At 36.6% G+C, this 70,727-nt stretch overlaps 8 protein-coding genes across 11 annotated transcripts in view; 6 read left to right on the plus strand and 2 right to left on the minus strand.

Annotated features, from left to right (window-relative positions):
* The first annotated feature begins 323 nt into the window (after window positions 1-323).
* LOC132037469 (fimbrin-1-like) lies at window positions 324-9,064 on the plus strand. Its single transcript, XM_059428003.1, has 14 exons — window positions 324-473; window positions 880-1,050; window positions 1,827-2,068; window positions 2,161-2,332; window positions 2,420-2,458; window positions 2,871-2,939; window positions 3,044-3,160; window positions 4,182-4,393; window positions 5,084-5,239; window positions 5,355-5,554; window positions 6,262-6,419; window positions 6,503-6,599; window positions 6,952-7,043; window positions 7,924-9,064. The coding sequence occupies exons 1-14, from the start codon at window positions 390-392 to the stop codon at window positions 8,719-8,721; spliced, it is 2,607 nt and encodes an 868-aa protein (XP_059283986.1). The 5' UTR covers window positions 324-389; the 3' UTR covers window positions 8,722-9,064.
* A 2,453-nt stretch (window positions 9,065-11,517) lies between these two features.
* Window positions 11,518-12,771, plus strand: LOC132036027 (probable long-chain-alcohol O-fatty-acyltransferase 3). The gene has a single exon (XM_059426247.1). The coding sequence runs from the start codon at window positions 11,635-11,637 to the stop codon at window positions 12,670-12,672; it is 1,038 nt and encodes a 345-aa protein (XP_059282230.1). The 5' UTR covers window positions 11,518-11,634; the 3' UTR covers window positions 12,673-12,771.
* Window positions 12,772-16,832: 4,061 nt separating this feature from the next.
* LOC132036273 (cell division protein FtsZ homolog 1, chloroplastic-like) lies at window positions 16,833-23,813 on the plus strand. Its single transcript, XM_059426574.1, is given in 8 exon segments — window positions 16,833-16,864; window positions 17,578-17,814; window positions 20,800-20,899; window positions 21,258-21,280; window positions 21,282-21,488; window positions 22,353-22,520; window positions 23,004-23,237; window positions 23,369-23,813. Coding segments are annotated over 8 exon segments (1,254 nt in total). The 5' UTR covers window positions 16,833-16,846; the 3' UTR covers window positions 23,636-23,813.
* An 832-nt stretch (window positions 23,814-24,645) lies between these two features.
* LOC132036423 (transcription initiation factor TFIID subunit 6-like) lies at window positions 24,646-29,521 on the minus strand. Its single transcript, XM_059426764.1, has 12 exons — window positions 29,331-29,521; window positions 28,631-28,717; window positions 28,188-28,289; window positions 27,984-28,092; window positions 27,573-27,679; window positions 27,354-27,491; window positions 27,174-27,269; window positions 26,555-26,679; window positions 26,158-26,290; window positions 25,942-26,067; window positions 25,677-25,788; window positions 24,646-25,126 (listed from the first exon to the last, which is right to left on the minus strand). The coding sequence occupies exons 1-12, from the start codon at window positions 29,454-29,456 to the stop codon at window positions 24,744-24,746; spliced, it is 1,644 nt and encodes a 547-aa protein (XP_059282747.1). The 5' UTR covers window positions 29,457-29,521; the 3' UTR covers window positions 24,646-24,743.
* Window positions 29,522-30,549: 1,028 nt separating this feature from the next.
* LOC132036101 (syntaxin-51-like) lies at window positions 30,550-35,844 on the minus strand. Of its 2 annotated transcripts, XM_059426334.1 has the most exons (6): window positions 35,665-35,844; window positions 34,242-34,462; window positions 33,173-33,378; window positions 32,614-32,714; window positions 32,441-32,485; window positions 30,550-30,915 (listed from the first exon to the last, which is right to left on the minus strand). In XM_059426334.1, exons 2-6 carry the CDS (start codon window positions 34,457-34,459, stop codon window positions 30,784-30,786), a joined length of 702 nt encoding a protein of 233 aa, XP_059282317.1. In that variant the 5' UTR covers window positions 34,460-34,462; window positions 35,665-35,844; the 3' UTR covers window positions 30,550-30,783. The 2 variants fall into 2 exon arrangements, with proteins under 2 accessions (XP_059282317.1, XP_059282316.1); XM_059426333.1 differs by lacking the exon at window positions 35,665-35,844 and having other exon boundaries at window positions 34,242-34,481.
* An 18,515-nt stretch (window positions 35,845-54,359) lies between these two features.
* LOC132035997 (serine/threonine-protein phosphatase PP-X isozyme 2) lies at window positions 54,360-61,410 on the plus strand. Its single transcript, XM_059426208.1, has 8 exons — window positions 54,360-54,719; window positions 57,556-57,708; window positions 58,723-58,785; window positions 58,858-58,943; window positions 59,292-59,367; window positions 59,437-59,705; window positions 59,841-59,919; window positions 60,927-61,410. The coding sequence occupies exons 1-8, from the start codon at window positions 54,579-54,581 to the stop codon at window positions 60,975-60,977; spliced, it is 918 nt and encodes a 305-aa protein (XP_059282191.1). The 5' UTR covers window positions 54,360-54,578; the 3' UTR covers window positions 60,978-61,410.
* Window positions 61,411-62,748: 1,338 nt separating this feature from the next.
* On the plus strand, window positions 62,749-68,578 carry LOC132035966 (putative BPI/LBP family protein At1g04970). Its single transcript, XM_059426149.1, has 6 exons — window positions 62,749-63,156; window positions 64,594-64,733; window positions 65,598-65,964; window positions 66,379-66,627; window positions 67,594-67,719; window positions 68,025-68,578. Exons 1-6 carry the CDS (start codon window positions 62,749-62,751, stop codon window positions 68,205-68,207), a joined length of 1,473 nt encoding a protein of 490 aa, XP_059282132.1. The 3' UTR covers window positions 68,208-68,578.
* Window positions 68,579-70,547: 1,969 nt separating this feature from the next.
* The window catches only part of LOC132035954 (uncharacterized), a 9,926-nt gene continuing 9,746 nt past the window's right edge, over window positions 70,548-70,727 (plus strand). For 2 of the 3 annotated variants that reach the window (XM_059426133.1, XM_059426136.1), the window contains exon 1: window positions 70,564-70,727. This exon is cut by the window's right edge and continues 8 nt beyond it. The gene's annotated coding sequence lies outside the window, so the exon portion shown is untranslated. The other variant, XM_059426135.1, reaches the window with a different exon arrangement.

The raw sequence follows: 70,727 nt of genomic DNA on the forward strand, positions 1-70,727 counted from the left end.
TTGAAATTAACAAGAAAACAAGTTAATCTGTGAGTTTTTTCTATTGCTTATGAACTTGGAATGATAATAATTAGTTCTTGAAATCACCCCATAAGTATGTTTATGTATGTTTTGCATTTATGATATTAAGGAATAGTGATTGGAGATTCATTTTGACTTTGACGTGTTCTGTTTAACTAACTGTTTTCTTTGCATGAACTATAAAACAGTTCTTTTTTATTTGTTGCCCATTTTGGATTCATCCATTAGTATTGCCTTGCTTTGCTTTGACTTGATGTTTTTATTTTCTTATGGGGTTGCTTAATTATGGCTTAATTGATTTTGCTTGAGTTTTGTAACTTTTTATTGGATTTAGATGGGGTTTGATCTTTTTTTTGTTACTGCAGTAAATGTCTTTCGTTGGTGTTATTGTTTCTGATCAATGGCTACAAAGTCAATTCACTCAAGTGGAGCTTCGTAGCCTCAAATCCAAAGTACGATTTCGAACCCCTTTTCTCTATAATTGCGGGATTTAATTTAATGTACTCCGTTCTGTCCCGATTTATGTGACACTTTTCGCTTATCGAGAGTTAGTTTGACTAATCTTCGAAGCTAAATTGAATTAGATCAACTCAGCATGTTGAAATTATGATTTAGATATTCAAAAACTACACGGAAGTACTACAAGATGCAATTCTTCTCATGTTGATGTGATGAAAAAAGTACATTATAAAATGTTGGTCAAAGTTCGCACGGTTTGAATCTCGAATAGCGAAAGTGTCACGAAAATTGGGATAGAGGAGTATTGTTTTTGAATGTGGATGTTGATAATCTGTTGGCAAAATTAATGATTTCTGTTTTATTATTATTATTTTTAATTTTTTTTTTGTGGTTCCTTAGTTTATTTCAGTTAAGAATCAGAATGGAAAAGTTACAATTGGGGACTTACCGCCTATGATGGCGAAATTAAAGGCTTTCAAAGAGATGTTTAATGAGGAAGAGATCCGGAATATCTTGGGTGAATCAGGTTCCGATGCCAATGATGAGATTGATTTCGAAAGCTTCCTTAGAGTGAGTATCAAATTAATTTTTTTGTATTTCCATTAGTGAAATTTGGTATGTTTACTCTTTGCTGTTGACTGAATGGAAATGAACAATGTAGATTAGTCTTCAGGCAATGCTAGTAGTTAAACAAAGTTATCGGGGTTCTAGCTGATTAACAAGAAAGTGGAATTTACTACTCCCTCCGTTCCAATTTATGTAGCACCATTCGGATTTTGAGAGTCAAACTCTTTATTTTGACCGTGAATTCAGATATGAAATTTTTAAGTATTTTGAAATGAAATTTACCTATTAGGAAACTACGTAAAAGTACTACGTCACTATAGTTAACAATTCAAAATATTTAAAAATCATATGAAAAAAACGGGGTCAAAGAAAATTTCATTTGACTCTCGGAATCGAAAGTGCCACATAAATTGGTCTTCAGGCTATGCTAGTAGTTAAACAAAGTTTTCAGGGGTTCTAGGTGATTATCTAGAAACTGTCCCGATGTGTGTGATTAGGCTCGAAGTTTAAGATTGAAAGGAAGTCTCTTGAAACATGTGGACTAAAATAAGTTATACTCCCTCCGTTTCAATTTGTTTGTCTGGTTTTGACTTGGCACAGAGTTTAAGAAAGTAAAGAAGACTGATGAATCTTCTGGTCTTAAACTAAAGATATGTGGAATGTACCAAAATGCTCTTTAATCTTATGGTCTTAAACATGCCATTTGGAAAGTTGGAATTAAAGAGTAGCCAAAAAAGGTCAGTTTAGTGATATTTTGATCAATTGCTTGTGATGGACAGACATACTTGAATCTGCAAGCTCGAGCTGCCCCAAAAGTAGGCAGTTCTAAAGATTCGTCGTCTTCCTTCCTGAAGAACTCCACAACTACACTTCTTCACACGATAAGTGAATCAGAGAAAGCATCGTATGTTGCTCATATAAACAGCTATCTAAGAGATGATCCGTTCTTAAAGCAATTTCTTCCAATAGATCCAGCTTCGAATGCTTTGTTTGATTTGGCAAAAGATGGAGTTCTTTTATGGTATTTAAACTTAACCTCCTTTGTGATGCTCCAAATTATATGACGAAATTTTCTGTTGGCTCATTATACTTCTCTTTTTTGTGATTCGTTAGTAAGCTGATCAATGTAGCTGTACCTGGCACAATAGATGAGCGTGCTATTAACATGAAACGAGTGATAAACCCATGGGAGAGAAATGAGAATCACACCCTTTGCCTCAATTCTGCAAAGGCGATTGGCTGTACTGTTGTAAATATTGGCACTCAGGACCTGGTTGAAGGACGAGTGAGTTGAAACTTTTGCCCTCTTCATTTGCATTACCGCAATGTACCTCTGAGTTGTGTGTTTAATCATTTTTCTATATCTTTGCAGCCTCACCTAGTACTTGGGCTGATTTCTCAAATCATAAAGGTCAGCTCCTGATTTATGTGTCTTTTAGCCTGTTTGGCCAAGCTTTTTAGGAGAAGAAAAAGCGTTTTTGAGTAGAAGCAGAAGCGGGAAAAAAAAAATAGCTTCTCCCGAAAAGTACTTTTTGAAATACACTTTTGAGAAAATACACTTAGAAGCACTTTTTAGAAGCTTGTCCAAACACTAACTTATGCTCAGAAGTGCTTTCCAAATTGATTAGCCAAACACAAACTGTTTCTCACCAAAAGTACTTATTTGTTCTCTGCCTAGCCTTTATGAAGGAGAAAAGGGTACTGCGGTTATGGCAGATTACATTTTGTTAATAGCATAGCACTTGAGATTTGGGTTGATTATACTGACTTTTTTCTGTGGCTCTCTCTTCTCTTCTGGTTCTTGCCAATTGTGGCATCTTAAGATCCAACTATTGGCAGATCTCAACCTCCGGAAGACCCCTCAGCTTGTGGAACTTGTGGAAGACAGCAATGTAATTTAATCTCCTTGTCTGACGCGACTCTTGTTTTATTTTGCATTACTGTGCATGTCTACGAACTATACAAGCAAATATGTGATTATAATTAACTTGTTCAGGATGTCGAGGAGCTCATGGGATTAGCACCAGAAAAGCTCTTACTAAAATGGATGAATTTTCATCTCAAGAAAGCTGGCTACCAGAAAACTGTAGCAAATTTTTCTTCTGACTTGAAGGTATATACATTATCTTTTTCTTCTCCCCTCTCCTCCCTATATCAATTAGTTAAGAAATTTCCTTTAAAGAAATTCTTGCTTTATTTACCTTATCAAATTAAAAATAAAAACTCCTGTAAGGAATTCTTGTTTATACATAGTAGAGATGGTACTTCAAGTAATTCCACATGGATAGATGCATGCTTGATTGTAATACTTCGTCCTTCACACTTTGAATGTTATCCGATTATGCGTTCTCAGTTAACCTGAACCATGCAAGCTGTGGATTTTTTCTTCTCTAGAAATTAGAAATAGCTTAAAAGGATTTGTACACAACAACAACATACCCACTGTATTCCCACAATTAAAAGCCTTTGTACTCCTTTCATATAATTGGTTTGACCTTCTTTTAATTCTTTAAATTACAGTTCTGCATCTGAAAAAAATTCAATTTAATACCATCTGCCGTGGATGTGGGATCTATGCAACACACTACTCTATCTCCAAATTCACTTCTAATATTAGTTCAAATATATCTGTGAAGCTGTAATATGGTTACAGTTTAAACGATCTCTCTCAATTTCCATGCTAATCAAATGGGATTATTTAATTTGGAAGGAAGGAACTATGGAATATATAATTTCAACTTATCAGAAGAAATTGGGGTTTTTATTTTCAACATAATCATGTGAGGCATGAGAATACTGCTGTATCTTTAATTTAGGAGAGGATGGAGACCAACAAGTCCTTTGAGCTTTGGTAGGTGGCATGTTATGGCGTTCAAGACTTTGATTTTCTTGGTTTAACATCAAGAAAAGCCTGGTTTCTGAAAGGTTTTATTAATTTTCTTAGAAAGTTAATCATAGAAATTATGATGCAAATACACATTCCAATCCAGTTCGGGGTATAAATATGACAAAATAGCGTGGTGTAATATCTAGGGTACACTTGACTGATCTTGACCTGTTTGAATTTTAAAAATTGACATCTATAGCTGCATATTAGCCTCTTAGCAATTACATGTTTATGCTCCTTCCTGCAGGATGGGGAGGCCTATGCTTACCTGCTTAATGTTCTTGCACCAGAGCACTGCAGCCCAGCAACGTTGGATGTCAAGGATCCCACTGAGAGAGCTAACTTAGTTCTTGAACATGCAGAGAAAATGGATTGCAAAAGATACCTAGATCCGAAGGACATAGTTGAAGGCTCATCCAATTTGAATCTTGCTTTTGTTGCACAGATATTCCATCAGAGGTAGGACGCTAATGTGGCTACGCTCTTTTTATCTTTTGTGGCTGTCCTCAATTTTATTACTACTGTTGTTTCTTTTACTTTGGCTATCTTTACTATTTTTGCGGTCAATTCTTTTTGTTTTCTTTGATATTTTCATCATCACTTTTTACTCTTGTATTGTTCAAACCTGTTTTGGAAAAAGCTTTTCGTGAGCCGAGGGTCTATCGGACGCAACCTCTCTACCCTGAAAAGGTAGGGGTAAGGTCTGCATACATCACACCCTCCCCAGACCCACTTGTGGGATCACACTGGGTATGTTGTTGTTGTTGCTGTTGTGCTCAGTATGATACTTGGCTACATAATCATAGAAACACAAGAGGAGTAGATCACATTGCTTTTGAAGAACATTTTAACCGCTATATGAAATATCATTCTCCTCTCTCTTCTTTTTATGCTTGAGGTATCTATTTAGCAAATATTTTTGATGGATGCTCCACTTAGCTTCTAGACGCAATGTACCTACAATAGTTGCCTTCTGCCCTTAACCATCGAATGAAGTTCTGGAGCCTTGTGTTGCTATTCAAAGTCTGAATGAGGCTGATCTCTGTGTTTTCAGTGTTCTTGAATATATTGTTCTGGTTTGTCTTTTAGTTGCTGGAGGAGATTAATTGAAGCATATGTCCCTTTTTGAGAAATGGTTTTCTTTTTCAGGAGTGGATTGTCTACTGACAGCAAGAAGGTATCCTTTGCAGAGATGATGACAGATGACGAGCTAATTTCCAGAGAGGAGAGATGCTTCCGATTATGGATTAATAGTCTCGGGATAAACTCTTATGTCAATAATTTGTTTGAAGATGTAAGAAATGGGTAAGTGATAGGTCTTGTAACATGTGCTAGTAAAAGTCGTAACTGGAATTTGTAGGTAGATCTGCTCCAGCTGCTATTATCTTTGACGCCTCAACTTGACTATTCATTTTTGCAGATGGGTACTTTTGGAGGTGTTGGACAAAGTTTCTCCAGGATCCGTTAATTGGAAGCACGCGACAAAACCTCCAATAAAAATGCCATTTAGGAAAGTTGAAAACTGCAACCAAGTTGTCAGGATTGGGAAGCAGTTGAAACTTTCCCTTGTAAATGTGGGAGGAAACGATTTTGTCCAAGGGAATAAGAAGCTTATACTTGGTAATGTCTCAGAATCTATTTTGTTTGTTTCACGTGTGAAAAGTGAGGTTTATTTCTCTTCTTGCCTCTGTTATTTTGTTTGTTTCACATGTGAAAAGTGAGGCTTATTTCTCTTCTTGCTTTTGGCTATTACTTTATTCTAGCTTCTTGATGGTATTATAAATGATTCCATCAATTAACTTTTGGGTTGTTATCCTACTGTAATTTATTCTCCCTGTATGATGTGTATAATGATTCAACTTCAATATGCTGGGAAGCTGAGACTATTAATATTTGTGAGATATAGTCCTTGGCCGTAATTTGTTTGTTTGTTTAGTTATTATGGTGCAAAAAGTAAAGAAAGCTTCTAGGGCCCTGTAAATGAGTAGTCTGTAGAATTGGACTGTCCTAGGCTGAAGCATTTTTAATTTTTTCGGATGCAGAATTTTAATAGGATTATTCTTAAAGCTTGTAAATGTGGGTAAAACATTAAATCATCATAATTCATGGTTTAGCAGTGTTACATATAACGTGATCCCCTCTGTACTGATGATCTGTTATTATTTATGAACTTTTTAATCTTGTGTGTGTTTCATGTGATTATGTTGTTCATGCAATTAGATGTCTTAGTGTTTCTTCGAATGATTACCAATTACGACATATGTAAGCCTTATAATTATTGCTTCTTAGCACATCACTTATGTATTCATATATACATTCTTTTCCAGCTTTCTTGTGGCAGTTGATGAGGTTTAATATGCTTCAGCTTTTGAAGAACTTGAGATCGCGTTTCCGAGGGAAGGAGATCACTGATGTTGATATTCTCGTTTGGGCAAATAAAAAAGTGAAAAACACCGGAAGAACATCTAAAATGGAGAGTTTTAAGGTGAAGTATCACCAGTTCCTGTTCAATTTGCGTAATTTCAACTTTGATACGATTTTAACTAACAATTAGTGGATTTTGTTTAGGATAAGAGCCTTTCAAGTGGATTATTCTTTCTCGAGCTTCTCAGTGCTGTGGAGCCAAGGGTTGTTAATTGGAATCTTGTCACCAAGGGTGAAAGTGGTAGGGAATGGATTCTTGCAAAATTAATTTCTCTCTTTTTTTTTTCCTCTTGGAGGTTTCACTTTCACATCAAGAATCTCAGTTTGCACTTGCAATATTGAATTCAACTAACTTTATATGCTTCCTTAATGTTAAATAAGGATTTAAGAATTTGACTTTCTAGAGCGAGCAACTAGCTTTATTGGCTTTTAATGCTTGCGGTTTTCTATCTAACATCACCCAAAAGAATATCGAGTTCTCAAGAGGGTTATAGTACAACAGGGTTTTACACATTCTGATTTTTTCATTCTACTTATTGTCATCTATTGGGTGCAGTGCTCAAACTGAACTTACTGTTGTTGTTCCGTGACAGATGAACAAAAGAAGTTGAATGCTACTTATATCATCAGTGTCGCACGGAAACTTGGGTGTTCTATCTTTCTGTTGCCTGAGGATATCATGGAGGTGAGATTCTGTCAGGTTGCTTGTTATGTACTTGCTATCATGGTGAATTGTAGCAGCTAGTCGTTCCTGTCCATGGAATCCATTAAAAGTAGGCAAACTTCTTTTGCAACCACTAGAGAACCATATTCTGCTATACCAGTCTTAACAAAGACCAGATAAATACAATACGAACTTTAAAAAGGTGAAAAAAGTAATACTCCCTCCGTCAATCTGTGTGAAGGTGTTCAACTGGGAACGTTTAAGAATGAAAGGAAGACTTTTGAAACTTGTGGTCCAAAATAAGCAATAGATATTTGTGTGGCTAGAACTCATATCATTAAGGGTAAAATGAAGTTTAAAGTTAAATTCTTAGGTACTAAATATAGAAAGGTGTCATTTTCATTCTTTTTGCAACTAACCAAAAAGGAAAGAGTGACATAAATTGGGATGGAGGGAGCAACTGTTGTAGGACTCAAAACATGTTTAAAACAAGGACTATTCATTGTCCATTTACAATACAGAGAAAAGTATGCCTGCTATTGCTTCTTCCTATAATCTTTTCTGTGCAAAGCCGTTTGGCCATGATAATTTTTCACCTTTTCCCGGAATAATGTCACTTTATTTCGAAATAGGTGTTTGGTTATAAGATTTTCAAATCCAACTTGGAGTTGGATTCCAAATTTGCAAAAGTGACCCAAACCTGTTTTCCAACTCCATCTTCATAAATTCCAAATAAAGTGTTCTCTTCTCTCCTTTGCATAAAGTATAATCAAACACAACTCCATCTTCAATTCCAACTTCATTCCAAACACAGTGAAAATTATTTGGAATGTGGCCAGACACCTACTTAGTCCTGAGACCTGATTGTGACACTATCCTTCTTGGGGTCATGTGTGGACAGGTTAACCAAAAGATGATCCTTACTCTCACTGCCAGCATCATGTACTGGAGCCTTCAGCAGACATCAGACGAAGCAGAATCTCCTGGTAGTACTGTTGCATCTGATGCATCACCACCAAGATCTACGAATGGCTCTATGTCCCCCTTGATTGCTGCTTCTCCTGATGCTTCCCCTGCACCCTCAATTAGTGGAGAAGCATCATCGGCTACTCCTGATGCATCTCCAGCACCATCTGTAAACGGAGATGATGAAACCCAACTTATTGCTGACGTACCAAAGTTGGAGTTGCCTGCTGACGATGCACCAGCTGATACTGCTGAAGTGTCAAAGTTGAAGTGGGCTGCTGAAGATGCAGCATCTGATACTGCTGAAGTGGCAAAGTCGAAGGTGGCTGCTGACAATGCACCATCTGATACTACTGAAGTGGTAAAATTGGAATTGGCTGCTGAGGATGCACCATCTGATACTGCTGACGTGTCAAAGTTGAAGCTGGCTGCTGACGATGCACCATCTGATACTGCTGACGTGTCAAAGTCGAAGCTGGCTGCTGACGATGCACCATCTGATACTGCTAAAGTGGCAAAGTCGAAGTTGGCTGCTGACGATGCACCATCTGATACTACTGAAGTGTCAAAATTGGAGTTGGCTGCTGACGATGCACCATCTGATACGTTAGCATCTTCAGTGCAGTTTGAAAATGCAGAGATACCATCGGATGTGCCCTTATCCCCCCAACTTGAGGATATACAACAGAATGGCCTCTCAAATGAAGGTACAAAACCAGATAATGAACAATAGTTGGATGTTTTTTGTCTTTACAGCTACAAGGGATGAATAATAAGCAAGGGGAGAAAGCAAGAACATACGGAACATAAACGAAGAGGAAATGTGTTTTTAGATGAATGATAGTGTAGTGCGAAATTCGTTTAGATACAAATATAGATACAAGTACACAATGTTATCAACTCAGGACGATAGTACACGCCTCTGAAAGCCTCAACTGTACTTTATTCAATTTTGTTTCCTATTTTATATAGTTTTTTTCAATTTGAATGTAAGTAGAGTTTGGTTCATTAGATGTATGATTTAGTTTTTTGAAATATTCCCAATGATTCATACACATAACGCAGACTATCCTGAAGTCCACAGACTGTTTTGTTTTAGGCAACATCACTTACATATAATGGAGGGGAAGAGGGTATTCATGGTAAAGAACAATTCGATATAAATTTTTGTGTTTTATAAATGTTGTGCATTTATGATTGATTGATTTAAGTGTAGACGCACGAATGAAAGTGTGGTTTTTGTATGTTGAAGTAGACGCTCTCAATTTTGATGCTTGGTCGGTTAGCCAGAATTGTGTTTTCTTTTGTGGGGTACATTTTGTATATTTATACTCCTCATGTATCAATTTATATGATAAAGTTTGAATAGTTACGGAATTTTAAAAATATAGTTAGACTTTTGAAACTTGTGATCGTAAGCATCTTTATAACATTTGTCTGTGTGGTTATAAAACTTCAGAAGCTTATGGTCTTATTCATTTCATAACATTTTACAATAACATACTCAGTGAAATCTCACAATGTGGGGTCTGAGGAGGGTAAAGTGTATGCAGAACTTACCTCTATCTTGGAAGGTTGAGAGGCTGTTTCCGAAAAATAAACATTTCATTGAAATATTGTGTGGTTATAAAAACTTTTCATTGAAAATAAATGAAAGTTTAAGTTGAATTGTTCTAAATTTAAAAAGTTATTATTTTCTTAATGGGACTAAATAAAAGGGAGAAATGAATTTTTGGTCCTTTACAAATTGTTTTTAGTTTTAGAAACTTTTTATTTTTATTTTTTTCACACAAGAGATTTTAGAAAAATACATAAGAGATCTGAAAAATATTTTCTTTTATTCAAATTGTAAAGAGCATAAGAGATTTTATTTGCTCTGAATAAAATGTCATCACGTAAATTGAAAAAAGGAAGTATTGTTAATTTGTGTGGACTCGAACTCCTCTTCTTTAGCATCGGTCAAGAATTGCGGTAATTAAGTCAAACTTATCACAGTAACTAATTCTTACTACGTACAACTTTGCTGACTATCTTGCGCAGCAAATAAAAATGTTTCTAATTGGCCAAAGTCATAGATGGCCTGAACTTGTCCTGATTTTTCATCTAGACCTCCCAACTGAAATATTGATCATCTGAACTCCTAAATATAAGATAAAATATATCATTTGAACCCCTCATGCCAGTGGGCACACGCGTGAAGCTCACTTGCTGTGACATGAAAAAATAGACCAGTGACATGGAGCCATGTCATGTTACCTGTTTTTTTTTAAAAATAAGTCATGTCAACAAAAACAATTAATTTTAACAAAAACTCTATTTAAATAATTAAAAAAAATTGAAAAACCAACCCATCCTCTCCGATAGCTCACCTCTCCGCCGCCACTATCGCCGCGGCCGCCGCCGCTTTCTTTTTTTAAATTTTTAATCATTAAAAACTCTATTTTAAAATCTATTTAAATAATTAAAAAAAATTGAAAAACCCAACCCATCCTCTCCGATAGCCCACTTCACCGCCGCCGCCGCTGCCCCCGCCGCCGCCGCTTCCCCCGCCGCCGCCGCTTCAAAATCTATTTAAATAGCGTTTTTGTTAAAATTAATTTTTAATAATTAAAAATTTTAAAAAAGAAAGCGGCGGCGGCGGAGGAGGCGACGGTAGAGGAGGCAGTGGTGGCGGTGAAGTGGGCTATCGGAGAGGATGGATTGGGTTTTTCAATTTTTTTTAATTATTTAAATAGATTTTAAAATAGAGTTTTTGTTAAAATTAATTTTTAATGATTAAAAATTCAAAAAAAAAAAAAAATTGGTCTCTCACGCTCTGTTTAAACGTTGAGACCACGCGTGTGCATTGGCAAAGAGGGTTCAAATAGCACGGTTTATCTTATGTTCGGGGGGTTGATCGCGATTGACGTTTGGGTTAGGGGTCTAGATGGAAAATCGGGACAGTTAGGCCCATCTATGACTTTGGCCTTTCTAATTTATACTACACTTTTTTTTTAAAAAATAGGTCCCAAAAAGGACTATATTTAATATAACAATTTAATTTTAAATTCTTCATTTTACTCTTATAGTCATACAAATAATTAGAGTCATATAAATATATACTCCATCCGACTTAATTAATTGGCTTATTTTCCTTTTTTTAGCCTGTCTCAAAAGAAATATCTTTTCTATATTTAGTAGTTTTGGTAAGTCTAGGACCACAAGATTCAAAGGACTATATACACCTTTAATTCAAGATTACAAGAAAGTCTTTCTTTATTTTTTAAATTTCATGTCAAGTCAAACTAAAACGCTTAAATTGAGACGAAGAGAATATGACTTATTTTAAACCACAAGCATAAAAAATATTCATTCTATTTTTAACCTCTATGCCAAATCAAACACGTTCATATATCAGACGGAGGGCGTACCAAAATCACACCATTCGCATGAATAAACAAACTTGCACAATCAGCATACGCTAGAAAAGACATTTGCTGCTTCCTGCTTCATTTCTCAAGATCCATAAATAGAAGTCACTAAAGTAGGTATACATGTATTGCTTCTTCTTTTTTAAGGAAAAAAACACACATTTTACAATCAAGGATATTTATCACCACGGTCCTTTTGCAAGTCTAATAACAGATCAAAGAAGCAAAAGGAGAAAATGAAAATCCAAGAAATGTCATCAACTTATATTCGTTTCTCTATAATTCCTTCTCTTTGTTACTGCTATTTCATATCTGCAAAAATCCCAAAAGGAATTCCAAGGCTTATTTCTCTTCTACCCATTATTTACATCTTCACAATTCTCCCACTTTATTATTATTCATCTCCATTTGTTATAGCAGTCACCACTTTCTCCATTACTTGGCTTTCCAATTTTAAACTCCTCCTCTTTGCTTTTGATCAGGGCCCACTTTCCAAAAATGGATCAACAAAAAATTTATCACTTCCAATTTTCATTTCCATGGCTGCCCTTCCTCTTAGAAAAAAACAACATATTTCTACACAAAAATTCCCATTAAATTTAGGTTCAAAAATTGTCCTATTTTCTGTAATCTTGGAGATTATTTTTCATTACAAAAGTGAAATGCATCCAAGATTGGTGTTAATCTGCTATTGTTTAATGATTTTTCTTTTGATTGATATTTTAACTGATCTTTTTATTTCTATATTCAAAATATTTGTGGGGTTAGAGTTAGAGCCACCATCAAATGAACCATATTTATCAACTTCATTACAAGATTTTTGGGCACGAAGATGGAACCTCACAGTAACAAATACACTGCGTCTCACTGTATACAATCCTGTAAGGTTAGTGTTGTTTGAGGTGGTCGGCAAAGAGTGGGCCCAAGGTGTTGCCACGTTGGCAACTTTTGTTGTTTCTGGTTTAATGCATGAGTTGATATTTTATTATGTGACACGTGTGAGTCCCACGTGGGAAATGACGTGGTTCTTTGTGATTCATGGGATTTCTGTGATTGTGGAGACACGTGTGAAGAGAGCTGTGAAGGACACGTGGCGGATTTCTGGGCTTGTTTCTGGCCCGTTAACGATTGGGTTTGTGGTGGTTACTGCTTTTGGGCTTTTTTTTCCACCGTTAATTAGGAATGGTGCTGATGATATGGTACTTGAAGAATTTGGGTTTTGTGTTGACTTTATCAAAGACAAAATGTTTCAATTTGTGAGTCATTCTAGATAGAATGATTTTATTTTTTGTCCAATGAGAAATTGGTAATGTCTATTAACAGTGGAAATTTGATTGGGGCTAGTAGCGAACTTGTGTTGTGCGTTTTGATTATTGCGTTTTTTACCTTTTGGTATTATCATTATTGCGTTGTTCTTACTTTTCTATTATTACTATTTGTTGTCTCTTCTGCTTAAGCTTTCTTACCATCATGATTTTGTTATTGTGCATGTTTTCATAAGTGTTGCATTTCTCTTTTACTTGAGATGAGGGTCTATCGGAAATAGTCTCTCTACTTGCCAATGTAGGAATAAGATTTGCGTACGCTCTACCCTCTCCATCAGTGGCGGAGCCAGGATTTATGCCAAGGGGGTTCAAAATAATAAAGAAGCCATAAATTAAGAAGCTAAGAGGGTTCAATGTCTACTATATATACATAAAAAATAATTTTCACCTTGTATATACAGTGCAATTTTTCGCCGAAGAGGGTTCGGACGAACCCCCTCGGCTCTAACTAGATCCACCACTGCTCCCCATACCCCACTTATGAGATTACACTGTGTATGCTATTGTTGTTTTGTAAATTTCATATTTGGTTCTTCTCACTAGAGGCGAATCTAAAATTTTGAATTTGTAGGTTTTGAATGGTAGAAAAAGACATATTATTAGGTTATGAACAAAATATTTATCGCATAATGCCTCGGGACCCTCCTAAACTTGACAGATCTATTCAGTGCATTAATGCAGAGTTTTGGCCAAAAACTAGTATATCTTGCCGAACGGTAATTAGAACTCTAGCTCTGCTCCTCTTCTCATACTTTAAGCATATTGCTCTTGATTATTCTGGGCAAAAAAGGAGGAAAGATTTCACCTATAGAGTTACGTGCTTATAGTTTAATGAAATTTTTATAACACAACCATTTGAATATGTATCTTCTATTGAGAAACTTAAACTGCAACTCTTCTAGTTTGATTTTGTGTTACTTCAGAATCCATGCGGCTCAAGCAAAAATAGAATGTCACAAAAGTGGCTATTTGGTAAATCAAGCGAAAGAAAAACCTTTATTGGGTCCTTCCATTGCAACGGGCAATTTGCACGATTGTCCTTCATACAGATTGGTCTTTAATTTTTGTCTCTCAATTTGCTGGTCTTTAACTTTTGGCCTTCGCTTACAGAGGGGGCCGAAAATACCTAGAGGTTCTGAGTTCGAACCCAGCAGAGTGAAAAATAATAATAATTTCACATGGCACAGGTTTTTATGAACCTATGCCTATTCAGGCGAAGTTATATAGAACCTATGCCAGAGACGGCAGACTTTGCCTTACGGAAAAGTCGGCGGACTTTTAGTTTTGCCTTACGAAAAAGTCGGCAAACTTTTAGTTATGTCTTAAGACAAAGTCTGTCGCATAAGGCAGGACAAAGTCTGTCGAATAAGACAGAATTTTTGCAAAAGTCTTGCCTTGCGATTTTTTTTTTTTTGACTGAACGGGGGTTCAAACTTAGAATCTCGAAATATTTTTGGCCACTTTTTTAAGCGAAGCAGAAAAATTAAAGACCAGCAATTTTAGGGCCAAAATTAAAGACCAACCCAAAAGAAGGCCACTTCGCGCAAAAAAATGCATTGCAACAAGTCAAGTAATTATGTCTTGGACCTATAATTAGGCCCTATATATAAAATTCATTTTTGAGCCCGAATTGCATTTTTTTTTTTTGCGCCGAATGTCCTTCAGAGGCACTGGTCTTTAATTTTTTTGCTCTCAAATTGTTAGTCTTTAATTTTTGTCCCGTTCAGTTAAAAATTAAAAAAAAAAATCGCTACGTAGAGTTTTGGATTCAAATTCTACCTTAAGGTTGAATCTTATAAGGAAGAGTTTGAGCAAATGTCTGCCTTAAGGCCTAATTTTTGCCCTTTTAGGCCTAATTTTGTTGCAAATTTCTGCCTTGCAATTTTTTTTTAACTGAGTTGTGATTCAAACCTAAAGCCTCGAGATATTAGGCGAAGGAGAAAAATTAAAGACCAACAATTTGAGGACCAAAATTTAAAGACCAGTGCCTTTGAAGGACAATCGTGCAAATGATCCCCGAAATGACCCCCGGAATTTTCCCCTGGCTAAAAGAGCCTTGCAGCGCACTCATGTCCCTTCCTTTTCAACCCACCATCTCTTGTCTATTTTGAGCTTTGTTTTCTAGTCTTTTCTTTTTACTTTTCTGTCTATTTATCATTGTAAATTTACTCCAATTGTTCGAAAAATTAATGTATGATCCAATAAATGAGAAAATGTAATCTAATAAGTTTGTATATAAAACAAATCTATCCATTTATCTATTTGAATACTCACTTCGTTTCTATTTCTCCGAAATTCTTTTCATTCTGTCAACAATCAAAGGTGTTTATAAGACTTACTTTAAGCGAGTTGAGGTGTCTGGAAGAAATCCAGTGAAGTTGGCATCAAAATGTCAAAACTATACAAGTATGAATATCTGTTAGATTATTTGACCTATTTAAATAGATAGAGATATTGAGATGAACTATTATCCATCTAGCACAAATACCTGGTAAAATAGTGGGAGCATGTACAAGGGCGGAGCTAGAATATGACTTACGAGCTCAGGCGAATTCAGTTGCTTTGGTCCAAATATCATATTTATCTTTAAGAAAATATTAGATATATACAAATTTTAATTTGGAACCCATTAATTTCAAAGAAACTTTTTTTAGAAGAACTGGAATAACGTTCCCAAGCTTCCTATACCTTATGTGGTTCAGTGAATGAGACTGCTTCTCCCTTAATCGGGTCTCAAGTTCGAGCCTCGGCTATGAAAAAATTCTTGGTAGAGATCTTTCCCAAAAATAAGCCATAACCGGCGCAAATCTGAATATAATCGATTTCAATCCAGATGTCGGACACCGGACACCGAATGAAAAATAGAAAAGAAAAAAAAAAATCCTATCCCTTTATTAAAGAGGAAAAAGATCAAAGAAGATTTCCTCATATCTATTGTACCATACAACAGAGGAAAGTAAGGAGTACAATACAAAAAATTTGTTTGTTGTAATCTAAAACCCCAAAAACAACAATACACCACCAACACTACACAATTTGTTTGCCAGATAATTTTTTGGTCATTTGCACGATTGCCTTGTTCGGGGTGGTCTTTAATTTTTGCCTCTCAAATTGGTGGTCTTTAATTTTTGTCATTCGCTAAAAATCTCTTGGTTTCGGGTTCGAACCCTCGCTCAGTCAAAAATTCGAAAAAAATTCGCAAGGTAGAGTTTGGATTCACAAGACAGAGTTTTGCCACTTTCGGGTAGAGTTTCAAACTTTATCTTAAGTAGAGCTTGTAGTGCAGGCAGAGTTTATAGTCACACACCTTAAGATAGAGGTTTGCATTGAGGCAATTTTTTTTTTAACTCAGTTGAAAATTTGTAAAACTCTGCTTTGCGATTTTTTTTTTTTTTTTACTGAGCCGGGGTTCCAACCACAAACTTCATGGTACTAGACGAAGGACAAAAATTAAAAACCATCAATTTGAGGGCCAAAAATTAAAGACCAATGCATTTGAAGGGCAGTCGCACAAAAAAAATATTTTTGATCTCATTTTCATGTAAACCAAAACACATATAGAGAGAAGCAACAATGGCTATGTTAGGGCTTTCAAATCCAGCAGAATTAGGTTCTTCGCTTCTTCTTCCTTAGCTTTTTTATCATAGGCTTCACACTTCCTTCATTCCTAAACAATGCTTGGGATTTCTGATTTTGAAAATGGGTAGACTTATTTTTTTAAAGTCACGTGATATTATTTTAGTAAAAAAAATAAGTTAAATAGTTATTTAAAAAAATTTAATCAGCGAAAAGGATATATTTTGCCATTTGTGTAATGACATGATATATATGTACTACTTTTTTAACCAGAGTTATATCTACTTTAGATGGCAAAATTAAGGTATATTTGCACTTTTTCCCTCTGTTTTTGTTTTTTTATGGTCTGGCACACGGAAAAAAGAGGGAATATATAACTGTACCATATAATAGAGGAAAGTGAGGTGAGTAAAAACAAAATATTTATTTGTTCTAATCTAAAATCCTAAAAAACAACAACACACCACCAACACAATACAATTTCTTAGCCATATATTTTTTCCCCTCAATTTAGTGTCAGCCAAAAGAACAGAGAGAAAACACAACAATGGCTATTTTAGGGCTTTCAAATCCAGCAGAATTAGCTGCTTCTCCTTCTTCATTCCTTAGCTTTTTACCATAGGCCTCACACTATCTGAACTGGATAATGAGTAAGACTTATTTTTTTAATTAAAAAATAAATTAAACAATTTTTTAAGAAATTTCTATCAGCCAAAAAGATATATTTGTATATTTGTGTAATAACAGTAATATATATGCATCAATTATTTTAACGGTGGGTATACCTGCTCTTAATCGCAAAGTTGAGGAGTATATTTGCACAGTAAAAACTTATTCGCATTTGATGTTTACACCAAACCAATACATGCACTTCATGCGAATGAATATATAATAACATCATTTAATCATGATTAATTAATATACACATATATTCACCCCACTAAATTACTTAACTACAATAAATTATATTGATTTGGTGTAGACACCCGATGTGCAGTAAGTATTTACCATATTTGCACCTTTGCCTTTTTTTGTTTTTTTTTTGTTCTTTTGGTGTGGCACACCTTTATTAAAGAAGAAGAAAAAAAAAATCCTCATATAAGTGTACAACACATAGAGGAAAGTGAGAGTGAGTAAAAAACAAAATATTCATTTGTTGTAATCTAAAACCCTAAAAAACAACAATACACCACCAACACTACATACAATTTGTTAGCCAGATTTTTTTTTTTGTCTCTCATTTTCAGAAGGAAAACAACAATGGCTATTTTAGGGCTCTCAAATCCAGCAGAATTAGCTTCTTCTTCTTCTTTACCTTTTTACCAAAGACCTAACACTTCCTTCATTACTAAACAATGCTTATTCACTGGAGTTCGCCGGAAAAGTTTATTAAGGCCCCAAGGTTTGAGGATTTCGAGCTCATTTAGTCCAATGGATTCAGCTAAGATTAAAGTTATTGGTGTTGGTGGTGGTGGTAATAATGCCGTTAACCGTATGATTGGTAGTGGCTTACAGGTCTCTTTTATCCACTTTTACTTTCTTCTTTATTTCCTTTTTGACCCTTTTATTTTACATTTTTCTCATTTTGTTGCTTTGTGTGGTTACTCTACAAAAAATTGGAACTTGCAGTAGTACCCATTTCTATTATTTCAAATTTTGTTGTTTTCTCGTGTCTTTGTGTGCTATTTCCATTATAAAAGGAATTGTCTTGGAATTGTTTTTTTTTTTGGTTACTTGTTCATCTTGTATAAATAACCAAAAAAAAAAAAAAAAAAAGAACCATTCTAAAATATTCTTTTTATTTTATTTAGTACAGCAACAACAATATACCTAGTGTAATGAGCTTAAATGAAGAAGTGAGGATTCATATAGCCAACCCGAACTTGTTTGGGACTGAAGTGTAGTTGTTGTTGTTGTATTTGTTCATCTTGTATGTACCTGTTTAAGCCCATCGATTCGTATTCGCTAGCATTGAGACCCCAAAAGTATTTGAGGACAGAAATGGAAGTAAAAAAAAAAAAAAAAGAAAAAAAAAAAGGACTCTGTTTCACCAAAATTTTGGATTTCAATTTTAGTATAAGTAAATCATGTAGTATTGAGCAGTTTCTTCCTTATTGTTTTGCTCGTATTGTATACGAGTTGTGATTGTGAAAACTCTGATTTGGATGTTGTAGTTAGTTTTTGTAGGGAGTACTTTATATGAAGAAGATTTTTTTTTTTTTTTTTTTTTTTTTAAAATCAACCTTCAGAATGTGATTAGTTGCCGGTTCCAAAATAAATATAGCATTTCTGGCTTTTTTTAACTGGTTTTTGGAACTATTCTCACTTTGAGTTAGGCGTTAACTTGTTTTTGTACACAACTTGCTGCTGTTTTGTCTATTTTGCATCAATAGTTAGTGTCTCAATTTATAACGAAGAAACAACTTGCTGATGTTTTATAGGCTTTATTTATCCAGGCTTGTGCGAAAACAAGATTAGAGACTATGCTCTATGCTTTGTTCCTGCATTTACTTTTGAACATAGGATCTCAATATCAATCGTGTTCCTTCATTTGACTTGAGATTTCCTTTTAGCCTAGCAACAAAGTAGTTACATTTGGATTCTCTATAACTATCAAGTGGAAGGATGTTGGGCATTTTGTTGACTGCCTACAACAACAACAACAACAACATACCCAGTTGAATCCCGGGGTCTGGGGAGGGTAAAGTGTACGCAGACCTTACCCCCACCTTAGAAGGTAGGGAGGCTATTTCCGAAAGACCCTCGGCTCAAAAGAAAACAAGGGAAAAGAGTCAGATACGGACAAGCAAATCAAAACAATGCGAAAATGAGAAATAGCAAGAGCAAGGAAGTCATGATAAAACAACAAAGATAGACAAGACCCAACACACAAAGCCGAGGATAAAAAAAAACTCCCTAATGCGAGAAAGAAACCTCACGGCCCCCTACTAGCCCTCTACCTCGATACTCGACCTCCACCTTCTCCTATCACCTGGGTCATGTCCTCGGTGAGTAGCGCCGTATCTCGTCGAATCACCTCTCCCCGGTGCCTTCTTTGGCTGCCTCCCTCCTCTCTTCAAAGCCCACCACCGCCATCCCTCACACCTCCTCCTCACTGGCGCATCAACGCATCTCCGCTGCATATGGCCGAACCATCTCAATCTCTCTTCCCGCATCTTATCCACCACAGGGGCCACACCCACCTTGTCCCGAATCACTTCATTCCGAATCCTATCTCTCCTGGTATGCCCGCACATCCATTTGAGCATCCGCATCTCTGCTACCTTCATCTTCTGGTCATGAGCTTTCTTAACTCGGCCGCATTCCGTCCCCATACAACATAGTCGGTCTAACCACCGCTTTGTGAACTTTCCCTTTGAATAGGCGGCACCTTCTTATCGCACAACACCCCGATGCGAGCTTCCATTTCATCCACCCCGCTCCGATACGATGTGTGACATCGTCGTCGATCTCGCCACTCCTCGACGCATCGACCCAATCTTGAAACTTTTCTTCGGGACGACTCCGAGTATCCAACCGCACATCCTCGTCCTCTCCCGACTCATCACCGAACTTGCACTCTAAGTACTGTCTTAGTCCTGCTCAACTTGAAACCCTTTCGACTCCCGCAGTCCGCCGCCAAAACCTCCCGCCCCGTTAACACGCTCCGCGACTCCTACCAAGCACAATGTCATTCGCAAACAACATGCACCACGCGTACCTCTCTTGAAACGTGGCTTGTCGAGCGTCCATTGCCACAACAAATGAACGGCCAAGCGTTGACCCCGGCGCAGCTATCGTGACCGAAAAGGATCCGAGTCACCTCCAACCGTCCTCACCCGGTCTTCGTTCCACCATACACGCCCTTAATCGCCTAACGTATGCTGCGTGAGCTTCCGTACATCTCCGCCAAAGACCTCTTCCGGGGACTTTGTCGTAAGCCTTTCTCAAGGTCGACAAACGCCATGTGCAAGTCAGTTTCTTATCCCTATCTTGCTCACCAACCTCTCACACAAGGTGAATGGCTTTTAGTCGAACGCCCCGGCATGAATCCGAACTGGTTCTCCGAAATAGATACTATCTTCCTTATCCTTGCTTCCACCACTCTCTCCCAAACTTTCATCGTATGGCTCAACAACTTGATACCCCTATAGTTGTTGCAGTTACATTTTGTTGACTGCCTAATACTCTTTATATTTTTATCTTTTTTTATTTTTTTTTTATTTTTTATCTTCCATTGGTTGGAATACAATGCCATCACAAGGTTGCATGTGTATATTCAGTGTTGGTTAACAAATTTGTACCATGAAAAAAAGCTAGAAATCTCCCTTACAAAAATAAAAAGGAAAGCTAGAAATTTCGTTATTTGTTTTGATCTGGTCTCTATGAAATTTCCATCCCTTTGCCTTTTTTTTTAATGAAAATTAGTTGAGACGTCCATGTCATGATCCCATTCCTTCATTTCATATGACGAATCTAATGTTGCATGTCCAAAAATAGGGTGTTGACTTCTATGCTGTAAATACGGATGCTCAAGCACTGCTACAGTCTGCTGCCGAGCACCCACTTCAAATTGGAGAACTTCTGACTCGTGGGCTTGGTTAGCACACTTCTATCTCTCACAGACTCTTTATTGTAGCAGCTTTTCATTAATCACACATTGTAGTTTTTATATTTTCAATCTCAACCATGTTTAAATAACTTTGACGGAAGCTAACATCAAGAAAGTTATACTCTATCCTGACTTTTGAAAATGACCAAGTATTACTTTACCTATATGGCATCATGTGGAGTCACATGTTGTTCTAGATGTTGATGTTTTTTCTTTTGCTATTGATTTTGAGGCTTATGTTTAACGGTCTAACAGGGTCAACATCTTTATGCTTCTTGATACGCTAGTTAACTCTTTCTTTATTTGATGTAATGATTTGTTCAGTAAGTCGCTTCTGGAGATGCAGGTACTGGCGGCAATCCTTCTTTGCAGGGAACAGGCAGCTGAGGAGTCAAAGGAAGCCATTGCAAATTCTCTAAAAGGTTCAGATATGGTGTTCATAACAGCAGGAATGGGTGGAGGTACAGGATCTGGTGCTGCTCCTGTTGTGGCTCAAATAGCAAAAGAAGCAGGTTATTTGACTGTGGGTGTTGTCACATATCCGTTCAGCTTTGAAGGACGTAAAAGATCCGTGCAGGCAGGTGCCCATTTTCAGCTCCTTGGAGAAATAGTGATTTACTTCTTTTCCTGGATGTTTTGGGATTTTTTTTGTTCCCCATCAATTCGAGAATGTTGAAGCATGTTAGAATATTCCAGCATATTCCATAATAAGTGGTGTTTTAGGCTTTCCATATTGTTTCAAAATAAGTGGTGTTTTAGGATTTCAAGAAGAAATTGATCTTATTCTTCCAAACTTACCCTTATTTATAATCAAGAATCATTAAGTAGCTTTTCTTTTTCTAAGCATTGATTAGGGGTAGGTTAGTAAAAACACTCATAATTTTCTACGAGTGAGCAATTTCTTAAGGGGTGTGTATAAGCTAAAAGCACCACTTATTATGGAACGGAGGGAGTACAAAAAAGAATGGATGAAATCCAAGGTTTAGAAAAAAGTGCAAGAAAATAAAGAAAAAGCAATTGGAAAGTTTTTTGTTTTTTTTCTTTTTTTTGGTTCTGGCTTAATTAGCTGCATCACTGTCCAAAATGGAACCTCTTCCACTAAGAGGTGGAAACCTTTTTGGAACACATTTTCATTTCCCTTGATTAGCAAAACCTGCTTGATTGGAAGGGAGGGAAGTAAGGATCAAGGCAGGGAACAAAGATAGTTTTGAGTTGTATGGGAGCGAGTTTACGGTTGAACAGCTGAAGTGTTCTCAAAGGCATAAGTGTTCATATGCCTAAAGCCTGAACAAGATTATGACTTCTCTAACTGGCTGATTTTCTTTTCTGTGCCAAATGTCCTATGTTCCTTGTCATAAAAAAGATTTGTTGCATGGCAATGTTTTATTCTCCTGTCATCCATAGTCTTTCATGTTTCTAACTTGAGCTTATTGACCGACAGGCTTTGGAAGCAATTGAAAAACTTCAGAAAAATGTCGACACTCTTATAGTAATTCCCAATGACCGTCTACTAGATATTGCTGATGAGCAGACACCACTTCAAGATGCTTTTCTTCTTGCTGATGATGTGTTACGTCAAGGTGTCCAAGGCATATCTGATATAATTACCGTGAGTTCTTTTGTCGAAATCCAGTATCTCTTTCTTCTAATGCTACACTGGAATTCATTTTTGTATAATACAAATGTGTACTGTCATTGTACTGGTTTTAGTTACTTTACTAAATTGCCGGAACACACTTGCAAACACACACTGGTGCAAAAAGAGGCCTATTTGTTTTCCTAATCAACATTGCATGTTTAGAGGCTGGACATGAAAATGCAAAAGGGTTCACAATAATGAACTGATTAATGTGGCATGCCAACTAATTGCTTCACTGTTTTAACGAATCTTCTATGATGGGCTTTTTCTGTATTAAATATAATATTTGCAGAGGTTGCGTTTGTTTGATATCATGAAAGGCTTCACAAAAGAGTTTTTGCATTAAAAAAGGATTGGTAATCTATTAACTTGCAATGTACCATGTTATAAGCATTATCGTAGTATGCATTATAAATCTGGATATGTAATATGAACTGGTCCATTTGTTTGCAGATACCTGGGCTTGTAAATGTGGATTTTGCCGATGTAAAGGCAGTGATGAAAGATTCTGGAACTGCAATGCTTGGAGTTGGGGTTTCATCAAGCAAGAACCGAGCTGAAGAAGCAGCCGAACAAGCAACTCTGGCCCCTCTAATTGGATCGTCGATTCAATCTGCAACTGGGGTGGTATATAACATTACAGGAGGAAAAGACATAACTTTGCAGGAAGTGAATAGGGTCTCCCAGGTGATGATGAGCCTTCTTTTCTTTCTTGCTTTCATTCCTTTTTGTTATCCATATGCCGAGAAGTAATAAAGAAACCTTCAGCTCTCTCTCTGGAAAATGACAGCGGTAGTTGTAATGTTGTCTTCTCACAGGTGGTCACCAGTCTGGCCGATCCATCCGCTAACATCATATTTGGTGCTGTTGTGGATGAGCGCTACAATGGCGAAATACACGTGACAATAATTGCAACTGGTTTCACCCAGTCGTTTCAGAAGACTCTTCTATCTGACCCACGAGGAGCAAAGCTAGTTGAGAAGGGCACAGGAATCCAAGAAAGCATGGCATCAGCTGCTACCCTGAGATCATCAAACTCACCTTCGACGACATCACGAACACCTACTCGAAGGCTGTTCTTTTAGCTCCTTTATATTGTTTTTTACGGCTTCATTTTTCTTTCTTTCTTTTTTTCCATTTTTAAGTTTCTTCCTTTGTATTTACATGTTTTGTTGAAGGGAACTGATTGTGTTTACATGTGGCTGTAGAGATGGTGATTATTCTTTATCAGATGCATTCTCACTCTGCTGTGCTCTTTTGTGACATGTCTGTTGAGCATGTAAAATGTCGATACCAGTTGATGAATCCTCTCTGATGAACGTCAGGACTCGTAAAAGTAGCCACTTTGTTGGAAAAGTTTGCTCTCACCGCTTTAGTGGTTATGTTACAGATTACCTTTAAGAAATATATCGTGTGAATTTGGACAATACGGAAAATTTGCCTAGAAGCTTTGCTTGCATGCTGGGTATCTCATAAATATGCAAAGAACCTCTCTACATTCGACGCACGGTTCGACAAAGATCAAAACCCCTGGAAGTTTTTCTCAAGTTGTTGGAAAAATATCATCTATTTAATAAACCGAAGATCATACATACACAAATCAACAAGTAATAGAAAAGTCGCCAAATTTCTTTTACAAGCCTAATTCAACAATCAGAATAACTATTGCAGTCTAATCATACAGCCAAGAGAGGATGATAACACCAAGTTGGCAAAGATACGTTTCTCAATGGGTTGGCAAAGATACGTTTCTCAATGGGTTGGCAACAGAGGCAGAACAAAGATTTAAGTTTACAGGTTCTGGATGCACCGATGCACCCCTTTTTTGCTTATCGGGATCTTGACAGATTATTTATACGTATTAAGTGAAATGCTTAACAAAATACTAGATCTGGATTAAAGCTACTGATACTACCGAACCCATAACTTCTACGGTGGATCCACCCTTGGTTGAAGAGAGACGCATGATGTGAAAGAACATTATACTTGCACATTTCATATTTCCATATCCCGGCCAAAGCGGTTGAATCTTGATCATCATTTCTAAAGGAATCATATATTTAAGATATGAGGTCATAGAAGAAAATGTAGTATATATTAAAACAAAAGAAATATACTGCCCATAAATGTGAAAAATCACAGTTGCCTTTCATTTATGCAAATCACCATCCCATTACACTCAATAGAAGAGGATTACAAAAAGAATGACAACTCAGGGGAAGGTGCAAAGAAGAGCATACTTTCACCAAAATAATCAAACAGAGGCGGCAACAAATTTGCAGCATCTATATCCTTCTTCCAGGTCTGACCAAGAGCAACTGGTGCTTTCTGGCTTTGCCCACCATTAATCTCCCTTCTGCTGGTTCTCCTCTCATTGATCACAGTCTCATTTTGCAAACCTTGTGGCCCTGACGATAAGTCTGCATCTGTAACACCCACTGTCGTCGCTTGTCCATCAGTAGCTCCTTGTATGCCTACAGGCGAAGAATCTGATAGCAGTGGTGCAGGACCATCTGTCACTAATTTCTTGGTTGACGGCTCTGAGATCATGTCGTCCGTACTCGCTTTGCGTTTGTCTAGACAATTATGAAGCAGCATTGAGAGAAGTGTATTGATAACCAAGGGTGATAAAGATGATGTTTAGCATGAATTACCATTTGGAGCCAGGTGACATCTACAGAAGAGGACTTCCATGAAAACACACAGAACCGACAATGCAAAAGCTTATACGGATGTACATATATATACAAAGTTATATTACTTCACTGTAGATGCTTTAAGATATATGAGGCATTACTGAGTTCCTGATTAGTATCTAAATACTATGTGAGAGGGCTAAATCCTTCATACGTATATCAGACAGGAAATGATTTTGCTCTAAAATTTAGCACAGAATGTCCACATGTTATCATCAAAAGAGATGGCTATCTGATAAAGAAATAAGATATAAAATAAATATGGATATCTGTCCTACAGAACATATCATTCTCAGGTCGAATTCTCTATTGACAGTTCAAAGACATACTTAGCAGACAACTTAACACAAATATTTCAAAAACCTGAACAATAAAAAAGTTGCAGTTGTTGAGTATAGCAAGGATAGAATAAGTAAATTTCAAGACGTACTCGACAATGTAGTCAAGACTTTCAATTTACTCTTCAGGAATGTCCGATTTGCTGGAGATAGAGAGGCAGGAAGCATCTTGAAATGCTCATACATGCATAAACCCGCAGCGCGCTGTAAATGAAAACACAGTTGGAAGAGTTTTTATCACTAATGCAGAACAGCAATCCTAAAAGCCAAAATTCATGTTAGGGTATATATCATCACAACGAATTAAGATAACATATTGCCAAAGAAAGACTCTTAAGAGCACTGCAAACAAGTCACCATCAAGGCCCCGTATACACGCCAAGCTTCATGTCTCTTCATTTCATTTTTTTGTATCTCAAGCTGCATTTCAGGCTCCAACAATCGCAAATAAGCCTCGAGATTTGGCAGCACAAGTAGGCGAACCTACACAGCATTTTTAAACATTACAGATTGATAATATCTTAAAATTTAGAAATGATGATGAAAAGAAAAGACAGGGATATCAAGGAATACCACACCAGGTCCAAGAGCTGCTAGCCCTTGAATTGCTCCATAATGCTGAGGCAGTGCCTTAGCTGGATCAAGATAAGCATGCAGCAAAGTCTTCGTGACACGTGGCTGGAGACTGTGATACACAGACCCATATCTGCGCAGCTTTAACTTGTGAATGACAGAGTCCCAATTGATTATGGAGATTTAACCGATATCATGGAAGTGAAAGATCAACAATTGCCAAGCACTGTCGTTCTAGCAGATTAAGAAATGCTTTACATGTGAACAATTATACAGATATGTAACCTCTCCCTTCCTAAGGGACCCAATAAAAATAGCAGGCAGCAGAGGAGATGCATGCTTTCTTAGCCTTTAATGAGACAAAACCAAGAGAATGACTGAATAAAGAGATCCCTACCGCCTGCATATTAAAGCAACCAACTTAGCTGTGAAATCCCTAAGTTCCCAGTGGTTGTCAGAGATTTTATTTCCCAACCTTCTTGCAACAAGGCATGTCATTACAGACGGCATCGACTGATGCAGCTGAAAGGTAAAAAAGAAAATTATCAGATTTAACTATGAAACATCATGCAGACCCATAGCCAAAGTTGCCGAATTAAGCCCAAACCAACTTTCCAATTATGACACTAATTTGGTGAACAAGTACTTTAAGTATTCATTCAGAAAAAGTAAAATCTAATATTATTCATGAAAACTAACACCATCTCTTTTCTCAATGGATATATGCTTAGTAATCCACCATCATTCTCCAGATACATATTAAGGCTTGAGAAATCCAATTATAAAAAAGATATCTAGCTTTATAGAGTTAGTTTTTATTAATATTTTATCCAGCACCCCTTTAGAAAAATAAATAAATGATAAATATCATCAAATTATTTTAAACATGGTCATCAAGAATAGCCAGCTTTATAAAGATAGCCGATAGCGGTTATAAAAATTTATCCTGCATCCCTTAAAAAATAAAAGGATAATATACTGAAGTAATGGCACTGATATATCAGTAACTGACTCACATATGGTTCTATATGTAAATGAGAATTCTGAAGAAGGCTCCAGACCAGCCTCATCAAAGCAAAAAGGAGATCAAAATTATTCAAATTCCGTGCAACCTGACATAAAAAGATTATCGTTACGTCATTTATTCTTTCACCTAGAAATGTAACATTACTGAACTTGAATGGACTTATACCTACCTCATCAGCAACAAAATATGTGAAGTAAGGAACTAAAGGATGGAGCCCAGGATCTGTTGCTAAGCTTGCTAGAGCTTCTTTAAAGAGAGGGGAGTTAGATTTATTCACGGTAAGCTCTGTAATCTTGTCATAATAAAGCTGCAAAACAACCAAAGAAGCATAAGGAAAGAATCACATAGGATGGACAAAGAGGACACAACCATAGTGGTACGTATGTACCTGAAGCTCACGGGATAAGACATGCTTAACAGGTATTTTCAGATCAACGGGAACTCCATCCTCCTTATACTCGGCCTTTCGGTTATCAGCAGGCAGCTGAGCAAGTGCTGCCATGATATTAATCTGTCAGTCGCAACTATAAAAATAATTTTCGACAAGTAAAAAGTCAGTTTCAAGTATAAAATATCATCTGTTACAAATTTTAATTGGTTCTGTTACATCATCACTCTCTTCCATTTCTTTGCAGCCACAGGGCAGAGAAACAAATTTGAAACCAGGACAACTAAGAGAATGAGAATCAATATCATGTCGATAAAACATAGCGAACAACAGTTAATTGGAGAAACCATCATCTATCTATGTTAACACCTACACAAGCTATGTTTGCCAACGTTATTGTAAAAGACAAACCTTCAAGTGGAGGGTTTTCAGGAATAGCAGGCTGTACCCCTTCTATAGCTAACCAGTGAGCAAAAAGAGCAGTATCTAATGGTGCTTTTGGCAGAGGCGCTTCGATCACCTAAAACACAGAAAGAGAGACTTACTATGAGCATGACTTAAACTAAACCTAAGAGTAAAGTTGGTAGGCAACCCAAGATATTCAAATTTTCTTACATCTTTAAATTCTACATCCTTCTCTTCAATATAGAACAAATCCTTATGCCCAGCAGCTCTCCTGAAACGTAAAGGATCTCCCGAAGCAAAACCATATATTGGCTGCACAAGGCACACAGATATAACACATCAAATAAAAGATAACCAATAAGAACAGAGAGTTTTCTCAAAATGATTAGGGTCAAATGGAAATGATAAACATTCAAACCAAGCAATTAGCAAGGGCAGATGTACATTAGGTGCCGCGGATGTTGCCTCACTACTGCCTTCAACTCATACTACATATATATAGCTGAATTTTTGAAAATCTATACTTTATACAAAGTCTACACTGAAAATAGTAATTCTAGTGATAAATCCACTCTTCTACTTACTTACGATACTGAATACACCTTTGCCAATTAGAAAATATAAATGTAACGGAACAGAAGCTTTAGGTGTACCTCCACATTTCTCAACGTGAGAGCAGAATCCACATCATCAGTAGATAAAGTAGTCCTTTTCGAATGACGCATACATTTAATAGCCTCCTACATTATCAACCAAATAACCTTATAAATTCACATGAGCTGTGATTATCACCAAAAATTAAAACATCACAACATTTTTTATTATCTCGAACAGCAAAATCTAGACAACTATTACTGTGATCTCCAAACATAAAATAAAAACAGCGGTAGCGAATAGTGATTGATAAATTGGATAGAAATGCGAAAATTTATACTACATTTAATAGCCTCCTATATTATCAATCGAAAAAATCATATAAATTCACATGAGGCGCGATTATCACCAAAAATTAGAACATCACAACAGTTTTTGTAATCTGAAACATCGAAATTTTATACTAATAATGCGAGCTTCAAACATGAAATAAAACATCTGTAACAAACAGAAATTGATAAATTGGATAGAAATGCGAGAAAAAAAAAAACTATTAATGCGAGCTTCAAGCATGAAATAAAAACAGCGATAGCGAATAGAGATTAATAAATTGGATATGAAGGCGAAAAAAAAAAAAGGAAAACATGAAATTAGAATATCGTCAGTAGATTTCGAATGACGCGTACATTTAATAGCCTTCTACATTATCAAGGAAAAAATTAAAAAAAATAGAAATAGAGGAAATAGAGAGGGAAGTACCTGCATAATTTCGCGAATACGGTATTCGACATCGGCGGCGAGAGCAGGCAAGACATCAGCTGATAAATTCGTAATTCCTATGCTCTGTGATATTACTTCTATTGCCTCTTCCAAAACTATGCTCATTCCTTCTTCTTTTTTATGCAGCTTCGTACAGTGAATTTTTCTGGGGATTATGCAGGAGCGAAGAGAGGTGGAAGAAAACAACACCAAGTGTGGAATAAATGAGGAAAAACAATTACCTGTGTTTACGATAAAATTTACGACTCCCTCCGTCCAATATTACTTAGTTCACATCTCACGCCTTATAAATAGAAGTATATTTTTATTCCATTATCCTTTCTTACTAATAAATTACACTCTAATCAATATTGATTATTTTCAAAAGCAATTAATGTTAAGGGACAAAATAAAAAAAATCTAATTACGAGACATATAATTTTTAATAATCTGGACAACCAATATGAGGCGGAGGAAGTACTAGTTAATTTATTATTCTTCAAAAAATCCTCCCAAATTTAATTTCGGTAAGGTGAGTTAGCTCAGTTTTTTTTTTTTTTTTTTAAAAAAAAAAAATCCTTTCTTTCACTTGTTATTATAAAAACCTTAAAGTATTTTCCTCGACCATCTAAGGCTTGTTAATTTCAAGTTTTCATAAAAGAATAATTGATACTACTTTGAAATTATTTGTATTGTTGACCGAACACAAGTGTTGCAATATACTCTTAATTTTGTTCTTCTTTTTTGCAAATAACAAAAGGAAGACGCATTAATCGGGTGATTAGCTCATTTTGCAAGAGATGGACATATTAAGTCGGTTTATGGACATGATTAGTTTGAGATTTGAAAAAAAAAAATTGTACTTGAAATTAAATTGAAAAAGCTTATTTGGAAGTTGTTGGGTTGGGACATGATAAGTTGAAGTTTTGTGAATGAAAACTCAAAATAATTTCTTAAATTCCACTATTATTTAAACTCCAAACTCTATATTTCAAGTTTAAAGTTGAAATAATGAGTTAGTCTATAAAATAAATATTTAATTTTTAATGATATTTTAAATATTTCAACTTAGTTATGGCTAAACGGACTCTCAGAGATAGATTGTCAAAATGAATAAAATACGTCGCCAATAACATCAAAGGAGCACACTTACAATGATGCAAATCAGAAAGAAGATGATGCTATCCTCAATCATTTTTTGATTCATGACAAATGCAACTCACACTAATTTCACTCAAATTTAGTATTAATCGACTTCGGAAAATGCTTTCAGTGTCTTTTTTTCTACATATGAAAACATATCAAGCAGAAAAATGAGTTCAAAGCTGTATCAACACACTGATGTGATCACAATCACGAAAACATAAATTACACAGGAGGACACAGAAGGAAATGTTAAAGTTATCATACACACACTTCCCTTACACTCCAAAGCACTTGTGTTCTTTTGCATTTACAGATACTTAATCAACATATATATTGCCACAGCAAGAGCTATAATCCCAAGCACCGATAGAAGCAGACACATGCAAGAGCAACCACCCTTTGTGCGTTTATTCAAAATTCCAAGCTTTCTCTGCACTCGCTGTTGAAGTATTGGGGGAAAAAAGGAAAGAAGAAAGAATTAAGTGACGACAAATAATTCTCACCAAGAATACAAACATTGAAGTAAAGGAGACAGACAAGAACTATCTTATTAATAGAGCAAGGGTCTGTATTAGAACGAGGGGCGGAGCTAGGTTTGAGACGAGGGGGTTCATCTGAACCTCCTTCGGCAAAAAATTATATTGTTTATACTAGGTTAAAATTATGTTTATGTATATATAGTAGATGTTGAACCCTCTGGGCTTCTTCGCGTGTTTACTTCCTTATATATTTGAACCCCCTTATTAAAATTCCTGACTCCGCCATTGGCTAATCCCTCTCATTCAATATCCAAATACAGTAAACTATATGTGCTATGGTAAAAAATGCATTCAAAATTCATATAGATACCCCCTAAAGAGATATGTTGGTGCAGGCACTTTGTTTACGTTCTTTTTTCTTTTTCCTTCTTTTTTGGATGATGGTGGTCTTCGGGCCAACTAGCCGCACATCGACTTGTCCACCAGGTACCTGTTATCTCCTACCTAGCAACACATGTACCAGGTCACTCTACTTAACAAGGCTTAGTGAATCGAAAGACTTCACCTAGTTTTGCCTCTCTAGGATTCAAACATTTGTTCCCAAGGTTGTCACTCCAGTCATTTCAACAGATAGGCCAAGAATTCACCTCGCTTCGCCTCTGTCGGATTCAAATATTGTTAATTGTCACTCCAGTTATTTCAACAACTAGGCCACCCCTTTGCGGGCCACGCACTTTGTTTAGTAAAATCAGTTAGTTTCCCTCTCTCTAGTTTCTATCAATGTCTCTCCTCCAAAAAATTCACAAATGTTCCTCTTCCTCCTTAACTATTTTGGTAATTCAACACATCAGGATTATCGAATTGACAAAAATAATCAATCTCCTGACAGTTCATCCGACTCCTCCAACCACAACCCGCCCACCCCACCCCGACCGACGAGCCAAACGACAAACCAAAGCCATCCAAATGACACAAGCGAGACAAGTAACCCCATGAATGTCAATTACCTGTATCATCAGAAGGCCAGAAGTACTTTCCCTTCACTTAATAAAAACAAAATGTGACCACATGAATGTCAATTACCTGTTCATCAGAAGGCCAGAAGTCCCTTCACTTATATCCTTAATGTACCAGCAACTCACCATTTTTTGAACCAAATAACCAATCTCTAGGAACATCCCAATAACAAAGAAGCCCGGGCGTGTGATGCTTTAACTTCTAAGTATTTTAACCTATTACATACTGAACCTCAACACATGATAGCTTTAAACTTTCTTCTCAAATTAAACATGACATGATTAACCATTCTAAATTGCAGAGCCTCCGCACAGTTTCTGCGGTGCTGGAAGATGTCCACCAGACAATGGTTATCAAAAGAAGATGTCCACAGACTCTATAAGATAATGTTTATAAAGTCCAATGCTCGCGAGAACTAGAGTCAAAATCAGGTCCAAGCAAGTGGTCCTACAAGTAATAAGTTCTCACCTGAAGTCTTGAGTCTGTAACATCAACATGTTCATCCAGGTTATCCTGCATTGGGTAAGACAATGATAGAGTGATGAAATTGGTATCCACGTTAGCAGCAGAAAGGTTGTATTTCCGTGAGAAAATAGAGAGTAAATATAGTTCAATATAAACCAGGAAATTAGAGCTCATACAATAAGTCTTGTTTGCAAGCCAAGTTCTTCGTTAACTGCCAGCGCTATATGTTTGGTGCTCATCACTGTCTCCTCCAAACTCTCAAGGCCCTCATCTTGTTCTGATTTGAGAGCAAAGCCAACAAATAAGCAAATTAACAGAAAATAAAGCCAAGAAACTAGAAAACATTGCAAACTAAATAGTCCCTGGTCTCAATTAATGTAACACAGTGTGTGTGGAGTTTGAGAAGTTACTTAGACTGGTTATAATATTAGTAAAGGAGCAAGAAACTACTAAGTAATAATAGCAAGAATTAGCTACACAGGGAAAATTCATATCAAATTTGACTAGCTACATAAATTTGAATTGAGCTTAAATGAGGTAACATGGTTAATGAGGATTCACACAGCCGATCCCAACTTGGTTGGACTGTGGCGTTGTTGTTGTTATTTATATATATTTGAATTCTTAAAAGCTGTGAAAATAGTTTAAAATAATTTTTCGTATAATGTCATAAAAGTTTTAAATTTGAGAAGACAGATAAAGGAAAAGAGTGTCATACAAACTGGGAATACTTGCCTTTCATAATTTGCCGTTGAAGACCGACAACACCAGAATTGTCAAGACCTGTTGCTCTGCTCGTAGCATCAGCCGGCTTTATTTCTGGTCCAAGCAAGCTGTCCCTATTGGCGAAGTTTGACATGTTCAAAGTGGAGGCCATTTGGGTTACTTTTGATTTCAAATTTGCAAGCATATCCTTGCGACGGTTCATCTCTTTGTCTGTCCTACATACGGGAGAGAATGCTCAACAAATACATATAGAAGGCAACATAACAGTAGTAACAGAATACACCGGTTTATTCAAATCTAGATATGGATGGTGCAGCATGCGCACAAACCAAGGGACTTCTAAAAGAGACAACTGCCACACTGTTAAGTCAGACGTCTCAGACTGCTAAGTCAGACTACAGAAGAGAGTCAACATTCTGGATTACCATATGGACAATTCACATACAACTTATTGCATAAACCAACCTAAACCTTTATCTCAGCTGTTCACTTCCATGGCACTCTCTCCATTTCAAACTAAATGTGTTCTAGAACTTCATAAGATTTTCAAGGAAAAAATAAATAGTACTTTTTACGGTTTATCAGATGGCACACTTAAGGTGTGCCCAAACCGTGACGCCAGAATTGCAGTATTAAATCCATGTTTGATTTACTTAGGTTTGAGTAATAAAATGTAAGACCCTAGGAAACTTTGATTGAAAAATATGCGGTCCATTTGGGCGTGAAAAGTCTCGGAAAACGGAAATCAAACTGAAATGTCAGTTCTCAACAAAATAGGATCAGAAGCACATTCAACTACAGTTCAATATCATGAAAGAAATACATAGCAAGCCAGATTAAACACAACAACCACAACAATCAGTAGTTGTTACAGGAACAGATACAAAATCTACCAAAAAACATGTCAACAGGCTGCAAAAATCCAGCCGTTTCCTTCAATTGAGCGGGTTTTTTCTGTCAGCACTCTACTCTTATACAATAGATTTACACCCATGCTATAAAATACTCAATTTAATCATTGGAGTTATACATTACCATCGCAGCCACGCACTGAGAGAATCAGGTTAAGAACACTCACAAAGGCTGCTTTCCAGGAAGCTTTGACAGGATAGACTGTAAGTTATCAAGTCTAGTTCCTAATATTGTGATCTTCCTCCTTATAGCGGATGAATGACGCTGCGATTCTGGGCCAGAAGCAGGCAATGAACTCCTTTCAGATATCATGTTAGTGATATCATCCGCGAGTTTCAGCCCTTCGTTATACTCCCGAATCCATGAGTCCCCAGAAGAAGCCATTACCTGAAGAGACATTAGAAAGAAACACATAAAGTTAATCAATTTATAAAAAATCCGCAATAAGACTTATAACCCTTTAAGCTTCTTTTCCATCATTCGAAGTGCTTGAAGCTATGGTGGATGATCCACCAAAACAAAAGTACAGATCAAAGAAAACCACAGAAAACAAAGTGCAGAGAGACTATATTCAACGAAACCCAGAACCTAAGTTCACTTTCTCATGCAATGTGCAACACCATCTACATCCAGCAACTTAGTTCAAAGGTAAAGAAAAACTAGAACAACATCACGATTTCAGTTTAATGTGAGATCGGATTATCCTTAGTTTTCCAACTAAGTAGGATTGTACCACTCTACCCCACTGTCCGCTAAGGAAAAAAAATCAAAAAACACCACAAAGAATAAAACGAGAAAAATAAAAACTGGAAATGTGATCTTGAAGTTTGCAATGCACTTGCTTCCTTCCTAAACAACCGGAGGCAAGCACAATAAATCTTTAATTATGACATAAAGACAGTGCCTATAGGATTGTGGCATACTGTGATACATTCTAAAAAGCATAGCTAATTTTAGGCCATATCACTTTTGTTTGTGAATCAGTTATTGCAACAAGAATTACCAAAATGGCAACCAACTTACTCTGAAGAATACCATACATTTCTTCCATTTCTCCAAGGTTACCAAATTCCAATACGAAATGTGAAACTCAACAGCAAAACTAGCTCAATTGCAACCATATACAGGCAAGAATCTAAGATGACAAACGTGGCTACAATTATATGCATAGGCGGAGCCAGGATTTGAAACTCATAGCCTCGTGATTTTAGTATATTTAAGTTACCAGGTTCTAAATTAATTATCTGTATATATTGAATAAATTTCTCAAGTTTGGACCAAAGCTACTTGGTTCTGTCCAATCTGTAAGCTATACTTTAGCCCCGAAACTTGGTTTTATATGAAGTATGAAACTCAGCTAACAAATTAATAGCAACCAAAAAAAGAGAGTAAGTCTGATAATAAGAAAAGAAGCAGCTACAATTATAGGAAACAGTAAAAAAATAAAAATCATATGTCTCACGCAATTCAGAACCCTAATGCTTCAATTGCAAAATGATAAATTAGAAAAATCAATACGCTACAGAATTTAAGTTAAAGCATTCAAAAAAAAAAAAAGCGATTGAGATGATCGTAATAGTTTTAATTACCTCTTTTTGATCTGAATTTGCGGTGGCGATATGGTGGAATTAGGATTGATGGATATGTGTGAATAATTTAAAAGGAGAGGTGCCACTAACTTTACCTGCAAAGTTTGTCCAGCTTCATTGTCGTCTTGGTTATTGTCGACACGCGCATTTGAGACAATGATTAACTAAAATTTTATTGAAACGACTTTTATCTTTTCCTGTGCGAAAACTGTTTGCGATTAATTAAAGGACAGTAAGAAAAATAAATAAGTAATATTATAAACGAAAAAGGGCCAAAATTACCCCTTTTTGGAAATAGTTTATCCATACTCCTTCATATACTTCTTAGGGTAATTATCCCTTACCCTTATACTTTGGGCCAATTATATCCTTATGTTTAATAAGCACGCTAAGATCATCCGCAAATTTCCTTCAAAAATTATTTTCCCTCAAATAATTTTTTTACCCACTAAAATAACCCAACCCGACTAGACCCGAATTTTTTTTTTTTTTCCAACCAAAATGTGTGATACCGATCAATCTAACCCATTACCTCGCGGAAAAAAAATTTGAGTTTCAAGTTGTCAAGTTATTTTTAATGGTAAAAAATTATTTGAGGGGAAAATAATTTTCGGGTCGAGATGACGCATGTTGTAATGTTAGACATAAGGGTATAATTGATTACATAAGATAAATATAGGGTATAATTGGCACTAAAGATAAATCGAATTAAGATAACGAACTATTTCCCAAAATTGTGGATAATTTTGGCCATTTCTAACCTTGCATCATTTTTTTACACCAAATGCTATTTTGGTACAAAAAAAAGTATTTTGAAGCTCTAACCTTGCACTATTTTTTGCACCATTTTGATGCATGAATAGTATTCTCAAATTTGGTGCAACACTATTCATTGCACAATTACTATTCATTAATAATTTTTTTATTATATAACACTTTTAATTTAACATATTATAAATTTTAATTTTTACATTTAGATTCCTAATATACCTATTCATCTACACCATTACTATTCATTAATATTTTTTTATTTTTTTATTATATAACACTTTTAATTTAACATATTATAAATTTTAATTTATAATTTTAGATTCCTAAGTGGAGACTCGCCCGAGTGTGCAGGATAAGAAAAGTGCCTCCAAAACTTAAAGGGCAAAGTCTTCTACAAAAGTGGTGGTTAGATCGACTTTTTATTGTACGGAGCGGAGTGTTGGCCTACCAAGAAATGTCACATTCGGAAGACGAAAGTCGCGAAACGCGAATGCCGGCGCGGTGACGATGGTGGACACACTAGGAGGGATAGAATTAGGAATAAAGATATCCGAGATAAGGTGGGAGTGGCATCGGTGGAGGACAAGATGCGGAAGCGAGGGTGAGATGGTTTGGGGTATGTGAAGAGAGAGACACGAGATGTCCAACAGGTGCGGAGGGTGTGAGAGGTACACATGGATGGTTTCGGGAGAGGTAAAGGGAGGCAGAAAGTATTGGGGAGAGGTGATTAGACAGATATGGCACAGCTTTTAGCTCACCGAGGACATGACCTTAGATAGGAGGTTGTGGAGGGGCTGGGACAGATAGGATAGAGGCTAGGTGGCTTACCCTTTCACCATAGTAGTTGCGCTTTTGCTCATTTGTTTATTGCCTTTTGGTTTATGCATTTGATTTCGCTATATTTACTCGTTGTACTTTGATTATCTTATTTATCTATAGTAGTTAATGCTCTTTTCTTTCCGGACTGTTCTACCATGACTTTCTCGCTTTTGTTATACGTGTTATCATATTGTTTTCGATATGCTTGGCCCTATCTGACCTTTTGTCTTATTTTCCTCCTGTTTTCCTCTCTTGAGCCGAGGGTCTTTCGGAAACAGCCGCCCTGCCTTTCAAGGTAGGGTTAGGTCCCCGTGTGACACTCTACTCCTTCCCGTACCCCACACGTGGGATTATACCCTGGCTTGTTGTTGTTGTATCTTATAATATTAATTTTACATCTTAATTTTGGAGTATAAGTTTTATAAATTAATTTTCGTATATATTATTTTATATAAAATTGTAAGTTAATTTTATTATAAGTTATAATTGTATTAAAAAATACAACCATCACAAAAATGAAAAGTTCAAATATAAAATATAATATGTTGTTAATAAATAACACAATGTTCAATAACATAATAATTTCGAATATATAACACACTGTTCAATAAAAACACAATGATCAATAACATAACAATGTTCAATACATTAAAATTGAAAATACATTAAACAACATAATAATTTAGAAAATTCTAACAATAATTTAGTACTCTGGTAGGTCGTTTCCAACAATAATTCTTGAAGCTGTAGCTGATTATGACCTTTGGATATCGCATGCATAATTTGGTATGCCCGGCACCAATAGTGACATTAATGTTTTAGAATCACACATCCTTTTCCAATCTTGCTAAAGGTATTGTTTCCTCCCGCCCATTATGTTATTCAAGGAAACGAATATGACGTGGGTTATTATTTAATAATGATATATCCAAAATGGTCTCATAATTGTGCAAACCATTCATGAGCCACAATCTCAAAAGAAGAAATATTTCGCGACGAAATAAGAATCATGTCGAAAAGATGTTGAACGTGCATTCAGAGTTTTGCAATCTCGTTTTGCAATTATTGCAGGCCGTCACGTTTTTGGAGAAAAGAAGTGCTACATGATATATTAACATCATGTATTATACTGCACAACATGATAATCGATGATGAGCGTAATCTTAATGCACAAATTCAAGATGCTTGGGAAGGTCCAACTCCAACAGTAGAAATGGTAGTGGATGAAAATTATCGATTTGAACAATTTTTAGCTCGACACAAAAAAATTAAGAACAAAGATGCTCATTTTGCACTTCGTAATGCATTAGTAGAGCATTTATGGGAGCAACGTACTAATCATGGAAGTTGAATATTTATGTAGAAATTAAAATAAATTCTACCTTAATGTAATAGTATTTATTTAATTATGTTTTATCAATGATTTCACTTTTATTTGAATTATCCATTAATATGTATAACGTATAATATTTGCTTACAATTTATATTATTTAAAATTTTATGGTATAAAATAATTTTATATTAAATGATTATATAACAAAGGATTATGAATTACATGGGATGGATATGTAAAAAAGAAAAAGAAAAAGGATTTTTTTTATGAAATTAAAAATAAAATTTAAGTAAAAGAAAATAATATAATATAAAAGAGAGAGAAGAATATAAAAGGAATATTCTTTTTTGGTGCAAAAAATGGTGCAATAGGTTGGAGTTAATTTGCACCAGTTTGGTGTTTGCACCGTTTTGGTGCAAAAAATGGTGCAATGGGTTGGAGATGCCCTAAGTGTTCATTTAGCCTCTAAGCGAATTGCCCTTCTTTTGGGTTGATCTTTAAATTTTGCCCCTCAAATTGCTGGTCTTTAAGTTTTGCATTTCGTCTAAAACCTATAGGTTCCGGGTTCGAATCCCCACTCAGTCAAAAATTTTAAAAAAAATCGCAAGACAGAATTTGAATTTCGCTCTAGCTCCTCCGACATACTTTTAGTTATGTTTAACGAAAAGTCTGTTGTAGGGGGCAGACTTTGCCTTGAGGCATATATTTTATTTTATTTTTACTTTTCAAGGCAAACTTTCAGTTATGCCTTAAATAAAAGTTCCGCCTTATGGGGCTTACTTTTAGTTATGCCTTAACTAAAAGTCTGTCCTATAAGACATAACTAAAAGTATGCCTCATAAGGCGGAACTTTTCCTTAAGGCATAACTAAAGTTTGCCTTATAAGCGCGAAAGTCTATTAAGTTTAAAGTTCCGCTCATGGCATACTTTTGATAATGCACTTAACTAAAAGTCAGCCACTTCATGCGCATAACCAAACTATGCCCTTAAGGAAAAGTACCGTTTTACGGGCAAACTTTTAGTTATGCTGGATCCGGCATACACCCCTCCCCCCCCCCCCCCTAAGCCTTGCCTTGTGAAATTATTTTTTTATTTTATGCATGAGCAGGGGTTCGAATCCAGAGCCTCAGGTATTCGCCCGCCTTTTCAAACGAAGGGCAAAACTTAAAGACCGCAAATATGAGGGCGAAATTTAAAGACCACAAATATAAGGGGCAAAGTTTAAAGATCACCCCAAAAGAAGGGCAATCCGTGCAAAAAATGTTTAAGAAGACACTAACTTCCGTGACAAATGGGTATTTTGATGAAATTACCATAATTAATAAGACCTTTACTTATTTATTGCCTTGAGTAAAGAGACACAAATCTTGAAAATAAAGTTAATTATTCCTCTTGATTAGGTAAGTGAACACTTATTCTTAACAAAAATAAAAGGGTTAAGTGGACTCTTATTTTGAACTCGAGGGAGTATTACTACTTAGCTTAGAAGGTGTTTGGCTAAACTTGTACCATAGTCAAACTAATTTATTATTGTCACAACCCAAATTGATGAGTCATGACGAGGGTTCGAATTCTACTTGTTAGACACTCTCATACTTATATCTGAATCTTACTGAATAAAAGGGTGGCCCATATGTGACTCATAACTGAATTATCTTTGACTTCTGTATGAAAAGCACCATGAATTATGCATCAAGGGCTCATAAGCGCATATATATATATACATATACATACTTGAAACAACAGTGCAAGCCGGCCAGGTCGTTGTAGATGCTGTACAACAAAATAGAAGCCATCAAGGCTACATTGTTATACCCCATTTAGACCGGGTTAAATTAGGTACAACATATTGGGGATTCCTATTTTGCTTATTTTAAAGAGTCGCCACCTAATTGATTTTAAGGTGAATTAGGGCACCTAATTATTAACTAAGGTAAAGCTAACTAAACCTCCATTAATGGTCTGCTTAATCTTAATTCTAGGTAAGGGTTCTAATTATCCTAAAGGGAAGGGGTTAGGCATCCTCTAAGATCCGTTAACTACGGTTTACCGGCCAAACTTAAGTTAATTAATTATGATTAAAGATAGTGCTTAACTTCTAAGAAAATAACTTGTATATATTACTAAGGTTTTAAAGGAGATATAATAATACCGTCTAAACTAACTTTAAACAAATATAGTAATTTGCGCCAAAAGAAATGCTTTAAAAATGGGAATTATAAATGCTGTTAAAACTTAAAACGAGAATAGTGATATTATCTGAAAAAAAACAATAAGACTTATAGAAAATATAATATTTTGTGTAAAAGAATATTTAAAATAAGACTTACAAATAATGGTAAAGCTTTTAAATATAATAACGCCATCCAAAATAAAACCTTATAAGAAATGTAATAAATTATGAAGGGGTTTAAATACAACTTAGAAATGTTGCTAGGTAGTGAAATAATATGCCATTGAAACTTGCAAAATATAAATAAATTTTAGAAACTGTTTAAGAAAAGATTAGATAATTTAAGCTTGAGATTACACTATATGCAGAAAATCTAGACAAAGTGCAAAGAGGTTAAAGTAATGTAAATGCAGCTTCAAAATTCTATTAATTAGATTGCTTTGTCTAATCTAATTTTTCCTTTGCAAAAGGTGATGAATTTCTTTCTATTTTCCTAACTTTATTTAACTAGATTTATACAAAATATGTTTAGTTGGATGGATTTTGAAAGAAACAACATTTATAAAATATACTTATTATTATCTCTATATTAATGATGGTTCGAAATCTTTAGGAATAATAAGTATGAATTATGATTCCCTTTAGCTTAAATATAATTATGCCACTTCATAAATCAATTATCCTAAGAAAGATAAATGTTATAGGTATTGTAAATAATTTTAATATAATAAAAGAGAATGAAACTCGGGGAATTAATTGTTAGTCTTCCTAACTACCCATCACTAAACTAAACCTACTAACTTCATTAAGGTTCTTCTAAATTAATAAATAAGGTACTAGGCATGCAATACAAATTAAATGCATAAAAAGAGTAGAGGCATAAATAAAATTTAATGGGCTCAGCCCATTTTCTCTATGGTACGGATCTGTCTGCCATTGGGGTTTCGGCCCAGTCAGTTTATATGTCGCTGCTGTGGGCTGGATGCGGAGAAATGATTCTTCGTTGGGCCTTGGCCCAACCCCGAATACGGAAGACGAGTCCCTCGGACTCGTATGCGGTGGTCATGCAAAAAATGAAGGGAAAAGGATTAGAATATAATCAAATGAATAAGATGTAAACTTAAAAACAGATCAGTTTCAATATTCAAGACAAACCAATAGAGGCCCAACAGATGACAATTTAAAGCAACAGGCCCAAAATCCAGAAATGAAAACAACTCAGTTTAAGTAGCCAAAATATTGAAACAATTTAGGAATGAAAATAACATCAGTTTAAGTAGCCAAAATTTAGATCATGATAGGTTACTGCTTAGTTATAAATCTAGTGACAAAGGGAACAAATTTCCCTGATGTTCGAATCTAAAAGAGAACGAAGGGAAGGGCTGATATGGAACATCTTAACCTTGGGAACACATAGACAATTTCAAAAATATACCCAGCTAGACACTAAATCAGTTTAAAACTCATATGCACTAACTGAGCCTGTGACTCCACTACAGCCCCCTATAAAGGTGAAAGATTGAAGAAAAGAGAAAGGTGCAGACCGCGACCATTAAAATTTCTCCTCTATCGTCAAAAGAGGACTAAACAGAGAAGAGGAACAAATACTTTCATGGTAGTTGAAAAATTATACACTTACAGATGCTCTCTAGTGCAAAATCTGTATAAATATGCATTATGGACATGTATATGATAGGATATACTTGACACCTATTGAAATCATCCAATCAAAGAGATTTCAAGAAATATGCATAGACTTGAACGTGCATGTTTCCTCTCATAGCAACAAATCATTAGCTTGAATAAGCCTTAATCTCAACGCGTTATAATACTGTAGTCATTAAACCATTTTAGGCATAAGCAACATTTACAGAGATACCGCATACTTTTATAAGCGAGTAAAGTTGAACTCAGGTTGCAAAATTGAACTCAAGCCTCTACTGGTCATGCTTAAACTTAAGCAACAACATTCAAATCCAACATGAATAACGATGGAGGTCAACCAATCAGGACGACCTTATACTAATACTGAACACTTAACGACTAAACCAAAAGTTCAAACAAACACTAAGAGGATATTAGACCACTCGAGAAGCTGAGTCAGTCCGTGCATGAGATTGGAAACATACCTAAGCGACGAAAATATGCAGGCAACCTAGGAGGAGAAACCCTTATCTAACTTTGACGACATTTTAAAAACGGAAAAGGGCCAAAATTACCCTTGAACTTTGAAAAATAGTTCATTCATTATACTTTAGGACCAATTATACCCTTAGAGTTATACTATGGGAATTGATTATATAATTTTTTCGTTGCCACGCGGCATCATCCTAGCCCTTTCAAAATTATTTTCCCTCAAATAATTTTTTTCACTAAAATAAATTCAATCGAACCGAATTTTTTTTTTTCAGCAAAAAATAATACGGATAATTTTTTCCAAAAATAATTCCGTAATATTTTTTGAAAAAAAAAAATCTGCCGAGCTGAGTTATTTTAGTGAGTAAAAAAAATTATTTGTAAAATAATTTTGAAGGGCTATTTGACGACGTAAGAACAGATTAGACAAAGGTATAATTGACCCATAAAAGATAACTGTAAGCGATAATTACCAAAGATATTGGTATGGATGAACTATTTTTCAAAGTTCAAAGTAATTTTTTAATTTTTTCCGTTTTAAAAAACTAAGCTATTCCACGACCAAACAGGAAACACACCACTTAAGCAGACAATGAAGCTAGCAGTGAAAACAAGCACAATGTCATCTAAATTTAATCCTTATGAAGCTAAAACAGATCATGAATTTCCATACAAGCCCCATTTTCTAACATATGAAGAAGGAGTAAACTAATCCCTCAATTCAACAACAGTCGAACTAACACATACACTAATAACAGAGCAGAAAATGGTGAAATAAAATAAACAAAACCAAGCAGAACCTAACTAAACTAAAGATTTAGTCCACTTATATTCCAAAAACTAGCATAAGCTCATAATAGGCAGTAATAAAATTAGAAGAAGCTAAATGCTGAAATGACGAGAGAGTTACTGACCTTTAGCGGGTGCAGCGAAGTGGGGCTCGAGCCTCCGATATAACCTCGAACACTTCAAATCTCCAAGTTTGCGTAGACTCGGATGCGAAACAGTAACCGGAGCCAAAAATGAGAATAAAAACAAATGATTCGACGCTTTTAATATTAAAAAAACAGTGGGCTAATATTTTAAGGGAATTTTGTGCGGCTAAAAGCTTATTTTTTAAAGGGATGTCGGGCGACTAAAAACTTCTGATTTTAGGGAATTTCTGGATGAACTCAAGAACTTCTATTTTCAGGGGGGTTTTGGCGATTTAAGAACTTCTAATTTTTTTTTGGTGAATTTTCTGGCGGCTCCTCCCCCTCATCCAAATGGACTCTCGAATGTCAATATATATAGGACGAAACTAGGGTTTGCTCGGGTTCCAAAACGAAAAAAAATGAGCGGGAATTGAAAGTGAAATTGAAATCAAATTCCCCAGCCTTTCAAATCCGAACGTTGGAGATATCATGTGATGGTCCAGGCATTACCCGAAATGGTGAAACTTGGTCTGAAATCGGAAAGAAACGTTGGGTAATAGCTGGAGATGAGAAAAGAACAAAGCTTCCATCAATGCATTGCTCGAAATGGTGGGGCAAATGACTGAGAAAGTGAAATCTCCTCGAAACCTTGCCAAAAAATGGCTGAAAAGCAGCTGGGTTTACGTTGGATTGCTACGTATCAATGTGGGGCTTTAGGGTACGTTTGGTTGCTGTTATCTCTTTTGAGAAATAAAGAAGGGGTTTGGGGATTTAAGGCTTTAGTGGGCCGGGTCAGCTGATGGGTAGTGGGCTGGTTGGATAAGTTAAGATATGGGCTGGTCGGATGAATTTAAAAATGTGGGCTGATTTTATGAATTAGTCCGAAAATAGTATGGGTTAATTGGGGTGGATGGCCTAAAATATATATTCCTTCTTGTGCTATTTTGGGCTTCTAAATTTGCATAAAAGACCTATTTTAATTAGAAATATTACCTATTATAAAATTAAGTATTTATCAGTGCTCGGATAAAATTATATGGCATCATAATAGCTGTGCAATCATATTTTGAAAGTCAACAGTAAATAAACGCTAGTATTAGCTGCGCGAAAATAAATGCAATGCGTGTGCGTAGGACGGTAAATATCTTTGAAATGCTATAATGCCAATTATAATAATACTGGTAATAGTAATAATGACAACAATAATAATAATAATAATAATAATAATAATAATAATAATAATAATAATGATAATAATAATAATAATGATAATTATAATAATGGTAATAATAACAGCAGTGACTACAACAGCAAAATGAATGCCTGTATTAATAAAAGCTAAAGAATTATAATAAAATATAAATAGTTTTTTTTTTTTTTAAATTGCCAAAAATACGAGAAATGTAAATAAATATTTAGGGAAGGCAGGACAAAATTGGGTGTCAACATACATAACATCCCAACTACATACAACTGTCTACAGACCTCTAAAGGAGTACAAAGTTGTAGAAAGGACGGGATAGGGGCCCGTCTTACCCATATATACATCAAAATAGCATACCAAAATGGATAGCAGCTCCGAACCAAGTGGAGTGCACCGACTACTGCTGGATGGAAGTCCTACTGAGCTGGACCGTCGTTTGTCTACGAACTCACGGCGTGAACGCGCCGCCGCGATAGGGGGAGTGGTACGAATAATGTACCGAGTATGTAAGGTAAGAAAGTAATGTAAAATGACAATAAGCATGACATAAATCTGTGAAGAACTAACCTGAGCACCTGAATAACTGAGGGTGCCTCTAAGAGCGTGTCATATGTATGTATGTTTGAAAATCATATACATATATGAGTTATATCATACCCGGCCTTATAGTATAGGCTCGGTGTTATCCGTACTCGGCCATGACAGGCTCGGTGTCATCCATACCCAATTGCAGTGGTGTGCACATTAGGTGCCATACCCGGCCGACTATAGCGCGGCTCGGTGTGATAAAATAGCTATACATATATAGAAATGCATGAAAGACTCGTAAAATATCATTCTGAGCATCCTCGAAGTAACGTAAGGATTCCAAATGACATTATGAAGCAAGGACATCAACATAAGGAATCTCTAGAGACTAGCCATGTCAAAATAGACATATGAAGTCAAGGATACATGTATCTCTATAGTATCTAGGAATGGAGTCTTTTGGAACTCGTTCATTTACTTCTTTCATTTGTAACACAAGGATCATGCCAAAATGAAAGAGATGGATATCCTTAACATACCTTGAAGTCTATCTAAATGTCCAACATTTACTTCCAGAGCCCACAAGTCTACAACCAAAATAACATAGGTTACAATTAGACGATGTACATCTCTTATTATCCATTTCAAGTAAGTAGGAAACTTAATGAAATTCGGATACGTATTTCCCCTATAATTTTCATTTCAATCCAAATCCAAAACAACCCACAACATACACAACATCATCAACAACAACAAGAGCAATATACAACATCATAAACAAGTGGAAATCCCTCTAAAACTTCAATCAAAACCAGCCCTCAAAGCAGCCACATCAATAAACTAGTTTATGCCTTTCATAGGATGTTTTCCTTCACTTTAAACTAAGGAATTTCTCCACAAACAACTTAATTAACAAGAATAGGACGTAGTTCATACCTTAATGTCCAGAAAATCCAACTTAATCCTTGGCTTCAAGCTTAAACAAATAGCGACGTACCTAAACACCAATTCTACAACGTCCTCCTGGCTAGTTTCAAGCTTTTAAGGTGAAATCTTGTTTTTGACTTGAAGAAAATTAACTTGGAGGATTTAGAGAGAATTTGGAGGGTTTATAGGTCTGGTTGGAATGAAAAATGAAGGTTGGTTCGTGGTCCATATATATATATATCAGTGTACAAGGGTTTCCACCGCCTCAAGTTGACAGTGGCGTCAACATGGTCGATGGTGGCATCGACATGTTAACGGACCGTCAACTTGCGGCCGTCGACCTGCCACTGCCCCAGATTATCAGGCCGGCTAGCGTCGAGTTGCTATGAGCATCGTCAACAGTGTTGATGGCGACATTAACATGTTAACAGCTCGTTAACTTGCAGCGTCAAGTTGCACCGTAAACCCTTCCGTCTGTCGTTGATTCGTTTAACCTCTAATCCTTTCAATACCCACAATACTTAAACTTAGTCATTCATATACAAGGATTAAACATGTCCAACATACCGTAACCTTGAAGACGAATCTCAATACTCGAGGCCAAAACGATTAGCGTGCCATAAACCAAAACGTATCGCAATAGGAGATGTAACACTTATACTGGGTGGAATTTGGAATAGACAGGTGGACAATCCAAGTGGTGACGCGTGGCAAAAGGGACAAGTCAAACGTGAATCAGTGGAGGTAGTACCCTTTTCAGTTCACACATTTAATCAGTGAGCGTCATTTGTGATAGTCCCAATCCATAGGTAACTGGAGTCATGGCTCTAGATGCAAGAAACCGAGCACAAGGTGTTAGCCGGACAAGTGGAGGCATGGAACTCAGCTGTTACGGAAGATTCGGAAAATGCCGCCAACCTTACTCAGTCTCAATAATGAGCAATTAATATATCCTATGAGGGCATGATTTGCGAATCTTGTTCCCTGAAATTCAACTATAAATGGGATCTTACTTTTTTGTTGAAAGGCATTCAAATTCTGATTCACTCACCAAGCTTCATACTTGCACTTTATAATTCTACGAGTTTTTGCTTGTTCATAAACTTTGTTCAGTTTGACCAGGAGCTTATTCTGGTGATTCTGCCGGGTAGTAGCACCGGAACTCAAGCTATATTTGCTTACTTACTGAATTATTCTATTCTTGTTATTTAGCTCTTTATCATTTGGTCGAGTTAATATTTCTTATTCATTCGATTTGATCATCTTAATACGTGTGTCCATAAATATGTATACAAATTCAACTGTACAGTTTTGCAAGTAAATAGTTTGGCGCCCATCGTGGAGCTTGGACAATTGTGGTGCTGTTCCGACTTACTCTCTCTTTACTAACTTCCTAAGTTTTTTACTCAGTTCATTCTTCGCAGTGACAACCAACAGCACAGGCGATGAGTAATTCAATCCTGACCATGTCAATGGCACTTTACCCTTGAATGGTGATCATCTACCACTTGATTCGCACGGAGGACTTTCTCCATCAATGTAGAAAATCAATCCGTGATCTGTATTGATGTATGAAAGTCCTTATATACAAAGTAGGTATAATGATACTAGGCTAAATTATAGGACCTAATTACAATACATAAGGAAGGGAATATTTACATAAGGAAGGAATATTTACAATATTTACATAGTCTATCACACCCCGTCGAAGCGGGAGGTTGTCGTACGCTAGATCGCCCCCGAAATCATCAAATAGCACGCGCGGAAGACCTTTAGTGAAGATATCGCGATCCGGTAACGGGACGGGACGTGAAGAACACGAACTTCTCCACGGGCAACTTTCTCGCGTACGAAATGTATGTCCATCTCAATATGTTTAGTGCGTTGGTCTTTCGAACCGGATTACGATAGGTATATGGCACTAACGTTATCACAATAAACCAATGTAGCTGTCCGGATGGGACGCGGAGCTCCAAGAGAAGGTTGCGAAGCCAACGGGACTCGAGACGACATTGGCGACGCCACGATATTCGGCCTCGGCACTCGACTTGGACAAGGTAGGTCGCCGTTTGGATGACCATGAGAGGAGGTTATCTCCAAGGAAGACACATAACCGGTTGATCGGCGAGTGTCTGGACAACCACCCCAATCTGCATCTGTATAAGAGACAAGAGAGGCAACGGAGGATTTGTACAGATGGAGACCAAACTCAATAGTACCTTGAACGTATCGGATTACGCGTTTAAGAGCATGCATATGGGCAACCTTAGGATCGTGCATGTGAAGGCATACTTGTTGAACCGCATAGAGATGTCCGGTCTTGAATGTAAGGTATCGAAAGCGCCGGCCAACTTACGATATTGGGTGGGATCATCGCAGCGAGGCCCGGCCGCGGCACCAAGTTTAGAGTTGGTGTCGACCGGCTGGTCCGATCGGACTTACGAGCGGTCATGCCCGCACGCTCTATAATATCTGTTTTGCATAAGAGAGAGAGAGAAACATGCCATGTGAAGTCCGGTAACGACGATACCCGGAAAATAGGCCGAGAGGGCCCAAATCCTTCATAGCAAATTCGGCGGCAGGAGAGACATGATGGATTTCCGAGAGCATCCGAGGAAGGCATGTGAGAATAATATCGTCAACATATAGCGAATGTAAGCAATGTCGAACCTCGACAATAAATAAAGAGAGTGATCGGATCGGCTATGTGAAAAACCAATGGTGGAGACATAGTACGCAAGCGTTGGAACCATGCACGGAGCTTGCTTAAGTCCGTACAACGACTTCCTCAAGACGGACATGATGGGGATGCTTGGGATCCTTAAACCCAATAGGTCGATGCATATAAACCGTCTCATTAAGATTACCGTGTAGGAAAGCATTCTTGACGTCCAATCGATGAATGGGCCAAAAAAGTGTGCAAGTGCAATGCTCGAGACAGTGCGAATAGTAGCCGGTTTGACAACCGGACTGAAAGTCTCATCGCAATCAACTCCAACCTGTTGAGACCTGCCATCACAGACAAGACGGGCTTTGTGCCGCTCAAAAGAACTATCAGATTTCTTTTTATGACGAAAAATCCACATAGAACGAATAAGATTCACATCAGGGGGACGTGGAACCAACTCCCACGTCTTATTATTAATTAGAGCATTATATTCATCAACCATGGCAGCTTTCCAATTGTGGTCATTTAGAACCGACGTGGATTTCGCGGGATAGGCGAGATGGAGAGAGGGGAAGTATTTAAGTTGAACGGTTGTTTGGGTTTGAAGATCCCGCGTTGCTTCTAGTAACCGTGCGGGAGGGCTGGCAGGCGACGGGTGGGGGCGGTGGGGGTTAGGGGCGCCGGGCAACGACGGGTGGGGGGCGGTGGGGTTTAGGGACTGCCTGGGCGGTCACGGGCGGAAGCGACGGTGGGAGGGAGGCTGGCCGGTCCGTGGCCACCGGGCGGCCGGACGGGTCGAGGGTGGACGAGGGAACGACGGGAGGAGTAGGTGGAGACGAGAAAATGCAAGGTATACGGGGAAATTCCATGGTCCAAAAATTCATAGGAAGATAGGGTGGGGGAGTGCAATTTGGAGAAGGAAATTGAGTTTCGTCAAAGATGACATGCGTGAGATGATGATTTTGTTGGTAGACAAATCATAACACTTATATCCTCTATGATTCAACGGATAGCCCCAAAAAAGACACACGGGTGGATCTCGCTTGTAACTTATGAATAGTCGTAGACGGGAAAAGAGGATAGCATAAACACCCGAAAACCCGGAGATGGGAATAAGAGGGGGTTCGTTGATAAAGAACTTGCGTCGGTGATTTGTGCCTAAGGACTTTGGTAGGAAGTATATTGAGGAGGTATGTGGCCATTTGGAGAGCATGATGCCAAAAAAGAGGGGGGACAGAGAGTGGACAAGAAGAGTGCGCACTATGTTGTTAATGGATTTAATTTTTCGTTCCGCTTTGCCATTTTGAGGAGATGTATGGGGGCAAGAAAACCGAAAATTTATACCATTTGAGGCGCAAAAAGATTGAAAATGCCCATTTGCGAATTCCCGCCCATTGTCACATTGAATGTTTTTAATGTCTCTTTCGAATCGAGTCCGTATTAACGCCTTAAAAGATAGAAAAGTGGAATACACTTGAGACTTGTTAGAGATAGGAAAAGTCCAAAGAAAATTACTATAATCATCAAGAAAGAAAACGTAATAGCGGTGCCCATTAGAACTTAAAATAGGAGATGTCCATAAATCACTATGAATGATGTCAAACGGCATAGTAGTAAACGACAACGAATCATAAAATGGCAATTTAACATGTTTCCCCAAAGGACAAGAGGTGCAAAAAGAAGTACGGCCCTATTACATTCAATTAAGGCATTATTACGAAGAGAACTAAGGATAGCTTTTCTAGGATGGCCGAGGCGGGAATGCCACAAGCTAGGTGATGCGACGAGGAAGGTGGATGGTGGAGTGGACCATTACGTGGCATTGAGAGGATACAATTCCCCGGTGCTCTCACATCTCGTTAGGCGGCTCCCCGTCGGTAAATCCTTCACGAGAAAACCCGAAGAGGATCAAACTCGACGAAACATTATAATCCTTAGTGAATTTACGTACGGAAACAAGGTTTTTGATGAGTTTTGGAGCATGCGAAGACATTTCGGAGACGTAATTGAGCATTAGGTGGGGAAGGGATGTATGACCATAACCTCGAATTGGAATAGTGCTACCATTACCAACAATAATTCCCAATTATTGCTCAAATTAAAATAAGACGTGAGAGTACCGAGTTGGCGGTCGTGTGTGAAGTCGCCCCCGGTGTCCATGTACCCCGTCATCATCGGTTGATGCATGGATAGAGTGTGCGTGCGTGCCCTCACGTCGTCGGAGTGTATCCGAGGTAGGAGGAACGTGCATGGCATGGGCCTCGCCGGGGCGGGGACCGCGCCAAGAATGCCGGGCCGCCGGCCGCGACGTGGCGGGTCGCCGCCGCCATTTTGTCTCGTCGGATACGGGCGGGGGCGTGCCAGCCGGGCGGCCGGGCGGGCGGTGGTAGCCCCCACCGGTGGCTGTCCCCGTCGGCCGGCCGGCACCGGATCCGGCTGGCTGCCGCACCTTGCCTCCCGCGGTTGGCGTTGTTGTTTTATTTTTGCCCTTGTTCCGGTTAGAATTCGCCACGATTATTATCACGACGGTTGGCGGAATTATTGTTACCGCCGAGGTGGTGGAGAGGAGCATCATTATCAACAGCAGTAGAGCGGCGGGGGTTGGAATCACGGGCACGTTCCTTGGCCGCCGCATCTTCGAGCTTGAACCGGAGCACACCGAGAAAGAAGGCAAAACATCTTTTTCGTTGAATGGTGGTGACAAAGTGTGCATACGTCTCGGTGAAGCCGGCGAAGTCGCAAGACCGTACGTTGATCGGACACGGGCGACCCGACGTTGGCAAGCGATCCGTGAGAGACTTCCGAGCCTATTGTAATAGCCATAACCGAGCCGAAGTCGGCCATTTTTGTGGTGGTGAATTCGGTTTCAAGGTACGCCGCCGTGAGTGTTTATTATCTTGGAAAAGTTGAGCAACGCGATTCCAAGCCTTCGGCAACATCATCCGCCACGAGAATAGAGGTGAGAATATCATGGGAGACGGTGGCGTATATCCGTTGAAGGACCACCGCATCTAGGCGTTTCCGGAGCGGAAGGTTAGCCGCGCTTTGTTGCGTCGTACGCGGTGAGTTCGAGCGGTGTCGGTGGGTGGTATGATGTGCTCGAGGAGACGAGTGAACGCGGGCTAGGACTTTGAAAAGGGTCGCCCGTTCGTGATAATGGCGGTTTCCATGTCTAGTGATTGGGATTAAGGATTTCACATTCGTGACGGTTAAAGCGAGAATGGAAATTTTTGTTGTCGACCATGGAAGGGAGAAGAGGAAGGAGGAAAGGAGACGACTAGGGTTAGGGTTAGAAGAGAGAGAGAGAGGTGGACGGCTAGGGTTTTGGAAGGAAACCTAGTCTGATACCATGTAGGAAATCAATCCGTGATCTGTATTGATGTATGAAAGTCCTTATATACAAAGTAGGTATAATGATACTAGGCTAAATTATAGGACCTAATTACAATACATAAGGAAGGGAATATTTACATAAGGAAGGGAATATTTACAATATTTACATAGTCTATCAATCAAAAACTGGGCATGAGGAGGGGGATGTGACTTCCGTCTACAGAGGGGGTATAACCAGCGGACCACGAGGAGTCAAACCCTCGATTGTTAGAAAAATAATATTTTCTATTTAATATATCAAAAATAAAAGGACTATCCTAATGTTGCTTAATTGATCATTTGACTTTGGTCTTTGAATTCAATATCGAGACCATTGAATGCTCTTTATATTAGATGCTATAAATATGAGATTACCGTTTTCTTATGAGATTTCCGACAAGGTTCGCGATCAAATATTTTTTGTAAGATTTCCAACATGATGACATGAAAGAATATGAGGAGATCACAATAAGCGGCGATGACAACGCAAGTTTGGGGGAGCCGGTTGGTATTTTGGCGGCCTGCAGACACAAGGATATAATGACACACCTTTCTGGACAAGATCAGAGGAGGGTGCAGCTCAAGAATGCGGTAACAAAGATTTTCAATAATGCAACTAGGGAGCCCCAACGCCACCTAGTGTGGCGCCAGTACAAGGGGTCACAATAAAAAAGTTGAGTTATCTTCAAAAGCCATAAATTTTTTTTTTTTTTTTTTTTTTTTTTTAGTCTTTACTGGCCCATGACATAAGGTAATATTCAAATTTAATAGATTTATATCGTGTATCTTATAACTTATAAAAGATTTTACCTTTTTCAATGATCAAAAGAAAAATAATCCTAAAAAACTGCATAATCATATTGCCCCATTTAAAGTTTAGAGTTTTTGTTTCCTGTACTATTTAATAAAAGTAGTTCTATATGTTGCATGAACCATATACACGTACTAAATTATCTACTATCCTATGCTTCTTATCGAAAAATACAATAACAAAACTACAAAAGCAAGGGACAGACAACGTTTTTTTATCTCATTTCACTTGTTTTCTTCTGATATTAAGCCATTCCATTGCCTTTCTATTCTAATTTCTAACCATTCATTTTTGCATTCCTCAATGCAATGGCAGGGCATTTATTAACCATTCATTTTATGAAAGGCATTCGCTTAAAATAGGAATATGACGGGTGTTTCATGTGGCCTTGTTTAACTAGATAAGAAGTTTCTAAAACTTTTTTGTTTCTTTCAAATATATAATTTTAAACAAATCACAAATATGTGCGATTATAGATACATACGTTTTCAGGGTCGGAGCTAAATATAGTTCACATGTTCGGCTGAATTTAGTAATTTGAATTTTTTTTCAAAAATATACAAATTTTAAAAATTATTACACCACGTAGCCCAATATATCCAGTTATATAATATTATACAACGTTATACCTGGGGGGAAAACACTATGCATATAGTATCAACCCCGTATATTAATTGTATAAAAGGTGTTTATACACACACATGAGCTAAATTGGATGATAAACTCAAAATATGAGCTACGCGGCTTAAATATTTTCAAAAATAGACATAGACCGTAATTTTCTCTAATTTTAATTCAACTTCTATATCTCTCTTAAAACAATCTATTGAATATTTATAAACTATATTAATTTAAATTTAATAATTGAAAACAAATATTAAAATTTCACACTCAAAAATTTTAAATTATGATTCCGCCCCATCACATATGTCATATAAAGTGAGAAAAAATCAGTTATAAGGGATCTTTATAAAATAAACAGACCCTCGACCGTATGTATACATAAACGATTCTGAAATAATAAAGCAGCTAGAGTCATTTAATCAATTTAAATAATGGGGCAAATGAGCAATAAATAAAAGAGAAAATAGAAGTAGAGCAAAGCATTAAGCGGCAAGTCGGCAAGAGGGAACACGACGGCGCAAGCAGAGAAGAGAGAGAGAGCATTTCTCTTCAGTAATGCTCTTCAATCTGATAAGACAATAATAGTAGTAGATTTAGGGTTACAAAGCTCACCTTTGAAGAAGAAGTAACGAAAATGTCAGATTTAGACAGGCAAATTGAGCAACTTAAGAGATGTGAACCGTTAAAGGAATCAGAAGTTAAGGCACTTTGTCTTAAAGCTATGGAAATTCTCGTTGAAGAAAGTAATGTCCAGAGAGTCGATGCGCCTGTCACTGTAAGTCCAATTTAAACCCTATGTTAGAGTGATAAAATGTAAAAATGCAGCAAAAAAAAAAATTGTATAATTTTTATCTATTCATTGTTATTTATTGCTTCAATATGTTGTAGCGTAGATACTGAGCTGAAGTGTGAGTTTACTTTTCCAAATGGAGAATTGATATATTTATTATCTCAATTGTTTTATAGGATTCAGTCTAGGTTAAGTGTTGATGATGTAGGGTTTTTATCTGGCGGTATTCCATTTTTTTTGATTTTTTTGTTTTATATAGTTTTTCAATTCCGTAACAACTTGTAATTAGAGTTTTCATTAATTGTTTATACTGGATTTTGGCGTCTGGTTATCCTTTTTTTTTTGTCTTTCCGAGCAATAATATTACTGATAATTAAGAAAATTAGTTTGGACAATTGGATGCTCTTTTTTCATTTGATAGGTGGAGGAATTGGAAGTTTTTTTGTATGAATTTCCTATGTTGTTTGGCTGGTTATGTTTGATTCAGAAGGTGTAGCCATGTAGGTTTAAGTGTTACTGTCTCAATTTAGTTTGCAAGTGCCTAGAAAATCTCTATATCCGTTGAGATAAACTAAATGATGATAAAAATAAGCCGGCAAACACGAAGAAATGGTGCTAGTTAGCAAGATGAATGGTTCTTTGCGAGCCTAAATGGTAGTATGAATTTAAACATAATTGGAGTTCTGGTATAAGCTAAGTTGCTCGGACTCTCCAAAAATGCTGCCGCACCGCTGTCGGATCCCGCAAGAACACACTACTTTTGGAGGATCCGACACGTATCCGTCGATATTTCTGAAGAGTCCGAGTAACACAGGGTATAAGAATTATAAAATCCAAATGAACAAGGGTGTATCCAAGTATTCTTTACTGGGGAGATGCACTTTTCTTTTGTTTATATCCATTATTTTCTTTCTCCTGCCTAAGGTGCCTCTAAATTCATGCTTATGTGAAGGTTGTGACTGTTATGATAAGTCAGGCAGTCTTCAACTTATGGCATGGTAGGCTTGAGTCAAGGGATATGAAATGTGTGGAGATCCCTCTTGAAGTTGACATGTTATTTGTATTTGCTGAAAGTCCAGAGAACTAGTGCAGCTAAATAGAATATGTCTAAATTAGTTGTATAAAACATATTAAATTATATTTTCATAACTACGAATCACATTTATTTGGAAGGTTCCTTACCTTCCGTAGCAAAACTCTATGTAAGGAGCTCCATTATATGTTCAGCATTCAGTTGAATAAGGGTTTTACTTCTCCTCTACTACTATCTCTATAGTAGAGATCGTAACTTCTACGTATCTTACACTACGCAGTTGGCCATACTTTTCCTTTTATAGTGTTAATATTCTTGTCTATTTATGGTTAACCGTTTTGGAAGCACTATACCCTCTTTAAGGTTACTTCTTCATTGGCACCACATCTATTTCCGTACCTATTTTGTCGTGTTTCCTCACTTTACTTAATTCTGAAATTGGGAGTTTGTGTTATCAAGATGAAGACAACAAGAACACCTCAGCCTTAAAACTTTTCTTGGTGCGCTCACACGTGAAACAGAAAGTTCAATTTCATTGGTGCATCTGTAGCACGTGTCTCATGCATCATCAATTGTCTAGGATTGGTGACACTAGTCAGTTAACATGTCAAGTTACTTACGTATCTGTTTATGATTGATGTTATCAGTCCATGTCAGCTGACTTGTCGAGCTAGTAATCCATTTTGCCAACTTAATGCTACGACACGTCATTGCCAAGCACTGCTATGTTATTATAGCCTAGTTAGCACTGTGGCTTGTGATGATATGGTCCAATTGGTAGTATGTTGTCTTTGTCAACGACTTGATTAGGCTGACTGCGATGTTTCTAGTTTAGCGATGACTCTTGTATTCATGGTGGCATCACAGTCCAGTTAATGTTATTTCATGGTAATACCAATTCAATTTCACTTTGGCCTTCACTATTTTAATGACACTATTCCAATGAATGCTGTGGCAACAATAGCTCATTTTGATGTACATTATTTGACTTGAAGTTCATCTTGATTTGTAAACACGAGTCACCTTGAATTTGAAGGGGCATCTTGAAAGTTAAGATAACTGCGTAGAATGTTTCCAGGGTCATTTTGTATTCTACATTAGTTGTATAAAATATTAACTTTTTGATAAATCAAATTAATTTTATTAATATGGTCATTTATTAATGATTGTGTTTTAGATAGTAATTTTGAAAATTAAGAAAGTATCATTATTTTATGTAAGCTTACATGCTCCTTGTTTTCTTCGGGATAAAGTATAGCCTAAACATATCATGAACTCTCATATATGCTGTGCAACACTCAATTCAATACGAGCTTTTCCCTTTTATTTGAGGCTTAGTTGTTATTGTTGTTGCTGCTTACTGGGGTTCATCCTGGGTTTCTGGCTGAAATATACCACAACTGTTGGATTAAGAGGGCTCACAAATTTGGTGAGGGTCCAGGATGTCGAGAAAGAAAAGAAGCAAAATATGAGGGTATAGCTTTGGATGACAGACAATCACCATTGATTGCATTGGATTGTGGAGTCCCTAGGGAGATATACTGAAATGTGTATTATGGACTTGTGAAATTGTAAAAGCTACAGGAGTGAATGTAATTCTGTCTAAACTTGTCATTTAATTGACTATTTGACCTTATCATTTGCAGATGACATTCTTACATGCTATGCTCGTTTCTTGATTCTTTTTTTATTTTTAAATTTTTTTTAAATGTGAGTTCCACTTATTTATGCTCTGGTATTGGCGTATTGCTTGATATCTGGATCAGCTATTATTTCTTGTGTGTATAGATATGTGGTGATATCCATGGGCAATTTTATGACATGAAAGAGCTATTCAAAGTGGGAGGTGATTGTCCAAAGACAAGTTACTTGTTTCTCGGAGATTTTGTTGATAGAGGATTTTACTCTGTTGAGACATTTCTTCTTCTACTAGCTCTTAAGGTATTATATGTTTCTAACTGATTTTCCTGTGATATAGGTAGATATACATATTCTTCCAAGTTTTAACTAATTGTTTTGACTTACATTATTCTTGACCCCATATGCTATAGCCTTTACTGATGAAAGTTGGTTACAAGGATATCTCTACTACCTGCAGTTTACAGTTTATTGTTTCCCCTATAAAACAAATAACATCTCAGGAAACTACCCCAGCGTAGACTGTGTAATCTAAGATTAAGCATTCCAACCTGTGTTTACTTCATGCTTTTTAATAAATTGTAATGTAATTGAAGTGGAGTTTATTTCGATTGGATGCCAAATAGTTGAATCTGGCTCAAAACTTCCATTTGTAGTATGGGGTAACTACATGTGCTTGCGTTGGTTGTATAAGTACATCTTTTTGCCACATCGAGACCCCTTGAATTCTTAAATACATGGCAAATAAGCTATATTGCGATATCTCAGTTGAACTTTTATGAGGAAGCAAAAAATATCGCAGTTGCATTTGGAAGAGAAAAATCAACATTACAACTTGTTTGATCATTATCAGCTTTAAGGATGGTTAACCACCCCCCCCCCCCCCCCAAAACTCACACACACACACACCCTCCTCCACCTTTGTGGGCATGAGGATGTGATCTGTCAGTTTGCTTGTTGAAGTTGTAATTAAGTTGCGTGCAGTACCATCTTTGACATGCCATTCTTTTACCTAGTTGTTGGTTCGGTGCATGATTCCCCCTTTCTTCATCTTTGCCATTTGTTGCAGATTTCTTGACTGCTTCATCCTTATTGACGTCTCTTTGAAAAACAACTGGCTCGTACATTTCTTCATAAAAAATCGTTGCTTCAATATGCTAATATTCTTTGTGCCTTTCCTTGTTGAGTTGCATATAGTAGAGTTTATGTCCGAATTCATGTTTGTTACTCAGCATATTGCCTTTTCTCTTTTAAGTAATGGGTGATACATCATTATCCAAAATAAATAAATACTAATAATTGGTGATGCATAATCAGGTGAGATATCCAGATCGGATCACTCTTATCAGAGGTAACCACGAGAGCCGTCAGATCACACAGGTTGGTCCTTCATTTTCTTTCCCAGCAGTTCAAACTTATTTTGTAATCTTATTTTCTCTTCAAAATTTTCAGGTATATGGATTCTATGATGAGTGCCTACGGAAGTATGGTTCAGTAAATGTTTGGAGATACTGCACGGATATATTTGACTACTTAAGGTTTGCTACTTTATTCTAGCGATGTCTAAAATTGGGGAAACAACCTGATACTTCTGATGCATTTTCATTTTATCGATTGCTGTCTAGTTTGGCACAGAACCTTTCCTCTCTGTCATGGTTAATCACTGTTATGCGCTTCATCGAACCTTCTGTGTTCCCATTGAATGGAACACATGACTTGCAAGTTTGTCTGCTTGCATGGTGTACTTGACTTGAGATTTTGGATATTGGTATCCTGCATGTTCCTCGTTTCTCTTTCCAGCAGTGTCCATGTATGACTGTGTGAGCAAGTCGTGGTACATTTACTATTGGTCTAAACCTCTATTACTTGACTTGGTCATAATGCAGCTTATCCGCTCTCATTGAGAATAAGATATTCTCTGTTCATGGTGGTCTCTCTCCTACAATATCTACATTAGACCAGGTTCGGGACTAGCCTTTCTGTTTGCTTGAACTTTTACGTTTGGTATTGACATCGTCATGTCTATCTCAGATTCGAACTATTGATCGGAAGCAAGAAGTTCCTCATGAGGGTCCCATGTGTGACCTACTATGGTCAGATCCGGAGGACATCGTTGATGGATGGGGATTGAGTCCTCGTGGTGCAGGTTACCTTTTTGGTGGCAGTGTTGTCACTTCATTTAACCATACAAATAACATAGACTACATATGCCGTGCACATCAGTTAGTAATGGAAGGATATAAATGGATGTTCAATAATCAGATAGTTACAGTCTGGTCTGCCCCGAATTACTGTTACAGGTCAGTTATGTCACAGGGTTAGTTTGTATTTTGTTCTTTCTTTTCTGTCATACTCTTCTTTCTCTTTTTCAAAGGTATGTTCATTTCATGTATTTCGGAATAAAATATTCTGTATTCATCCCAACAAAATTGCAGATGTGGAAATGTCGCAGCAATTCTTGAGCTAGACGAGAATCTTAATAAGCAGTTCCGTGTGTTTGAAGCGGCTCCTCAGGTATGTACATATAATCTTATTCCTTCCTAGTTTTTCATGTTGGTGAATGAGGACACAGGTTATTAAATTATCAATATGCATTTTCACATCGCGATGGTTTATCAGAAATTCCACATCCCATTGTCCCTTATATTTCTTTGATCAGTGAGGCATTTATTACACACAACAAAATGCAGTGCAGCAAGAAGGTGCAATGTATAGGTCACAGAAGTACCGGAACTTACCAAATAGAATCTGCCTATTAGGAAATTGGGGCTACTGGAAGAACTTAGAAAACCTCATGACACTGTCCCAATGTCCTTCCAGGCTGGCCAACAAATGTGTCCCCTTTCATGAAAGGACTTTTTCTACCCTCTAGGAATACCTTCTGAATATTAAGTCATTGAAAATGTTACATTGAACCCACTCTTCCTATTAATGAAAGTTCAAATTCATCAATAACCTGACTTCTTTCAACGTTGAGCCAGTCTCTTATATACTAAAAACTTTATTTCCTAGTAGAAAAATGAAAAACTTCATCTCCTATTTAGTATCCATATCACTGAAGCCCTCCTTAAGTTTAGATCAGTTAATGTGGGTTGCCGGGATTGCACTATTCAATTCCACTAAGCTATTTCCGGAGTGTTGACCACCCACCTTGAGCACCTTTGAACGCATTTTAACCGCAACCTTAAGCAACTTCAGTGTTAGGGTCAACAATAAATGTCCTGGCATCATTTCAATTTCTTCAAGATTCACCCAAGATCACACATCCTAATTACAGGAAAAGGTCCTATTCATACGAAGTTATAGATCGAGAATGAAATGATCTTGATAAAAATAAAAAAAAGAAAAAAGAATGAAGTTATGATCTGGTGATAGGCATTCCAGTGGGGAAAAATGTATGTAGTTCTTTACCACTAATTTTTTATCAAATAAAGTTGTTCTTTACAACTATTGTCCTAGATAGGCACACAGTTACTTGTATACCTGGATGCCCGTGTGAGTATGATTTTGTTAAAATGCAGGAATCAAGAGGAGCACCTGCTAAAAAGCCTCCACCAGACTACTTCCTGTAGGGCCACACAAAGGATTCAATTTTTGCCATCAATATACCCATATCTTTGACAATATGGTTGTAGAGCACAGGCCGGAGATGCTCTCACATGATTCATGTTAGATACTTACCGGTTATCTGGTCGAAAGGCTTCTTGGTTTACAGAAAGAATGGTTCCATTGTTGGGGTTTCTGTATCTTACTGAGATCTGATTGCATGTTCCCCATTTTGAAATCCCATATTATTTTTCCTTTGTAATGATGGTGTGTAATAGAATGGGACATTGAAGTGGAAGTTGCAATAATGAGGCAAGCTTCACTCTCCTGTTAGGAGTTGTACGACTGATGTCGAGGACCATATTCGGGCATCTTGTTACAGCTGGACTTCGGTAAATCAGTAAATGTTTCTTGGTCCCATGTCGCATTAAATGCAATTCAGGCTGTGTTAACAAAAAACGTGCACATTTTGTAGGGCAACTGTTCTTTTACCATGTTCCAGATCAAGAAACGTTCGAGTCAAAGATGAAACTTTTTTAGGCTTATCTTTGTTACTATTACAATAGTTAGATTGAGTATAGTTCCTCTCTCGGGGAAGCATCTGGACAACAAATCGAGAGATATTTCATGGAATCAAAAAGTCCAAGAACTAACTAATATGGTCAAAAGTATAACGAATATGCTATTCTTGGAAAATAAAGCAGAGGGGACAGACTGAAAATAAGTCATACACGTAGCTATAATATACGTAATACGATAGATTTTGTCGATGACTGTCCCAAAGTGGGCTGAAAGCGTGAAACACCCGATCACCTCCTTGGCAGGCAGTAACTTACGGTTATATGACGAAAACGAACAGTTCTTAAAGAACAGTCTAGTAATTATGAAATATTCCAATTTCCACGTAGTATTATATATCAAATGAAGGGAATTTGAACCAAGCAAGTAAGTAACTACCAATTAGAATCGAGAATTAGTGCTGAGCTTAACTGGACTTTTATTTCTGAAGTGAATGAAAGTTGTGCACTGATAGTAACGGTATATTTTGTATATTATCAGGTTAAATTTACCTATAATAAGAGAGAATATTTCATAGCAACTTGATATATTGTATAAATCGGGTAAAAGTTGTTTGGACAATCATGAAAAAACACTCATTTTTCGTGTCACTGGCTGAAACAATCATTTAGAAGTTTTACATATAGGGACTGTTGAATTTCAAAGCACTATTTTGGAGTTGAAGTTTGACATGTAAAAGTTTAAAACTTCTGGATAGTGTTTTAAAGTTCGGAAAAAATGAAAGTTTCGAACTTTATAGTGTTTTGAAGTCGGAAAAAATAGAGAAGAAAGAGTAGATTTTTTAAATTTTTTATTCCATATTATGACTATTTAAAATACTTTAACGATGCTTGTTTTTTTCAACAACCCATCCATCCTAGGGATTTAATTTTTACACGTTATTTACTTGAGTCCCCGCAACGTGCAACAGGCAAATCATGTGCAAGTAGCAAAATTCCAAAATAATACGACTCCATACTATATAAATAAATTTAATACAGTAATTATTATAAGTACCAACCATCCGTGTTGCTTTCCATTTTCAATCTTCAAATCCAAATTTAATCTCGTTGACATGCCCAAACATTTCTTCAAATCAAACCACAGTCTCTAATCTAATCTTCAACTTCACCCATCCCAAATTTCATCAACAAAATCCAATTTTTCTCAATTCAACCAAAAAAAAAAAAAAAAAAACTTTTCTCTTTGGCTCTTGCCTAAAAAAAAAAAAAAAAAACCATGGCAGGGTCAGTTTTTTCTTTCTTTTTTCTATCTTTACTTATATTTTCAAGTACCCAAGTTGAATCAAATGAAGAAGGTTACATTTCATTGGATATATCAAATAAAGGTCTTGATTTTGTTAAACAATTTCTAGTAGAAATGGCAGAATCTTCATTAGTTCCACTTGACTTACCTAAAATCAAGAAATCAAAGCATATTCCAATTATTGGTACTGTTGATATGGTTCTTACAAATATTACTATTAATAGTATTCATGTTATTTCTTCAACTGTGAAAACTGGTGATACTGGTATAGTTATTAGTGTATCTGGTGCTTATGCAAATATGACTATGAATTGGAAATATGAATATTCAAATTGGTGGCTACCTGTTCCTATTACAGATAATGGACAAGCTTCTATTCAGGTAAAATTTTGAAAATTTATGTGATTTTTTTTTTTTACTGTATTTAGCTTAAAATGGATTAAAAATTCTGTCTTTAGGGTCATATGAATATTGGTTCTTTATTTTATTGGTTATTTGTCTTTTTAAACTTAATTATTACTGTAGTTAGTTCAAAGTACATTAAAGATGCTGTCTTTATGGTCATATATGAACATTGATTCTTTATTTTATTGTTTTCCTTGCCTTTTTAAACTTAATTATTACTGTAATTAGCTCAAAATATATTAAAGGTGCTGTCTTTATGGTCATATATGAATATTGATTCTTTATTTTAGTTTTTTCTGTTCTTTTTAAACTTAATTGGTTAGGATTTAGGGAGCAGCTACTTTAAATGGTAACTTTAGAAGCTAGTCAACTAAACAAGAGCTCAACTTAAGTATTTCATGTGCAAAAATACTACTCCCTCCGTCCCAATTTATGTGATGGTGTTTGACTGGGCATGGAGTTTAAGAAAGAAATAAAGACTTTTGAAACTTGTGTTCTAAAACAAGCTATAGATGTTTCTGTGACTATAAATCATCTCATTAAGCGTAGAATGAGCATTTCAGCTTTAGATTGTTACTGAATATAGAAATGTGTCTTCTTTGACTAAAAAGGAAAGAATGTCACATCAATTGGGACGGAAGAGTAGGTGATTTCTTCCCATATGTCCAAACCTTGGTGGACGGAGTTGCCCGGTATTTGTGCTGGTGGGAAGTAGTAGGAAACCGGAACTAGTCGAGGTGCGCACGAGCTAGCCGGGACACCATGGTTATTAAAAAAGAAGAAACTTAAGTATTTTATGTGTCTACGTGTGGCATGAATATGTAGTGGATTACCTTTGAGCTGCAAGAAAAGAGACTTATACAGAAGCCAAAACTTGAACCATATAAATAATAAATGCAATTCTATCTTGTTTGTTGTACCAATGAAGGAGCATACCCACAGATGGGGCATGCCTTGCAAGCTTTTGTGACTGTAGAACAGTTAACTATATGAATCTTCAAGATCCATTTCACTTCATTTAGACCCATTTCGTTCAACTAACAATAATTTATTTTTTTAAGACAGCTAAGGATTCTTTAACACTAAAGGTTCTCTATCATTTCTACAAACACACAGATCTTTATTCAACTAAAAAGACTCCTCCAAACATCAGCCTTAACGTAGGTGTAGCAACATGATTATTCATTAATTTTGACATGTTAGTATTGCCTATATTAATTTCGACTTTTTAGCAATCTCAAGGCTGCCATGTTTAGTTTTCCTTTGCATCTCTTCTCCTTGTATCATAATAGTTAAATCTGATAGTCTGGTATATTTGTTCACATTTTTGTTTGTCATTTAGTCATCCGCTTTCTTCATTAGTCAATGCTTGTGAATGCTACATAAAATATATAATGTTTTCTTTTCCTAAAGGTTGAAGGTATGGACGTTGGAATTTCTTTCAATCTGACGAATCTCCAAGGATCTCTTATGCTTTCTCCCCTGGACTGTGGATGTTCAGTGAAAGATATATTTATAAAGTTGTATGGTGGAGCATCCTGGCTATATCAAGGGTACCGTTTTCAAATATTAGTTTTTTATTTGAAGAACTATCTCTCAAGTCTCACACTCTCTCAACACAGTCACACACAAGGAAATTACTGAATCTCACCACCTGATGTGCCATGGTCAGCGCATAAAAAATATATTATTGAATCTCACTTTAACTGGAATTTTGCAACGGTTCTTTTCTGCAAGCATGCTTTAGTCTAGTGGTAACAGCACGGCGCACGATGTGTGGGTTAGGCGCACGTCACGAGTTCGAACCCTGTTGTAGACAAAAGTCTGGTATTTAAGTGGAGAAGGGTAGAGGGGCGGGTCCATTATCCAATTTTAAAAAGCACCCAAGGGTGTGGCCTAGTGGTCAATGAAGTGCGTTGAGAATCATGAGGTTTCAGGTTCAAATCCTAACATAGACAAATATTAGGTGATTTCTCCTCATCCGTCCTAGCCTTTGGTGGTTAGAGTTACCTAGTACCTGTTCTTTGGTGGGAGGTGGTATGTATCCCGTGGAATTAGTCGAGGTGCACGCAAGCTGGCCCAGATAACACGGTTATAAATAGAATAAAAAATAGTAAGATACTTCAATTTGTATTTTGTAGGGCATATGTGGCGTACAGTCATTAGTTGTCGGTGAACTGATCTTTCCCAGTTTAAATGAAAAATTCCTTAAACTACGTGTACATGTTTATGTACTCTTCTGGTTTGTGGTAGTAACTAATTTGGTCTTGTATGCGTTCAAGAGTTGAGGTTTTTCATATCATATCCTCACCATCCTCTGTGACTTTAGTACTTATATGAAATTCGTTTCCTGCCCTGAGTTTACTTCCTTGATAGCTTTTACTAGCATCATTATGGTGTCCCTCTTTTACTTTCAGGTTGGTGGACGCTTTTCAAGGTAGATTAACTTCTGCAGTAGAAAATGCTATTTCAAAGAAATTGCGAGAAGGAATCGTGAAGCTTGATTCTTTATTGCAGTCCTTACCAAAGGAAATTCCAATAAGAAATCTTGGTGCTTTAAATGCCACCTTTGTTGGCGACCCACAATTCCGAGACTCTTCTCTTATTCTTTCAATTAATGGGTTAATTAGTGCCAAGGAAGCATATGCAGCACCTCCTTACCAACACTTATTTGCATCTCTAGAACACTTATTAGCATCAATTCCTTTGAAGGATCCGGCAAGCATGGTCACTATTTCCTTGCATGAAAAAGTTTTAGTGTCCGCATCATCTGTTTACTATGATGTAAGTCCATCTATTCTTTCCAAGTGAACAATTGCAGAATTAGTAGATAATTGATATTTATCTAGCAGCTATTAGTTGACCTTTATAGGATACATGTATCATTCCATGTTATAGCTCTGAATTTGATTATTTAACATGCTTAACAATTAAAAAAAACTGATCATCTAACATGCCTTGTTTTTTAATATACAATGACAACAACAACATACCCAGTGTAATCCTACAAGTGGGGTCGGGGGACGGTAGGATGTACGCGGACCTTACCTCTACCTTTGGCGGTAGAGAAAGCTAGTATTTGATAATTAGTCAAGAGATGTATTAAATGTTAGGTCCCCCTTCAAATTTGACTCGTGCAAGTTGCATTTAGGAGTATTATATGGCATGATTTGTATCTAATAGCTGTTATCTGTTCAGGCCAATAAAATGCACTGGATTGTTGACAAAGTACCTGAGCAGTCCTTGTTAAACACTGCTGGATGGAGATTTATTATCCCACAACTTTACAGGCAATATCCAAATGATGACATGAATCTGAATGTTTCCATATTTTCTCCACCCCATCTGAAAATTAAAGAACATCAGATTGATCTGACGGTTCACGCAGACGTCGTTCTTAATGTATTGCATTCAGGTCAAGTGACACCAGTTGCTTGCTTTTCAACGGTAAGCTTTGTAAAAGGATCAACACTGGGCTGCATAATATTATTACCCATTTCCTTGCAGCTATTAGCTATTTGTTATTCATTATCACTTTCTTTGGAAGTGGACCTCACTCTGATGAAACGTCATTTAATTTGAAGACTAGACTAAAAGGTTGAAATTATAAGTGAAATGAGCTTCTTACAAAGTAAGTTGGTTATTTAAGAAATATGTGCAACTTTTAGCTTTATACAGTATTTATCACAGGGACGTGCTTATATCAAAATTATAGCCCCGTTTATTGTGTCTGAACTCTTTATCAGTCAAGTTCATTAAGATCTAGCTGTATTCTCTATAACCCTTGGCATGAAAGTTATCAAGGGTTTGATATTTTGATATTGGCTTGTATTAAGAACGCGCAATACATATCTGAAACCTAGTTTTCATCCCGTTTGGTATCTTGATTAAACTTGAAACTTTGCATATTCAACAGAAGAAAGCTTGTCATGGTGCAGGTGTAAGAGGCAAACGTAAAAAGTTTGTGTTGCTACCTGTAAAGAATTGGATTAGTATTTCATCCATTCTTGGAGATGCTAAAAACATTTGCTCAATTCACTTTTCTCATCACATTATGAGTCCTAATTGTGTAAGTAGTTGAAGAATTCCACCAAGAGGACAATTGTATTCTTTGATTCTACAACTGAAGGGATGGTTTGGGGGGTGGGGGGTTGATTATAAAGTTATCTCTTAGTCGCATATGCATGAATATGGAACGCCTCAAGAAACACCAGGGAGATGTCTCCATAGATTTAAAAGAATAAAGTCAGTTATGTTAAATACATAACTTTGTTAACGTAACTTCTCTTTTTTTCCTTATCAAAAAAGTTATGTATTTAACATGTTTCGTGAAGGCATTTAACCTCACTTGTATTTTTTCAAATCCTGGTTCTGTCAAAGACTTGCATGTGATTTTGACCCTTCTGATTGCAGGCAGTCAGTGGTTCAGCTTCTCCATGGATTTCCAATGATAATCTTGGAGGAAGTATTGGATTGGATGAGTTCTATTTATCTTTGAAATGGAGTAAAATTGGCAATTTGCATGTGAATCTAGTCCGGGTATATCTTCAGTTCACATGTGTTCTATTTTCCAGTTTATTATGTTTTCAACTAAGAATGCAACCTGGATGCACTTAAAACCCTTATTTCTTCATTTATTTATCTCATAGAGCTGCTAGGTTTTTTAGCTGTATGTCTGAGTAATGGAACAAATGATGCGCTGCATAGGCTCTCTAACTGTATCAGCGTTAGCGTGATAAATATCATTTAGAGATTGTTTTACCACTTTTTATTCTGTGACAACAAAATACAGTTTCCTTCTTTAGGTGATGATAAAACTGACTTAACCCTGAAAACTCTTGCAGCTACTGATGTCAACTGCACTGAGGACTGTGATCCTGCCATACATAAATTTAAAACTTAGTAGAGGATATCCGCTGCCCACATTTCACGGCTACATGCTTCACAATGCTGAAATCTTGTGCAGTGATTCATGGATCAAGATTTGCAGTGACGTTGCACCCGTTGAACAATTAAGTATAAGTTAGTTCCTACATCATATGGTTGTGACTATGTTGCTTGGACCCTCCAAAGATACTGCCATACCCGTGTTGGATCCTCCATAAATGCATAGCTTTTGGAGGATCTGATATGCAACCCATCAGTATGTTTGAAGAGTCCAAGCGACATAAGGTTATGAGTCCCTCGTTTCCACTGTACCAGGCCTTGTATTGAAATGTAGTTGCACATTGATAGACAAAAATGTAAACTAGGTGTAGAGTTTTTTCTTCTTCTTTTGTTTCTCTTGTAATTGCTATATGTATATTGGACATATAGCTATTGTAAATCCTCCTCCTCTTCTTCTATTCATATAAGTTCTCTTTATATATGATGAACATATAAATGCAAAATTTAGCAAGATGGTTCCTGCTTTGATCGACAAATTCTCTTTATATCATGAACATATACTTGCAAATCCTAACTATGATAGGTGATAATTGGCGTACTCCGATGAGTGGGTGGAATCTTTCACTCTGTCGAACATACAAAAAATTGAAGGTAGTATTATATCGATCTCAAGTCATGGACCTGTTTCTTCGGCCCTTTTTCTATGCGTCGGTATTCTATATGTCCGACATGAGACTCGACTTGTTAGATATTACAGATGTTCAGTGAGCACGTGCGGAATCTCTCTACCATTTTATTCTCTTCCACTTTGACCAATATGAGTCCACTTGGTACTAATAGCTTTATTGGGAAACTTCTCACTTAGTAGAGCTTTTCAAGGAATTAGCTTAGTAAAGCTATATTGGTAGCGCTTGGGACGACTTTAGACGCAGTCTATTTCCTTCAGCAATATGATCGTGCGGTCTTTTAGAAATTTAAAATCAGAATTCTCTGATCCAATTGGCAGAAAAGTTTTCATATGTATACCCTTTCTTGCTGAAGGTGTGACCATACGTTAAACCACCAAAGAAATGAAGATAAATCAGTGATCATGACATTATAGTCTTATAGGTGCTTGTGATGGAACATGTGCGACTTCCCTCGTCACTTAAGTGGTATTGCCCGTTGCATAAGTGCCTCCCTCTTAATCCATTTCTCTAGTCTTTACTCTTTAGAGAGCCACAACTTAATTTTACTAAACTAATCTATAACGCTCGAGTTAGGGGCTAACTTTTTTTTGGTTAAGCTCTTGTCAGGTGACACTGATAGAAAGAAAGAACACAGGAAAATCATGCATGGTGCTTCTCCTATTTTTGAGGAACAGTTGAACTATCTAGCGTCTCATGAATATTACCAGGTTGGATGATCAATAAATCAAAGACGTTTGGTATGTGTTTTAAGCAAGACCTTGTCTTCACCATGATACATACTTCAAGTTCTTATGGCAAAAACACGAGGAGAATTTATCAATGTTGATGATTTGAAATGTTAGTCATAACAAATCCCCTCATATTTTCCTTTGCGAACTAAAACGTGAAATGGGTAGATTTCACGTGTCAAAATAATTTGAAAAAATGGTCCAAATTTACTCGTCTACTTTGGATTGTAGTTTAGAAATAACCATACTTTATATTTTACATTAGAGTTTCAGTAAAAGTCAACAGTAAAAATGAGACTTTTTTTCCTAATTATATAAGTAAAATTAGATAAAGTATACCGGAGGTTAAAGTTACTCAATATTGAATAATAAGTGCAAATTTGACATTTTTTCCCTTTTTATTTTGGGAAATTTTTAAAAATATATAGCCCAACATAAAATATTACGCCACGTAGCCCAATATACAATATTATTCAAACGCAGATATAATGATCATAAATCATGTATCAACCTTGTATAAAGTATATAATAGTGTATGAAAAGTGTTTAAATACAAATATGAGCTAAATCGGGTAACAAACTCAAAGTATAAGCTGTGACGTAAATATTTAAAAAAAAAAGGCGCATACAAGACAATCCAGAGACCTACTTCTTCTCCGCATTCCGCGCATAATGTGTTTTAATGCAGACCTACCGCCTTTTTAACATAGAGCATGATTTTCCATTTTTATTTTTCCCTTCTATATATATGGTATGGAGAAAAAAGGGGTATAGTTGTAAAAAGAAGTCGAGAATAGAGCGAGGATTAGGGCGTATATAATAACAAACCGGTCCGATTATTATAGTACTAATACAAAAACCCGGCCTCTCCTTTGCCTTATCTCTCTAATATAATAAAACAAAATACCTGTATGTTTCTCTCTCTAAAAAAAAACTCAAAAACCTAAGTCTATTTGCTGCTAGTTTTTTGATACTTACGCAAATTATTATTCCTCTAACAGGTACTTAATTACCCGCCAACAAGGTATACTTTTTTAACTTATTAATAATCCCCCTTTAAATTTTTTCAAATTTCTCTAACGTTATATACTCTCTCCCTCTCTTTCTCTCTCTAGGGTTTCATCTATGGCTTCTTACTTTTCTCTTTCTCGCAGTTCTCATCAATTTCTCCCCAAACGGTGCCGTTTTTGGAGACTCTGTTGGAAACAAATACCAAAATTGGTTAGGATTTGATATTTTAATT

This window comes from Lycium ferocissimum, chromosome 11, assembly GCF_029784015.1.
Source record: "Lycium ferocissimum isolate CSIRO_LF1 chromosome 11, AGI_CSIRO_Lferr_CH_V1, whole genome shotgun sequence".
NCBI classification, from domain to species: domain Eukaryota; kingdom Viridiplantae; phylum Streptophyta; class Magnoliopsida; order Solanales; family Solanaceae; genus Lycium; species Lycium ferocissimum.

Coding starts and splice junctions, on each gene's coding strand:
- LOC132035966 (XM_059426149.1), top strand. CDS start 62,749: ATGGCAGGGTCAGTTTTTTCTTTCTTTTTTCTATCTTTACTTATATTT. Junction 66,628..67,593: donor CAGTTGCTTGCTTTTCAACG/GTAAGCTTTGTA, acceptor TTCTGATTGCAG/GCAGTCAGTGGTTCAGCTTC. Junction 67,720..68,024: donor TGCATGTGAATCTAGTCCGG/GTATATCTTCAG, acceptor AAACTCTTGCAG/CTACTGATGTCAACTGCACT.
- LOC132036423 (XM_059426764.1), bottom strand. CDS start 29,456: ATGAGCATAGTTTTGGAAGAGGCAATAGAAGTAATATCACAGAGCATA. Junction 28,718..29,330: donor GTATTCGCGAAATTATGCAG/GTACTTCCCTCT, acceptor TTGATAATGTAG/GAGGCTATTAAATGTATGCG. Junction 27,270..27,353: donor CATATTTTGTTGCTGATGAG/GTAGGTATAAGT, acceptor TTTTTATGTCAG/GTTGCACGGAATTTGAATAA.
- LOC132036027 (XM_059426247.1), top strand. CDS start 11,635: ATGAAAATCCAAGAAATGTCATCAACTTATATTCGTTTCTCTATAATT.
- LOC132035997 (XM_059426208.1), top strand. CDS start 54,579: ATGTCAGATTTAGACAGGCAAATTGAGCAACTTAAGAGATGTGAACCG. Junction 54,720..57,555: donor GAGTCGATGCGCCTGTCACT/GTAAGTCCAATT, acceptor TTGTGTGTATAG/ATATGTGGTGATATCCATGG. Junction 59,706..59,840: donor GCCCCGAATTACTGTTACAG/GTCAGTTATGTC, acceptor ACAAAATTGCAG/ATGTGGAAATGTCGCAGCAA.
- LOC132037469 (XM_059428003.1), top strand. CDS start 390: ATGTCTTTCGTTGGTGTTATTGTTTCTGATCAATGGCTACAAAGTCAA. Junction 4,394..5,083: donor GCACAGATATTCCATCAGAG/GTAGGACGCTAA, acceptor TTTCTTTTTCAG/GAGTGGATTGTCTACTGACA. Junction 6,420..6,502: donor CTAAAATGGAGAGTTTTAAG/GTGAAGTATCAC, acceptor GATTTTGTTTAG/GATAAGAGCCTTTCAAGTGG.
- LOC132036101 (XM_059426333.1), bottom strand. CDS start 34,474: ATGTCTCTTCAGGTAATGGCTTCTTCTGGGGACTCATGGATTCGGGAG. Junction 33,379..34,241: donor CTTCCTGGAAAGCAGCCTTT/GTGAGTGTTCTT, acceptor TCCCGTATGTAG/GACAGACAAAGAGATGAACC. Junction 30,916..32,440: donor TTACAGACTCAAGACTTCAG/GTGAGAACTTAT, acceptor ATACTTCAACAG/CGAGTGCAGAGAAAGCTTGG.